At 38.9% G+C, this 72,089-nt stretch overlaps 2 protein-coding genes and 1 non-coding gene across 5 annotated transcripts; 1 reads left to right on the top strand and 2 right to left on the bottom strand.

Moving 5' to 3' along the window:
• Nucleotides 1-24,300: 24,300 nt before the first annotated feature.
• TRNAT-UGU lies at nucleotides 24,301-24,373 on the top strand. Its single transcript has one exon. It is a non-coding gene; the product is annotated as a tRNA-Thr (tRNA).
• A 3,146-nt stretch (nucleotides 24,374-27,519) lies between these two features.
• On the bottom strand, nucleotides 27,520-44,808 carry HHIPL2 (HHIP like 2). Its single transcript, XM_032216062.1, has 9 exons — nucleotides 44,437-44,808; nucleotides 39,847-40,499; nucleotides 38,469-38,612; nucleotides 37,307-37,638; nucleotides 35,805-35,931; nucleotides 34,486-34,631; nucleotides 33,054-33,135; nucleotides 29,623-29,705; nucleotides 27,520-28,007 (listed from the first exon to the last, which is right to left on the bottom strand). Exons 1-9 carry the CDS (start codon nucleotides 44,806-44,808, stop codon nucleotides 27,601-27,603), a joined length of 2,346 nt encoding a protein of 781 aa, XP_032071953.1. The 3' UTR covers nucleotides 27,520-27,600.
• An 8,032-nt stretch (nucleotides 44,809-52,840) lies between these two features.
• TAF1A (TATA-box binding protein associated factor, RNA polymerase I subunit A) lies at nucleotides 52,841-69,978 on the bottom strand. 3 transcript variants are annotated; one of them, XM_032217138.1, is made up of 11 exons: nucleotides 69,832-69,978; nucleotides 67,472-67,615; nucleotides 65,914-66,083; nucleotides 64,943-65,056; nucleotides 64,006-64,204; nucleotides 62,143-62,273; nucleotides 60,290-60,448; nucleotides 57,560-57,626; nucleotides 56,550-56,673; nucleotides 56,047-56,207; nucleotides 52,841-54,402 (listed from the first exon to the last, which is right to left on the bottom strand). In XM_032217138.1, the coding sequence occupies exons 2-11, from the start codon at nucleotides 67,605-67,607 to the stop codon at nucleotides 54,281-54,283; spliced, it is 1,383 nt and encodes a 460-aa protein (XP_032073029.1). In that variant the 5' UTR covers nucleotides 67,608-67,615; nucleotides 69,832-69,978; the 3' UTR covers nucleotides 52,841-54,280. The 3 variants fall into 3 exon arrangements, with proteins under 3 accessions (XP_032073029.1, XP_032073030.1, XP_032073031.1); XM_032217139.1 differs by lacking the exon at nucleotides 69,832-69,978 and adding an exon at nucleotides 69,746-69,817; XM_032217140.1 differs by lacking the exon at nucleotides 69,832-69,978 and adding an exon at nucleotides 69,324-69,479.
• Nucleotides 69,979-72,089: the final 2,111 nt, after the last annotated feature.

Below are 72,089 nucleotides of genomic sequence, written 5' to 3'. Positions count from 1 at the left end.
TGTGTGTGTGTGTGTTTTACCCACCTCTGCTGGCGCCCGGGCTGGAGTCCTTCGGGATTGGGCGGCCTAGAAATTTAATAAATCCAATCCAATCCACTTTATTTTTTTATTTTTTAAAGCCATGCCGCTGCGCCCGCCATAGAGCGGGACACGGCGCCTGGACTTTAAAGCCATCTGCCGCACACACCATATGGTGGAAAGCCACACCGGGACTTTAAAGCCCTGCCGACGCGTCCACCATAGAGCGGGATGCGAAAGCCGAAAGCCCCGCTGAAGCCCCGGCGCTGGCAGACATAGGGTGGCAGACATAGGTCGCCTTTTGCTCGCTTGCCTCACCGGCCATAAACCTCACCGCATGTCACTGTAATTGAAGGCTAAGAAACTCCAAAATATCTGATTAGTCATTTGAGTAAAGTATGAATGTATTCATTAGCATTGATTAGATTACAATTCTACATCACCAAGACATTCTTTTTCAGCAACATGGAAAATGTTTCTTAAAATGTTACTATTTAATGTTTTGGATGCAGGTCAACAGGGAATGACAACATAAGCAGCTGGCCTTTTGAGGGTTTTTTTTATATCCTGATTATTTATTGCTGAGTTAAATAATACAGTCAATTTACCAAAATAAAATCCCCTTCACAATGTCCTTGCTGCATTTTCACATGTAAAGTGATTTAAAATAGGAATTGATTAACTTAATTTCTGGCACTCAAGATAAAAATAAATTGCTTTGACTTGTGATACATTCAGTTATATCTGGTAAAACTGATGTTGTAATTACCTTGACACAGCATTCTCGCATAACCTGTATCTACATTCTTCCTAAATTACAGGATCGTTAATTTGTTTTTAATTTCTTCTAAAATTTTAAAAAAAGGGTCTCCATAATTTCCTCTTTTTAAAACAGTGTTGGTTCTAGAAGTTGATATTTTATATTTCCAATAATTAGGATTAATTATATATAATATATTATATTATATTATATATATAATTATATATATATTCCCAGGAAGGTCACCATGGAGGTCATCCCAGCTGTCCTGCTAAAGCAAGCAAGCAGGCATCTTTACTGGGCTGCAGCAATGGAGGAAGATGTTGGGTGCCATTGATCACCTTACTGTCAAAGTAAAGGTATTGTTTCATGCTGCATGGGAGAATGCAATGACAAAAGATCTCTGTATTTTATCCCAAGCCCTCAGAAATACATAGATGAGATAAAAGGTTTGATAATATAGTATAGGCAATACAGTCTGTAGAGACAATGGGTAGAGATGATGGACCCTCAGGTCAGATGGCACTGAACAAGCTACATAATACTAGTGTTTATGATGTGGCTAGATTAAAGCCTTTGGAACATCTAGTTGTTGGTGCTGTCAGGGAGGGGGGGAATCTGAAGCTACAAAAACAGAAAATATGGAATATAAGAAGTAGGAAACATGGAATGTAAGAAGAAAGCTCATTACTCCAAATAGGAGTTCCATCTTGCAGGAATCCAATTTCAACTTGTTCCTTTCCTTCTGGGCTCTGTAAGTCTGGATTTTCTACCATATCAGTGGCTAGGCTCAGATATTTAAATTGTTTCAAAATACAGTGAAAAAAGTAGTGTAAAATCAGAACGCTATAAACGTACCTTCTAAACAGAATATTTCCGAAGTGACTAACATTTACAATTTTAACTGGCACAATTTTCATGTACTTTCCTCTACTGAGGCCCTGAGACACTGAAGGTTTTTAAAAAGAGATTGAACAACCATTTGTCTGAAATATTATAGGGTTTCCTATTTGAACAGTGGATTGGACTAGAAGACCTCCAAGGTCTTCTGTTATTCTGTTAAGGGAAAAACATCATTTTACCTAGAAAAAAATAGAAAATCTGATTTGTTTCTTTTTAGTTGTATCCAATGTATATGATCCTTCATTGTGGCAACTTCCAGTATCAAGGACATGTTCATAAAATAAGAGATGTTACATCCTTGATTGATAATCATGAAATAATCTTAACCATCCCAGGATTTCCTGCTTACATAAAGTGAGGGCAACACTTCATTTTACAAAGTGCATGATATCAGAAAACTCATAATGGTATATGTATGTTTGAATCATAAACGTATACAGTCTTTTACTGTCTTCAGAACTGTACACATTTTGAAATTAATAGTAGAATAGCAATAGTACTTAGACTTATATATTGCTTTGCAGTGCTTTACAACCCTTTCTAATCGGTTTACAGAGTCAGCATATTGCCCCTAACAATCTGAGACCTCATTTTACCCACCTTAGAAGGATGGAAGGCTGAGTCAACCTTGAACTTCACCTCAGAAGGATGAAAGGCTGAGTCAATCTTGATCCTGGTGAGATTTGAACTGCCAAATTGCAGGCAGCCGGCAGGCATCAGAAGTAGCTTGCAGTACTAACCACTGTGCCACAGTGAATCCCTGTACTTCATTCAAAGTACACCCCCTTTCAACAAATAACTACCATAATCATTCTGAAAATGATGATCAGTGGGAAGGTGGCAGGTAAAATGACCTTCCATAGACTTACCATTTATCTCTTATTTCTCTATGTAATTTATATTTGGTTTTCAAGCACAAGTGAGTATTGGTGACATGCCAAATGCATTGGCTTTTAATTATGCATTCAATACCCTGCTGTTCAATGCCACTGTTCACAGAACAGAGAAGAAAATATATCAACAATAACTAGCAACTCATGTAACAGAGCAGCAATAAATTAGCCAGGAGAAAAGAAGCATCTAAAACATCCAAATGAAGAACAAAACTCTCCAGTGTTGGAAAACAAGATCTCTAATCAAAAACAGAACTAATAAACTCACACCCAAGCCAGTCTTGCCGAGAAACACAACTAGAGAAGGCAGTCATCAAGTATAGCAGTGAGACCCAAAGAAAAGTTTCTGAAGTTTTCAGCATATCCATACCATGAAGGGTCTGATCCCCAATTGCTCACAATTGCATTCAGCATGCAAATGTCTTCACACTCTGCCTGCTGGGAATCCTCTTGAGTTGTTCAAGAGTCCTGCCCTTTGACCCAGCAGAGCAGTTCTTCAAACAAGGGATTCCCATGACAGCTTATACAGCAGTTTTCCCTACTCCAGCACTATTCAGTTTGCAGTTCTCCAATTTTGTACTCTCCGGAGATATTGGGATACAGAATTTCTGAGCAGCAAATTCTAAAGACCGTGCTAGGTGAGAATTCTGAAGATACATCCCAACATGTATGGAGGGTATAAAGTTGAAAAAGGCTGCCTTAAACAATGTCACGGCAACTGTCTTTTTTCTATTATATGCTACTTTCAGTGCTACATGCAAATATTTTTATCTGATGGTCATCACCCATGTGGCTGATTTCATCTCCCTATTTTTGTTATCACAGCAGCATTGTAAAAAGAAGTGATTCATGAGCTACTAGATAACATATGCAGAGAACTAACATAAATCTGCAGCCCTAAGCAGGTATATTCTTGAATCAAGATACATGAAGACTTGAATCATGAACAGGATTAAGCTTCCCACACCAGAGTTGGTATTCAGCATGTTCTGACCAGTTCTGGAGTACCAATAGCGGAAATTTTGAGTAGTTCGGAGAACCAGTAAATACCACCTCTGACTGGCCCCACCCCCATCTATTCTCTGCCTCCCGTGTCCCAGCTGATCGGGAGGAAATGGGGATTTTGCAGTAACATTCTCCTGGAGTGGGGAGGGAATGGAGATTTTACAGTATCCTTCCCCCGCCATGACCACCAAACCACACTCACCAAGCCACGCCCACAGAACCGGTAGTAAAAAAAAATTGAATCCCATTATTGCCCCACACCTACCTATACACATCTGCCCTGCATTGATTCTTGCTCTCTATGACCTTCACAAAGTCCCTTGAGGAAAGATTGAGAAAGAACTACATTCACAATTGCATGAATTAACTGTATCTGTGATCTGGGATGCTGCTCTCCGAAGATCAGGGAATACAGAAACACTCTTATTTAGATTTACTTTCAATAGACTATTTTAATTCAAGTCATACCAGAAGATGGTCCTCCAGTCAATATCTCAATAAGTTGACAGGTTTGTATGGGAGAAACAATCATAATTAGACAAGTCATTAAACAAGGTATAGATATATGTATCAATCTAAATACATTCATATTATTCGTGTCAGAGGTATTGATACAGTCTTTCAATCTTTCAATTTCCATTTGCTTTTAACCAAATTAGTTTTTGTTATTGTAAGCAATTTTCCCAAAACTCACACATTTTTAATGCAATTTTCCAAAATGAAATGCTTTTAAACTGAAATTTTTTTCTACTACATGTTTTTTAAATATTCAGCTGGTCATTAGTATATCCCTGAACTGAATGCAGTTTCCTCAAACATGACTTTTGGATGTTAATGGATTTTTCTTTTTAAAATAGAATATTCTTTTTTGGCCAAATGTGATTGGATACCCAAGGAATTTGTCTCTGGTGCATAAGCTCTCAGTCTACTTACAAACCAGAGGTGGGTTTCTGCTGGTTCGGCCCGGATCTGGTGAACTGGTAGTGGCGACATTGGGAGGCTCCGCCTACCCACCCAGCATGCACAGAAGCATTGCAGAAGCGCACGAGTGACAAGCAAACCGGTAGAAAAAAATGGAAACAACAAAATAATATAGTCATAAGATATGAATAAGAGAAGGTAGTAAAAAAGATGAGGATAGGACAGCCCTACTACATCGGCTACTACATTGGTAAATATCTTTATATAGTATGTAATACAGTTCTGTGGTAATTAGGTATTTAGCAGAGTGATGGCATGAAGCAAAAAGACTATCTCTATGTCTAGTTGTTTTGGCATGCAATGCCCTATATCAGTGTTCTGAGGGAGGAGTTAAACAGTTTATGTCCAGGAAGTTTGAGGGGTCTATAGATATTTTCTCAGCCCTCTTTCTGACCTGTGCAGTATATAGATCATTCAATGTTCAACAGTCTCTGCTTTGCAGTTCTTCGATTTCAATGAGATCCAGATACATTTGAATCTTATGCCACAGACTGTACCCAACCAAGCTTATTTAAACAATTGGTTAATGAATTAAGGGGGACATGTATAACATAACGACATTGTTGCAAAAACTGGAAACATATAATAATTAGATACTTAAGGGAGTCAGTTGTAAATCAGCAATGACCGGGAGGCTTTTTTATTAGTCCCAAACAAAGGAAAGGTGTATACAAAATTACATCAACAGGCACATGACTAAATAATCCAATAATAATAATGCTGCGTGGCAAAAAGCTTCATCTCTGGGCAAAAGAAGAGATGAGTGAAAAGGGGGGCTGTTTCTTCCCTGGGCAGGAGAAGAGAGATAAGGAATAGGGAGGGGGGAGTGGAGGAAAGTGAGCAGCTCGCATTCCTGCCTTTGAAATGCTAACTGCTAGATAGAAGCTGGTACAGAAAGGCGCGCTAATTAATAGGAAGACTTACGTATTGCTAACAAGAATGTTTTTGTTAGCATCCATCTCTGGGCCTGTGTTTTCCAGACAGCCTTAGCCGCCCTATACACAGAAGTGGTAATGGATCTCAACAAATTATTTATTTATTAATTCCTGCTTTCTCCTGCTTCTTCTGCCATTTTCCTAACGCTCTGGTTTTCACACATTCTCTTGGGAATAGGGGACAATTAATAGGTTACTATTCTAAGGAATAGAAAACCACTGGGGGAAATCCATTTCCTTTTTTCCATTCCACTCAGTCAAATAGCCTTCCATGAATAGACAAGGACAGCTGGATTTTTAACAGCATTTTGATAGGCTTTTAACACTGTTTCCTCCTGATCTAATCCTAGAGGACTACCACACTGCCAAACTTTCCATTTGTGAATAATTTCCTTTGCACATTAAAGCCAATGTGGCTTCTCCACATTGTCCTCACCATCTGCAAATTTCAAATGCTTTCATCCCAAAGATACTGCTATGAGGTTCTAGTATTTGCAGAGAGCACCATTCAGCCAACAGCCAAAGAAAGATAAGCTAGCCAGCCAATGCTCTTTCTTTCATTATCAACCTAGACAATTTCTGAGTTTGTTACTCTTAAAGTTTTTAGTACAGCAACAAACAGCTTTGCTTCATTCACAAAAAAAGAAGAACAAATAAGCTTCTAGTGTTACACACACATTCACACAAATTGTGCATTTGTCCACAAACTGACATTCTTTTGCGTTCTGAAGAACTCCCAACAATTCCTGAAAATGTTGTACAGCATGGGTGTCAAACTTGCCATGTCACGTTGCCATAATGAGACATTTCATGATGTTTTTCCCATTCACCGAGCTGGGGTGGGCACATGACGCATCCAGCCCATGGGCTGCCAGTTTTGACACCTCTGTTGTACACCATCAAGTCATGGTGGCACAGTGGTTAGAATGCAGTATTGCAGGCTATTTCTGCTGACTGCCAGTTGCCAGCAGTTCAGCTGTTTGATTCTCAACGGCTCAAGGTTGAATCAACCTTGAACCTTCCATCCTCCCAAGGTTGGTAAAATAAGAACCTAGATTGTTGGGGTGAAATAAGCTGACTCTGTAAATTGCTTAAAGTGGGCAGTAAAGCACAGTGAAGTGGTATATAAATCCAAGTGCTATTGCTATCAACCTCTATTAAAACACATGCTAATAAAATTGCATGTAAGAGTTTTTCCTAGGAAGAGAAGATACCAACAAAGATGTGATGAATTGCTTGGAGACTAAGTTTCATCCATTTCTGAGGCAAGGGAGAGTAATGGACTCTGAGGGTAGGAAAAGGACAGAGATTTTGGAAATTGACAGATTTGAAGACAATATATTTTGATTACTAACAGCTTTGAAAACCAAGGAATAAAAAGCAGGTGAATGAGTTTTCAATTTCTTTACATCTGCAAAGGAAAGAGATTATAAGATAAATTTAAAATATAATAAATAAGAGTTACTTTCTCATAGTAAATCTGTTACAATATTAGGAAAAAAACACTAAAAGTCATTATTATATTAGGGTCTTATAAGTCTGAAAATATTACTTAGCTTCTCTGTTAGCTACCATAGATTATAATTTATCAGATAGGTGTTCATAGGTCATTTAAGGGCAAATTTAGCCTTGTAGTTTTGGTGCTAGTTTATTTACCTGTTCAGAATTTTATTTATGGCTAAGAAAATTGAAATAATAGTAGTACTCCTATCTTTCTGTACAGACTCTAATGAACAATTCAATAGCCAATAAAATCAAAACAAGCAATAACATTACTAATAAGAAAGTACCTAATAGGATGACTACTGATGGCTGAAAGCTTCTAGAATAGCACTGATTTAACTTTTGCCCAGAAAGCAAAGAGGTTTGAGGCTTCCCATATTTCCATGGGAAAGGTCTTCCAAAGAATGAGAGTTGCTATCAAGAAGATCTGTCACCAGATCCACACTCCATATAGCTCACAAGAAGAGGTAACCTTAACAAGCTTTTTAAGTTGTCCATAATGAAAAGGCAAATTCTATTTTGGGAAGATACTAAGTATCTGATTGAATATGTATGCTTTTTTCATATTAACATGTTATGCAACTTATATATAAGTATATATTGCCACTTTCTAAAAGTAGATTATGAATTACATTTATTTTTATTTCCCAACTTTCCCCCAAGAAGCTCTAAGTGCTATATCTAGGTTTCTCCCACAGTGCTTTGGATGCCTTAAAACAGCATTTCCCTGTCCCCAGATAAAATGTTATCGGCATAGAGATATATCCACATTGCTTACAGGTAGAAGAATTCAGTTAAAACATCATGTGATCAGCAGAACCTCATCTCACTCCACTACTGGGACTGTGCCTTTTATAAAACAGGAAAGTAGTGCATGAATGTAACTTTGTGAAATATGCTGTAATAATCGCAACCGTTAAAAGAGTCTCTTTTACTTTTGAGGTCACTGAAACAAGGACAGAGTGTAAACATTAGACAAGGAAAGCTCCATGTTCTGGTAAAAGTCAGGAGATTGAAGTACAAGAATTCATTTCAGTTCTTCATGGGCTTCATTTGTCAAGTATATTTGGTACAATCTAATTTTTCTTCTTGTGGTGTTGTATTTTCTATGCTGGAGAAACAGTAAGGCTCTTATAATGGCCTCTTTAATTAAATAGAATACAACCAGGATAGTGCAATACATTTATCTATATAGACTAATGACAAACAGGACAACAGGGGTGGTATTTTTAAAAAATATGATGCTATCCTAGTAGCAGGAATATTTCAACAACTGGCATACTGAGCCAGATGTACAGAAGAAAATGCAAGATGGCTATCTTTCATGTGCCAGATCAACTTCTGCAGAATTTGTCCTGGTGTATTAAGACCCTCATATTTTTTTGACATTCAGTTAATAGGCAGGTTCCTCTCACTTGATTTCCACAGCACAACATTAACATTCTGTTTCCCATGGCATTTCAAAATATTTCTCTTTCTCCCTCTACAGTTGCTTCTTAAAACATTGATAGCCTTTGAAACAAAAAGGGACTAAATGAAATCTTTACTTATTCAAAAGTAAACCCCTTTCTAATATCAGTGATGTTTATTCCCAGGCAAGTGGGAAATAGGCTGTTGCTGGATGGAATCTGGTTTCTAAATCAGGGTTCAGAAGCTTTTCAGCAAAAGAGTCCATTCAGAAGACACAATGTAGCAATTCCATTAATGCTTTATCTTTGTCTTTATTTTTGTTTTGTGGGAGAAAAATGCAGCTTCCACTGAATGCTAAGAAAACACATCCTAACATTAAGAGCAATTCAACCAAGGAAACAGTTACACAGAAAGTCCGTGAGCTCTCCTTAACTGGATGTCTATAAGCCCTCTCTACTGGGATGCCATAAGAAAAGGGAACCAAACTACTTCCACACATTTTAACTACAGTAGATCCCAGTTCAGGAGATTAGACCCAATAAGTTAAATATCCATTACTAGGTCTATGATTCTTTGAAAGAAGTTGTGAGTACATTCTATTTATGGCATTTAAACCTCATGCAAAACAATCCACGAATGAGGAATGCCAATTGCACACTAAACATCTTTTCACAACCCATCCCTGAACTTAATTCTTTAATAGAACTCTACCCAGGAATTTTGCTAGTACTCATTCTCTTGTTGTCTAGGGTCAGGACATAAAACCTGTCATAGTGTTATCTGAGCTTGGTTGCTTAGTTCCAGATATTTCATTACCCAATACCCAATTAGGTAACATCATCATACAGCTAAATGTTGGGTCGCAAGGACTCTACAGTCCAATCCTGCACTATATATCTTTTCTTCTATAAAAGATGCTTCCCAATCCATAATAATACAATACTACTGCATTAGTTCTGTAGCATGGAAGAAGTAAAATCATTATAACTCTTTAAGTAACAGTGCCAGTCTGTTTAAGCATTTGTTTGTTTTGCAGTTGCACAGCCCCTATACCTCTACTTCTGGCCATAATTTGCCAGGGGAAAGAAGAAGAAAGGAAAAAGAAGCCAATGCCAAACCAAAGATGAGAATAACAGAAGCCTAAAACCCAGAGTTCATGGGAATTTTTTTCTTTACTTGCTGAATTCATCAGAATGTGACATTCCCCTTACTCTTATGCAATGAATATTTCTTATGAATGTTGCCTTTGTGAAGTCATGTGAGATTGATGGGAATGGCACAGAAAATCAGTTTTCCAGAATCTAAGTTTCACTGCGTGGGACTATATCCTGGAGAAAAACATACAGTTGCCTGAAACTGCAAAAACGAGCTGCTTACAATGTTGCCATCAAACTATCTTTAGATACAGATATAGAGGCCTTCCCTTGCTATTGGCATCTCCAAACTGCCTCAATCTTGTAGTAATAAAAGTCAGGTTAATCTATTTCTGTTCCTTTGGGCTCCAGTTCCTAGGTCAAGCTGTTAACTCTGAGTGGCAACCTGTGCCTCTTGAAAAGCATTTAAAATAATGGGAAGAAGCCATTCACAATTCAGGTAAAAACCTGGTCTGAGTCAAAAGTTTGTTATAACATTATAAGGAATATATCTGCTGAGTAATTACAAAGATGAGGCTGATCAAAACAACACTAACACAAAATGTTTAACTGCTATGCGAAAAACAATATATTAAACCAATATAATCAACACATAGAATAGAAAACAGTGCATTTTTTATTTCTTAAACCCTATAAAGATGATGATGTGCTGTTTACTGTTTTCCATAATATGTATGGAACATAATACATTATAATGTTTGACTAGTACAATAATATATTTCTAAGGTTCCTCCATGTACTACTTCCGTCAAGGGCAGTGAGAAATAGACATTCAGAAGAGCCTATTTTGGGGCCTATCAATTTACTGTGAGGAGTGAGAACGATTTCCATCTGTTCCCCTGCTATTTTCATCAATAATCATTGTGCCCCATGAGCTGGAACATGAATATTTACAGTGTGATATCTGTTTCTCTCCCTACTAGATTGACTAGACTAGGAAATCAACTCCCCAAGAAGGTTAATACCACTTTTATTGAGATGGGCTATAATAATAAACAGGATTGCAAGTCTCATCCTCTTCCTCCTCTTTTTTATAGTTCAGTGAATTATGGAGGCATCTGTCTGAGTTGCTTCTGAATGTTATCTGACTATTCTGCTTTTAAAAAGGCTTTAACTCAAGGGTGTCAAATGCAAGGCCCGAAGGGTGGATCCTGCCCCGTGGCACCTCTGCCAGTGAAAATGGAATTCCGTTTTCACTGGCAGAGTTGTTGTCACAGCTGAAAATGGAGCTTGGGAGCCTGTTTTTGCTGGCAGAGCGCTCAGGCCACCACAGGGGCCTCTGACATGAGTGATGTCAAGCTGTCCACGCCCATCCAGGCCATGCCCATCCCAGCCCCTTGAGGTCAAACACAACCCTGATGCAGTCCTGAATGAAATTGAGTTTGAGACCCGTGCTTTAGCTGCTTTTGCCTGGACAGCAGCTCCTACTTATCTTTGTCAAGGCCATCTTCCTTAGTCTTTACACCAGGGTTCCACAGTATAATAGCAACTGAGCTATGCAAACAAGCGAAGCCCCATCTGCAAAACCACATCCCGCTCCCCTTCACAGAAAAATATTTCTCCATGGAACAGGTCCGATACCCAAAATGTTGGGCACTACTGCTTTATACCATCTGAAGCAGTGCTCAGTTTCATTTGTAATTACTCAGGAATTGGTTCCTATCACTTTGCCAGAGGAATAAAGACACAATATTCTCTCCCCCTTCCTCCCTTTCCCTCTCTCTCTCACACGCAAATGATGTAGAGGAAAATGGTGTTTAGGTATTGGTTATAAGCTGCCTGGAGAATAAGTTAACTTGAAATAATTTTAGTATAATTCAATCTTCTAGATAAATAGAGTAACCAGATTTCACTATTCTAATCTGTGATTATTCCAGGAGTTCCTCCCCAATAATTTAACCTTAAAAATTTATTTAGAACTAATTTCATAAATGGTGCATTTGCTGCAGATTTCAGTTCATCTCTCTCTGTTCCTCAGTTCCATTCATTCAGTTCCATTTACAGGCTTATACAATAATGCCTCTTGATCAAATGAGCATCAGAAACCTTATTACTGTATTTATTTGTGTATTATGGCAATCAATACACAAATGCTTAGGAATGTATTATTTAGTAATCTCTAAGTAGAAAAAAAGGTGCATTCTGAATACAGCAGCATAAAGGATAATCATCTGATGAAAGCCCCCAAATAAAACATAAACAAGTGAGTTGATAAATGAAAAGCAGAATTCAAAACTCTGGGGAGAAATTTGAATATATATTAGATTGTTTCTATTTGTATGTGATGTGATGGCATATTTTCATAACCAGAGAATTATGTAGAGCGTATAAATGCTTCTTATGTCTTTTCATTTTGTGTGACAGGCAGGAATCCCAACAAGATGAATCTCATCATGTTTCAGGCAGTTTCTTCATTTTTATCTCTCTTTTTTTTGTTCTTTTCCTTTTTAGTGGCATAAGTATATGTTTCTTTTTTCTGTTTTCCTTTTTTTTTAAAAAAAGTTGGGCATATTTTAAAAAGAGTCACAAAATTACTTCTGAGAAGGACCTTTGACCTATAATGGCCATTTTATCATCAATAATATCAATAGTAAACCCCTCAAGTTTCTAAGTTCTATTATCTACAAGGATTTGAACATTAGAACCAGGCACAACAAAGAATGTTCTTCCTGCATCAACTCAGAAAGATCAGATTGCCCAAGGATCTGCTGATACAGTTCTACAGAGGAATTATCGAGTCTGTCATTTGTACCTCAATAACTGTCTAGTTTGGCACAGCAACAAAATAGGACAGGTACAGATTTCAACAGATAGCTAGGACTGCAGAAAAAACAATCACAACCAACCTGCCTTCCATTGAGAATCTGTATACTGCCAAACCAGAAAGAGGACTGAGAAAATATCTACAGACCCCTCACATCCTAGACATAAACTGTTTTAACTTGTCCCCTCAGGATGCCGCTATAGAGAATTGCATGCCAAAACAGACATAAACATAGTTTTTTGCCCATGCCATCACTCTGCTGAACACTGAATTCCAACAGCGCTGTCTCATTTTGCATCTTTTTTCATTTTCTCTTCTTTCCTATTATGTTCTTCTATTGGTTTTTTATGATTTATCAATTGTTGTTTGTAACTTATGCTTAATGATTGTAACTATTATTATGACCGATGACCTATTGCTGTTTATATCTCCACTGTGAGCTTAGGCACCGGAGACAAATTTCTTGTGTGTCCAATCACACTTGACCAATAAAAAATTCTATTCCATTCCATTCTTACTATAAATGCAATCCATATTGTGTAGCATTTTATCTTGGATAAGGAATTATCAATTTTGTATTCAGCACAGTATAAGTATAAGGGAGCTTTTTCCCAGATAAGAAGACTCTTCTGTACTTCGTGTAATAAAGATAAAGTTTTTTTTCCCAAAATATACAAAATAGTAATGTGATTCTCTTTAAATGTCCATACAAATATTAGTTACATTTTTTAAACCACCAATATTTACATTTCTTCCAACAACATTTCTGCATTAAGCTTGCAGGATCCATCTGCCTTTGCATCAGTTTCACTTTGTTACAGGCACAATAGACATTACTGCATCTTTGAAGATGTTTAAATACTCTTCCAAATGTGTATAATCCTATGATGTTAACTTTAGCAAAAGCTGAGTCAATTAATATCTGGCTGTATATCAGATCAAAGAATCTGTACACAAATCTGTATACTAAATCAAAGAACTTTCCTTTCTTCCTCTCTCCCTCCCTCCCTTTTTTCATTCTACCCCTGTGGAAAATCTTGCTTTCCTTGTACTCAAGATCCTTGTGGAGATCCATGCTATGATTTCACAGATCTATTAAGGAGAATGCTGAACTACCAGCGCTGCAGTGTCCCATCATTGAAGTTGTCTTTTTTATTCTCTCTTTATATTTTATTATACCACCTGATACATGCATACATCCTAAACTAGTAACATGGAGAGGGAAAGCAGATTAGCAATTTATTTTCTTTCTATTTTGCTTGTAGTTGGGATGAGAAGATTAAAACACATAGGATTTGATCACCCACAGTTTTAAACCGATTCAGAGAAATTGGAAGAGGTTCAGAGAAAAGCAGTAAAGTTGAAGACCTATGAGGAGAGAATGACAGAGTTATAATTGGCCTTGGAAAAAGATGATGGAGATATATGATAGCATTATTAAATACCACAAGGGACTCTTCCCCATAGCTGTTAGTGTTATTCACTAGTCCACGAGATAACAGAAAACTATACTGACAAAACATTTCCTGCCCCCTGAGCAATCCTTTTCCTGCTAGAGATATGATGCTGGCAAATAATACCATACTTATTCATACCATACAGGACCTGTTAAAGGCAGCATCATATGACATCAATTGATGAGTTAGGCCATTTTAGTATTATCCCTACTATTTAGAAAAGCACAAGCATTTTCCTAAGGAGCTCAAATAAAAAGGTGACAGATCTAGAGACATACCTGTCATGTAGAACTCTCTTCTGATGCCACAGTGAATCAGCTACTGTTCTGACTGATTCAGGTCTCTGTGGCAGAGATTGGCTTGGAAAATTGATGAATTCAATAGTAGAGCCTCCTTAGGGAGGGAAGAGGAGGGAATATACCCCTACCGCCTTATAGTGGTGGTAGATATCAGACTGATTCCACCTTCTAAAGTCACTTGAAAATGTGCATTGGGACAAGAGGAGAAACATTTTAAATCATTAAAACCAGAGATGGGTTGCTACCAGTTTGCACCAGTTTAGGCGAACCAGTAGTGGAAATTGGGACTGGGTTGCTGAACTGGTAGGGACAGCAGGCTGACCATGCCCCCGAACCAGTTTCTTGGTCACCCATGCTGTTGCCAGCATGTTTTTAGTCATTTTATAATATTCTGCGCATGCACAGAACAATTTGCATGCACAAGCAACGTGTGGCGGGCACACATCAGCAAAGCGAGCACTGCATGCAAAGCGAACTGGCAATAACACCGGCAGCAACCTGATTAGAACTAAGACCATTAGAGTATGAATTGGAAGGCCCATGAAGGCACCATCATGAAGACACAGCAGAAAAAAGAAGCTGCAAGGGCATGTTGAGCTGCAATTAGATGTAGGTGAGGAAGGAGATCAAAATATCTCCTCTCATGTGCAGAACATAGGAAAAGTGATTCATAGGACAGCAGAGTCTTATAAAATGATAAACAAAAAAAAACTAGTTAGAGCGATTCACCAGTAGAGCCAACTCAGGGAAGTGTTGGGATTCCCTTTAAGTAGAGGCTAGACTAGTGATGGCTAACTTTTTCTGGACCAAGTGCCGAAAGTATGCGGCCAAACCCCCAGAAGGCAATGCGTGCACAGCCCCCCACATGCACTCCCTACACATGTGCACATGCGCCCCCGCATGTGTCCCGCCCCCTGCACATGCAAAGCACAGACCCAACGACCAGTCGGCCGGTGGGAGACACATGCCCATGTGCAGTGGAACTGAACTAGGGCAACAGCTCACGTGCCCATAAGAGCGTGCGGCATGCCACCTGTGGCATTCGTGCCATTGTCGGGGCTAGACAATATTCTTACTCAAATGCCCCTTGCCATGTCCTGTTTGTATGTAAAGAAAAGTATTTCTTAACGCACAGTTAGGAAAGGCTAAGATATCAAAATGTGTTATCAGAACCCAAAGAACCTAAGTTTCCTCTGCTTTATTCCAAGATTGCAACTGTTAGAAATCTAATATACTCCCTACTACTCACTAACATATAGTCCTTAATACTGAGATATGTATAAAAATAAGATCTGATCGAATAATGGGTTCTGGATCGGTTGCAACGGAGCCCAGCATCCTCCACATGAACGTGCATGGCAGCACACGCCACTGCACACACATGTGCACAGTGCGAGCGTGCATTGTACCTTTCAGCAATGCCTCCACAAGCCTCCACAACGCTCCAGCTGCTCGGCGGAGTGATGATCCAGCTGCTCAGCGGAACGACGCTCCGTCTGCTCGGCAGATCGTCGCACAGGCGCTGTACATGCCATGCACGTGCACGGAAGTGCTGAAGACTTTAAAGGACAGGTAAGGAGATTGGGCAGGCGGGTGGTACCCGGTGCTCCGGGCAGGCCTCCGGTATGCCCATACCAGGGCGTACCGCCTGCAACCCACCACTGATCTGATCCAAATTGAAGAAGATATAAACATGGTTTTCATATTTAGTAACTTATTTTAATATATTAAAATACTTTAATTTTATTTAATTTTAATTTACTTCATTTTATTTACAAATGTATCTGTTGCCCACTCCAAAACAGATCCAGGCAGTATAGTTTATTTATAATAACCTAAAAAATTCATTTGCTACCCATTGTTTGTTTATCAAAACATATAAAATGTATCAAAGCTCTGAGTAAAAGAGAGATATGTAAACTCTCTCCTAAATTTTAAAAAGGAATGTGGTTATGTCAACTCCAATGGCAGTTTGTTCCACAACAAACCATGGATTTGCAATGAGTTTTTATCAAATTATATGGACCAGTCCTGTAGCCATTCGCAACTCTGATTATAAGAAACAAGGAAAGGCAACATTGACATGCAAGATAATGTCTTCCGCAGATCGTAAATACACCTGCAGGGACGTACTTATCTATTAGATCAGCCTTCTGAGCTTCCTAGTCCTTCATACATATTGATCAATAACCTCTGAAATGAAACATGCTGACTAGCAACTCTCAAGCTCCAGAAGGCTGATCTAGATTTTTATAAGGAAAATGTATATATTATCCAAATCCAAACCCTTAAGGTCACATTCTTCCAAAAAAGAGTTTAACACCCCATTATCACTTAGTAACCTGAAAGTACTCAGAGCTCTCTTCTTACAATAAAAGCCAGTGATTTCCAAGTACATATAGAGGACAGCTATGAAATTTGTCACAATTCTGAGTCTTCCTTGTCCCTTAACTCCAATGTGAGATTATCCATCTCTGCACAATTAAAAAAAATTGAATTATCAAACAGTCTGTTGGAATCGTATCACTTTTCCAACATTGTGCAAGCGCTATTCTCACTGCTGTAATTAATTAAGCCCAGGGTTTTCATACAGTGTTTATTTTTAATCTCCTCCCATGTTCGTATCAACAAACCCCTCAGTATGTGTCTGTAAAAATATGTGTGTAGCTTGCTTCTGGTATTCCACATGAAGACATGCCACCCCATGGTGGTCTTATCCTTCCAAGGTTAAAATTCTCCTGTTTTTTAGGTTTACCCATTCTCTAATCCATACTAAACTTGCTGCTTTATAATAGGTTTCCCATACTGGGAGTCCAAAGCTACCTCTACTCCTGCTGTCCTGCAATGTGGTTAATTTTATTTGTGCTTTTTTGCCTGCCCAAACTCAGAATATTATACAGTTTGTTAAAACTGGTATCAATGGATAAATAATAAGAACATGAAATGTATATCTTAGAAACATAGGTGTATAGATCTAGGAATAATTAGGAATGTATAAAAATGTATTTGAATAACAAATGGTTATTTTAGTACTGTCAAAAAAGATGTAACTTATATAAAACTATTTTTAAAGATATTTGTATTTTAAAGTTTTTAATTTTCAATAAAGGTTTAAAAATAAAAAAAGAAATTTGTCACAATTAGTAATATTTATAATAAATGGACAATTCAGTTTCATAGGCCAAACTCAAAGGTGCTTTTTCAAGAGGCAACTTCTTTGAAGACATTTTGCTTCTCATCCAAGAAGCTTCTTCAGCTCTGACTGGGTGGTGGGGAATGGAAGGACCATCCAGTCAAAGCTGGAGAAGCTTCTTGAATGAGAAACAAAACATCTTCAAAGAAGAAAAATCAGAAAGTCCAGTTGCCTCTTGAAAAAGTACCTTTGGGACAACCATGATCTGGATGACTAAGAATCTCCATAGACATTCATAGGCCAAAAGAAGATCTTGGCAAAGCAAATTTTGCAGTTGGCTGTTTTTTTTTAAATTGTGCCGAGTTGCTGAGAAATGTCCCCATGCTTTCTAGCATCCCTCACCACACTGAGAACTGGTAACCCAATCCAGCATTTTAATAGTCAACTCTCAGTACTAATGGCTCTATTATTAGTTCCGTAAATGGAGCAAGAAAAACATTGGCTTTTGTCTAAAAAAGACATTCTTATCTCTTTGTCCTTATTGATACGTTTTATGGTGATTCATCAAAATAAACAGTGTCCTTCAGCATTTTTTTTCTCCAGAATGATGTTTTATTGCCTGGACAGTTAAAAACATAACCAGACAGTTAAAGTACTAACAGCCATAATATTCACATATATATTAGTATAAATGCAGCACGAGCCTTCCATTTTTGAGTTATTTATATTCTCTAAAATTAAAAAATAATTCTCCCTCTCTTCCTTCCTCCCTCTCTTCCTTCTCCCTCTGTCTCTGCCTCTGCCTCTCTCTCTCTCTCCCTCCCTCCCTCCCTCCCTTCCTCCCTCCCTCCCTCCCTCCCTCCCTCTCTCTCTCTCTCTCTCTCCCTCCCATCTCCCTCTCTCTCACACACAAGCACTGATGTAGTAGCATATACAACGGGCATTCTGGACTGGTTCTAGACCAATTCTGAATTAGTCTATATCCCCCATAGTACATTGTTCAAAAACACCTATCTTCTCCATTCAGCATGAATAATCCCAAAATAATAATTTGTCAAATAATTTGTTATGATAGAACCCCAGAGACCATTCTGTTACTTTCTTGTTTCTAAACTGGGCATAAAGTGGTTCTGAAATCAGTTTCAGAGGATTTTGTGGCTGTCGTTAGTATGAATGGGATTTTGGTTGGGGAAGAATTTGGGCAGCCCTACCTTGAAAAGAACACAATAGAGCAGCTACTCCCTCTTCTGGGCATCTAAAGAGAATTTCATCAGTACCCAATTAAAGACTGACTGGCATTACATCCACTTTTCGCCTACACTGTTAGAAAAGTCTTGGAGTTTGATTAATTATTAATTAATTGATATTTTGCTTTTCCCTGACAACCTCCATGCACAGGTATATGGATTTGAAAATTGACATTGTTTATTCAAAAAAGGAAGTGTTATGATAAGTACAGGTAGTCCTTGACAATGAGCCCAAAATTTCTATTGCTAAATGAGAAATTTGTTAAATGAGTCTTACAACCACTGTTGCCACTGTTGTTAAGCAAACTGTGTAATATAATATATGCGGGTATATGTATATTTTTTATTTATGCATATACCCACATATATGCATTTATTTATTTATTTATTTATTTTGTCATGTTTATGTAGTGTATCTTGGAGGCAGTGACCATTTGAGATCTGTATGCAATGAAATTTCATTTTAATGTATGCCGATTAGTGTACATTCAAAATGATAATAAAGTTATTCTGTTCTATTCTAAAATCGCTGCAGTTAACCTAGTGAATCTGGCTTTCCCGTTGACTTTGCTTGTCAGAAGTTTGCAAAAGGTGATCACATGACATTGGGACACAGCAATGGTCGTAAGTATGAACCAGTTGCCAAGCATCTGAATTTTGTTCACATGATCATGGGGATACTGTAAAGGTCATAACTGTAAAAAAAAGGTCATAAGTCACTTTTTTCAGTGCCATTGTAACAGTCACTAAATGAACTGTTGTAAGTCAAGGACCACTTGTGAAGATTTATACATATGTATCAATCTGAGTAATTCTGTCAACTTTAGAATTAATTAAGCCCACTGAAAATAATTAGATATACGTTGATCATTATAATGAATATCGTTAAAACTAACCAAGACTTATTTCCAATCTTCTATGTTTTTCAAAACTGTGACAATAGTACTAAAATGTCTTAACAAGAATTACCTAAATATTTCTTAAATTTCTTTCTGATTAAGAGAGTTATATGGAAAAATCTCACCAAGTCATGGATCTGTTTTCATTTATGGCAAGAGATTATAACTAGCCATAATTTTCACACACGTCTGACATTTCATAGACTTATTTCCTGTGCTTAACATATTTTGTATGTTTTAAAATATGATAATAGGGAATTGTTTGTTTTAAAATATGACAACTGGGAATTCTTGTGTAATCAATCTGCACTTAAATATAAACTGCTGTAAAACACATAAAGCAAATATTTCTGCTCATTTCAGACCTTAGAAATGGTATGCAAGAGTTGACCCTGAAAATTATAGTTATTCCTTATGCTTTCGTACTTGCTTGTTTATGCATTTCTCCTGAAATGTCCATCCATATTTTATTTCAATTATTTCTGATTTTGCTTTATATTATCCAAGCAACCAAAACCATTCTTTTCCAAATGTCTTTAGGGCCAGTTGATTGTGAATTTTTGTTTTTAGGCCGTAGATTTTTGAGGAGATTTTTTTTGTCTGTTTTCACCACTTGCAAACCATCAAAATTGGAGCAGGTTCTAATGTAAGTTGAATGAATCAATGAATATGAAAGGCTTATCATATTCTGTAGAATCACACACTCAAAAAAATAATAATAAACACATGATCTAAAAGACAACAAACATTGATTCACACCAGCAGAAATACTATAGCAATAGTATTTCACAAAATACTATAGCAATAAAAAATATATATCTAGAATGTGTAAAATTGTGCCACTTAGAAGGGTCTTCTCCAACAGCTTCCCTCCAAATGTATGAAAGAAGAGCCATGCAAAAGAAGTTGTCCCCATAAATTTTTAAAAAGAAACTTGGAAGGGTCCACTAATGGTCCACTAATTTCCTGGGAGAGTTCCTTTTAAGGACAAAGGGTAAAAGTAATATTTTTAAGTAGGGGATCAGGAAAAATATAAAAATCCATACTATGTTATCCTTTTGCCTCCTGATAAGTCCTAGTAAAGATTGCTTTAAAAAGCATGTTCCATATCTCTGACTCATTCTTTACTGCTAAGATCATCCTGCAATATATTGGTCCCACCAGACATTTGTATGTATTTTGATGCATTCTTTCTTTAAATGTATGCATTTCAGCTGGAATTTGACATGTTCTCTACATGTGTATTGAGCCAATACATAAGGCAATTTGTGTATCGGCTCAAAAATGCAATATTGGATACATTTGGATTCAATTGTAAACCAAACCAATTTTTCTCTCTTGTCTCCTGCACAACACATACCAAGGAGCCTGGGCAGAATATCAGAATGACTGACTTTGCTACTTCTATGATATCTCACAGAACTTACATATGATTACACGCCCTGCATACAGTAGCTTTGTTCCCCACCATGTTTTTCAGGGCTGGGTAGTTAGTTCAAAGTAAGTGCTTTGAACTTTGTTTGCCAGGCAATTTGACCCCCTTGTTTCTAAGAGCAAAGTGAATGGTGTTTTTGCTTTTTTTCTTATGATTCATCCAGAATTTGCAACAACCAAAACATTGGTGTACATGAGGTATGTGAGGTACAGAAGGCTCCTCTAGCTTTAGCAAGTGCTGACTAAGGCATGCAAAACGATGCAAAATGGCTCATCCAATCACATCTCCTTTTCCCTCTTGACAAGCAGAATCATGTGGCATGAAGCTCTTTGTGCTCTTTGACATGTTTCAAGTGTGCGTATAAGAGTTATTCAGAGAGGTAATTGTAACCTAATTAAAGATTGGTGAAACTGGCTTTATAACTATAATAGAAGGAGATTCATTTACAGGAAATACAACAGTGGTGATGCAAAGCATGTATCATTTGTTAGGTTTATCCACCCAGAAAAGTGTAAAATCATACCCTCTGTGCAGTGGAAAGAAAGTGATTTGTGTTGGCAATTTTACAGAAATAAATAGAGATTGATAAAGGAGACAGCGAGTTACTCCTATACATGGGGAAACGAAATAATGGTATTTACTGTATTATTAGATACCATTATTAGAAAACATTCCTAAGAATTAATCAGTTGTAGCCTAAGTATTGTAAGGGGAGAAATGATTGAGCAGTACTATTGTTGGTGACAATATTTGTATAGACTATTATCTGCAGAGAATGACATATAATCTCCTCTTAATATTTGAATGGTGGGAGATTTAGGATGATCAAATAAACAATTCATTCTGTGTAGAATTAAATAGTAGATTCTGATGAAGCGAGATTGATGCTTTTGAACATTGGTGTTGAAGAAGACTCCCGAGAATACCATGGACAGACAGCCGAGAAAATAAAAAGGACCATCTAACAAATGAACCCAGAATTATCAATTCAGGCTCAAATAATGAAGCTCAAATTATCATATTTTGGAAACTAAGAGTCAACTTCAATCAGTCACACAAAAGAGTGCTGCAGGGGAAGATGATCAGGAATACTTTCCATGCCACAGAACCTAGAAACAATGGACCTAAATGCATTCCATTTAATATAGGGAATTTTTCTGATACTAAGTTCTGTCCAACACTGGGACAGTCTGTCTATGGAGACTGTGAGTCTTTATTTCTAGAGGTTAAAGACGAAGATGGACGATGACATCTCAAGGATGATTTACTTAATTTTCTTAAATATTGCAGAGAATTGGTATAAGAGTATGGAATGATCCTTGTGGCTCCCACAATTTCAGCTCCACAATTCTATAATTCCATGATTATAATATCCATCCATCCATCCATCCATCCATCCATCGTATTTCTACCTCATTCATCTCACCTCGGTGACCCTAGGCAGTTTACACCCTACTGAAACGTTACCCCTAGCCCAATGCTAGAGATAGAAGGCTAGGTGTACTTGCACTACTCTTGATACATTGTTATGATTGAAACACGAAAAGCTTTAAAATGCATTCCAAAGTGTTCAAAACAATTAACTTTGGGGAAATTACACGAGAGGTATATAACTCAGAAGAGCAAAATAAAAACCAGAAGTACTGAACAATGCAAATCAGTTAAATCCTCCAATAAATCAGATGAAACATTTATGGAGTTTATGGAATATTAGAGGGTTTCCTTGCTGATTTCTTAGCCGATTTAATGTTCTAATTTGCTCTGCTGTACTATGACCTTTTGGCTCCACCTAGTGGTTTTGAGTGGGGTAGTCAATGTTTCTCAGAGAGAATTAATATTGACTAGTTATTCTGATTATTACAGCTTAGTTGGTACTTAAAGCCTAGGAGTGAGCAACCTGTGGCTTACAGGCCTCAAGTGATGCCCAGCTCTAGGAGAAACCAAAGCATCCACAACCAGATCTCTCCCTTTCATGTTGATAAAGTTGAGCACTAATCAACCAAGATAACCACAATGATGCTTGATTGCACCATGGTGGACACCATCTTTTTTTTCCTTTATCACTCTCTGCAGCTTCCCCTGTTAACATACTTAATAGGGATGATTTCCCTCTTTTATAAAATAATTCTTTCTAAATAAGCATATCTTATGCCCCCTCCCTGTTAATGCCTTTGCTGTGTCAATACTACATCCACTGTAGCCTCAGACAGAAAGGCAAGTTTTTCCTAACTGGGTAAAAAGTTGCAGAGCAGTTTTAGGCATTGCAGTGCATGGAACAGAAAGTCCTGGGGAGGGCACGGTCCCCTCAAGAACACGAACAGATCACATCCCTCTTGTCTGTACAGTAGCCTCAACAATGCATACTTCCCAACTGCAATCCCTGTTAATCATTAGGATACAAGGGATAGTAATCTAATAGGACAGGGGTCAGAATAGCTCTATGAAAGTTGCAATACTGTGTTTCTGGCCCATTTTGTAAAGCAATGTTTCCCAATCTCAGCCATTTTAAGATGGGCGGACTTCAAATATCAGAATTCCTTAGCCAAGAGAAATTGAAGTCCAACATCTTAAAGTTAAGAAACCATACTAAGGTTGGGAAACACTATTCTAGGAATATCAGAAGTGAGTTGCAGTCATACACTGTATTCACCTGTAAGAGGAAATAAATGGGCAGAAGATGATATTTCCCATCTAAATTCCCCCCATTGTCCCCTAAAGTTTTGGGAAATGATCTGGTTAAGACCTTTTGTGGGACTTTAAGATCTATTAGAGAGGCATTCTGATTGTAATATGCCTCGCATAACAGTTATCGACAAGAAGAAAGTCTGGTTCATTGATGTTGCTATACGAGGTGATGCTAAGATTCAGGGGGAAAACAATTGGGAAAAATTAAAAAAATATTGGGAGTTGCAGATTCAACTTGAACATTTATGAAAAAGAAATCCATTGTTATACCAATAGTGATCGGAGTCCTCAGTGATACTTAAAGGACTTCTCAATATGTGGAAATATTGAATTTATCAATATTATGAACACTAATTTTATCACCAAAAAACCCTGCTCAGAACTGCCTATATTCTTAGACATTGCCTTAGTAATCCTTAGGACCTTGGTTAGGACTTGAATTTTAAGTTTCCAACAGTCTTACGCTATGAATCTGACTGTAGATTGCCCACATATCATATAAAGTGGTGTAAACAGGTAGGCTATGATGTACTTCTGTCTTTTTATGTTCCAGAACTACAGACCTAGACGTTCTTGGTTGCTTGCTGAGTATTTATTCCCATTTTTAATGAAATGGTTTTTATGTTACAGCACATAATAGGCCGGAAGTCGACTTGTCTCTGTTACCTGTATTAGTCAGCGCGGTCTCAAATCTCTGACTGAAAAGCGGAGTTAATTCATTCTTCACAATAACATCGATCTAGAGAAATCGATGGAATGAGTGAATATTTTCGAAGAACAGTACTGTACCATTCATCTAGATAAGCCAAGATGATAGGTGGCTCCATAGCTCAGTGGTTAGAGCACTGGTCTTGTAAACCAGGGGTCGTGAGTTCGATCCTCGCTGGGGCCTAGCAATTTTTTTCTTTTAAAAAAACAGTCATTTGATGGTTTTTTTGTTTTTTTTAAAGTGTTCTGCGTGCAACTTCACACAACACGTTCAATATCGAAATTTAAGGTCAGTGACAGCTCTATTGTCCACAAGCAAACACAATTACTGATTGCAAAATGCTGACAAGCGAAGAATTCTTTTTCATTCATTATAGCTTAGATTGGTGCAGATGAAATCAAAACATTTTCATTTATCTATACCTTGAAATCGGGTGCTTGCTTCGAACCACTGCTTCGTGCGCAAAAAAAATGATTCTTTGTCAGCTAGGATCCCAAATGAATTTTAGGTCCGAAAGACAAAAAGAAGCGAGCGAGTAGTATAAAATCTGTAGCGTGTGTTGTCGTTCCACGACAAGACCAGCAGGTGGGGCTGCTAATCAAGGAATATGGGGGAAAGGGCAGTGGCAGCGGAGCAAGATTTACTTCGAACAAGAAAAAAAAAATCACCCTCCTGAGCACACTATTGAAATGCTTAGCCTACCGTCCTCTGTTCCCATGACGCCCAGACAATGTTTGTCATTAGTCAGATTTATATTCTGCCCGAATCCCTGAGCCCAGCTTCTCTTACAGGGTTGTTATGGGAAAAGTGAAGTAGGATAGGCTCAGAGAGCAGCTAGTGTGAAGTCACTGGTCCGGGCGTGGTGGATTTATTACAGATTTTAAAAGTTGGAAGGGACCTTGTAGGTCATCTAGTCCAAACCTGCCACCACAGGAGACCTTACGCTATTTCTGACACCTGGCAGTCCATTCTCTTCTTGAAAGCTTCCAGTGATGAAGCTTCCACAATTTCTGAAGGCAAGCTGTTCCATTGGTTGATTGCTCTCGCTGTCAGAAAATTTCTCCTTATTTCCAGGTTGAATCTCTCCTTGATCAGTTTCCATCCATTATTCCTTTTCTGGCCTTCAGGTTCTTTGGAAAATAGCTTGACCCTCTCCTCTCTGTGGCAGCCCCTGAAATATTGGAACACTGCTATCATGTCTCCCCTGGCCCTTCTCTTCACTAGACTAGCCATGCCCAGTTCCTGTAACCGTTCATCATATATTTTAGTCTCCAGTCCCCTAATCATCCTGGTTGCTCTTCTCTGCACTCTTTCTAGAGTCTCAACATACTTTTTATAGTGTGGTGACCAAAGCTGGATGCAGTATTTTAGGTGTGGTCTTACTAAGGCTTTATAGAATGGTATTAGTACATCATTTGATCTTGATTGTAACCCTCTGTTAATGCAATTTAGGATTCCACTGGCTTTCTTGTCTGTTACTGCAGGTTCCACCACAAATCCGCGGAGACATAAGCGCGAAGACTAATTTGCGCCGTTCAAAGCGCTAAGGAAAAACGCGACCCTACCGCGATAACATAATCGCGGAGGGCAAATCCACGCATTCCCAAGCACTCAGTACCCTAAACCTAACCCTAAACCTAACCCTAAACCTAACCCTAAACCTAAACCTAAACCTAAACCTAACCCTAAACCTAACCCTAAAACAAACCCTAAACCTAATCCTAACCCTTACCTTAATGGAAATCGGCTTTCTGCCGCGGCGCCGTTTTAAAGCGCCCTTCTGTTGCCGTGCTGTTGTCGCGGCGGTGATGACGCGCGATGATGACATCGCGGCTTTAGCAACGCACTTATGTCTCCGCGGATAAGGGCTTCGCGGTTTTGTCGTGCCACGGTTACTGCACACTGTTGGTTCATATTTAATTGGTTGTCCACTAAGACTCCAAGATCCCTCTCACAGCTATTGCTATTAAGTCTGTTTTCACCCAGTCTATATGTGTATAGATTACTTCCTGCTCCCCATCCAGTATCTGAACCATTTGAAAGCAGAATGATCGCACAAGGACTGTGATAACATGGGAGACAAGAGGTGCTTCAGTTCAGACTGACAGAAAATCTGTGCTCTCTTTATTTCACCGGCTGCATTTCTTTTATTTGAGGTTGCAACACCAAAAAAAAAACCATCTCCTTTCACAAATTAGCAGATAGTCTGAGGAACCCTAGACTGGTTAATAAGGTTCAATACCTGAACAGGGATTTCTCTATTAGCATATAGGGGCAATCTGCCTTCTCAAAGCAAAGTCTCCTCCATGCATGTTATGTTGTGATTCCCATAAGTCTCAGCCAGCACATACTGTATATTAGCAATGCAACTGGGGTTGGGGGAGTTTTACTATACAGTAACACATCTGGGAGGCACCAGCATGGAGAAGGTGAGATAGATGAAATCCAGAGCGCAGTCCACAGGGACATGCATTTTAGAGATGGAGAAGACTTTGATGTATAAAATTTCCTCTGATTAACATCTATATTTTTTCAAGAGTCTCCCAGAAACCACAAACACTTTCTTTTTTTCTTTCATTCTATATTTATAGAAGAGAGAGAGAGAGAGAGAAGGAATGAGAATTTTTTAAAACTCTTGCACTGTATGCTATAACTCATTTTAAAAATTCAACTTTTGGGTTGGCATCATTGAAATATAAAGATTGAGTAACATTTGGTCATTTTGATTTCTGTTGTGAAAATGCAAACATTTTAAAATAAAAATTAGAAGATTCCATTCTCGGGATACAACCAGCTTTCCTCATTTGCTCAGCCCTTCTTCCTCTGCCAAAAATGAGTGATTAAAGTGCAGCTCTCTGAATCTCAGTGATGCTTTTTCTAAGGAAGTCATGAAGGGACTGGTCTTTCAGAAAAAGGGAGCAAATCCATTCTCACATGAGACAGTTGTATTTTTGGTGGACTGTAGTAAGTGCCCACTAGAGCAGGGGTCTCCAACCTTGGCCCCTTGTGGACTTCAGCTCCCAGAGTTCCTCAGCCAGCAAAATGCTTCAAAGCTGGCAGAGGAACTCTGGAAGTTGAAGTCCACAAGTCTTGAAGTGGCCGAGGTTGGAGACCCCTGCACTAGTGTCTGATTAGATTCACTAAGCAATTCTCAGAGAAAGACCTGAGCAGAGCAGTTAACTGGAAAACATCTGGGATGGTTAAACTCCCAGTTGTAAACATTTAAACAATTAAAAATTTAAATGAATGTACCACATCTGGTGTGGCTGAAAAGCAGCGTAGATTCAAGTTTTAAAAATTGTGTATAATATCTTTATGCCATTCTGATTCACTTTCTTGGAAGTAAAATGAGTCACTTGGCAATCCCATCCAGATTCCCTTCACTTGATTCTTGGGAGCATTTTGGATGTTCAAACAGAACTTCTTGCACTGACCCTTTCTTTCTTCTTCTTTCCCTTCTTTGATGTTTTCTCCTTAGCTGCTGATTTCACCTTTGGAGACTGTGAAAGTTTCTTCAGGGCTCCAGGTAATTGTGATCTTCTCTTCTGGGGGGGCGAAGTTCTTGCTCCAGAGATGACTGGTGCTTTCTCTTTTTGTGTTCGCCCATCAGATTTGGCTTGGGCATCCCGGCCTTTGGGACGCTGTGCTGTTGGCAGCTTTTTACCAGAACGTGTAGGATCTGCTGAGCCATGTTTTCTGTCAGATGCAGGCTTCTTCCGTTTCTGGCCAGAAGAAGCAGGGAGACGTTCTTTAGAACGGACAATTGTTTTGGAAGACTGGGTTGTAAGGCGCTCTTTGATCAGTTCAGGCACAGTCTCTGAGAAAACATGGTTTAAAAGTTCATAATTCACATTAGCAGATTGACAACTTACAAATGCTGCCTTAGAGCAAGCAATGGCCTTTTCCCATATTTTTGCCTTACTTGCAAATCTAGTGGAAGGCAAGATCACATTTTCATTCAACCATGGGCATTACATTTGAAAGGTTGATCTGGGTAGCAGATTAAAGAAAAAAATATGAACATATACACATTTTTAAATGCCATGCCCATATCTGTAGCTATTTGGGTTTAAAAGTACAACTATACAAGAGAGAATCAGCAGACAATATTGCCTAAATCAAGCATTTAACGTACAGAAATAGCCTACAAAGCCATGGTTTCCTGTGACTAAACTCAAATTTAGCAGTACAGTTGCTGGAAATCAACTTACACTGCAGTTTAAGCTCCAACATAGGTTTTATATAGTTAAAACAAAAGTCTAGAAAGGAAAGAAAACATACCAACTATACCAACATGTGGTGTGACCACAGATATTTGCATTACCAGGACACCCCTCCTTCCTTCCTCCTCCCAACAATATTAAATTGCCAAAAGTTACTCACTGCTGATTTTATATTCCAATAGTTTTTAATTCTGTATACCTTATGTGTATATTAGTCACACTATCAGAGAACCTGGATGCTACTTTTTCAAGGAAGGAAGGAAGGAAGGAAGGAAGGAAGGAAGGAAGGAAGGAAGGAAGGAAGGAAGGGTATCTAGACGCAGTTCTTTATTATATTTATCAGTTAAGGTAAGACTTAAGCACATTAAAATGTAGTACCACTATTGACAATGTTATCATTATTTTTTTTAAATGATAGCTAATTTGACAGAAAGTGTTTGTCTCTCTGAGAGCAGTTGTACCAAAATCAAAACCTACAACTAAATAATGAACAAAACCTAAAGAAAGAATAACCTAGAATACAAGGGTTGGCAGAGACCTTGGAGGTCTTCTAGTTCAACTCCCTGCTTGAGCGGGAGACCTTACACCATTCCGGACAAATGGTTGTGCAATTTCTTCTTAAAACCTCAGTGTTGGAACACAGACAGCTTCTGGAGGAAAGTCACCCCACTGATTAATTGTTCTCACTGTCATAAAATTTCTCTTTAGAGTTGGGGGAAATGTATTTAATTATTTAGATTCTCAAACCCAATCGTTACAGAAATTACCACAGTCTTGGTTTCCAGGAATTACTTGCTAAGATGCTCTGTTCCCTTTGCTTCGATTGCTTTTATTAGTTTGGCTCTTCTCTGTCCTTTCCAGAGGTTTTTTCCCCCATTTGGGAAGAAAAGCTGCATCCACCCAGAACTATTTTTCCTTACTTCCAATGGTATTTCTACCACAAATTAAGAAGCACTACCAAATCATGCTATAATGTTATCAGTAAATGACCACAGAAATCATTGACCAACTATATTATCTGGACAAGGGACTATGTGTGAGAGGTGGGAATAGATGAGAAACAACGCACAATTTCTTGCTGAAGAAATGACTTCTTGTGATCTGAAAGAAAGTACTGAAAGCTGAACAAATCTTTCCTTTCAGTATGTCTGAATATTTGTACTATTACATAGTGAAAATAAACAGCAGAGCAAACCCTTATTGACTTACTTGCAGTTGGAACAAATGGAATCCGCTTGCTCTTTGTTTTCACTGGAACTGGCTTCTGTTTACATTTTCCTGGTGGAGCTCTCCTAAAACACAAATTGGATCACAAAAAAATATATCTGGGCAACTCAATGTGAATTTTGGGTTTTTTGCCCTAAGGGCTGAAGGAAGTTATCTAATTTTTGAGTACGGTAATTGAAAAGTGTGCAGTCTGAGGGATGCAGACCTTATGGGTCTTTCTTTCCAAACAGGGAAATCGTTAAATACAAAGCAGGTGATAACGGTACTCAGAGAATTTGATTTCAATGCAAAAAAAGACATTTTGGCATTTTTACTATAAGCTATAATTATTCCTTTTGAATAAAGGGACCAAAGGACAGAATCCAAAAAGTCAGGACATGCCTAAAAAAGGATAGGTGTCAATAGTGCAATCGCCATTTTGACCCTTTTCTAGATACCCTGTTTTGAATCCTGGTGTTAATCCTTTCCTTGACAGAATAATGTCTTTAATTAAGGAAGTTGTTAATATATTTTCTAATTAAAATGGACATTACTCCTAATTTACATAACCTGCCAATGAGATCATAGTTGTGTTTGTATATTTTTCATGCTCTGCTAATTAACTGTGACTTTAAACACAGGCAGATATGTTGGCCAGAGGGAAGACAACCCATATTACAGCAGTAACTTTATTAGTCAAACACAAAATGTATTAAGACTTTGAAAATTGGGGGATTACTATGAACATTTTGTCAGAAAAAAATACCTGTAGTTATAGGAAAAAAGGGAAGGCAGACCTGTGGCTGATATACCATATTAACATAGCAATAGCAATAGCAGTAGACTTATATACCGCTTCATAGGGCTTTCAGCCCTCTCTAAGCGGTTTACAGAGAGTCAGCATATTGCCCCCAACAATCTGGGTCCTCATTTTACCCACCTCGGAAGGATGGAAGGCTGAGTCAACCCTGAAACATGACTGAACCCTGAAACATGACTGAAAGAGTTCCCGAGTAAATAAACCTCCCTTGACATCTGCCTATTTGGGGGGGGGGGGGGAGTACCCCCAGAAGTGGCTAGAAAAGAGCTGTCATATGAATCTCACCATCAAAGAGTTGGTTTCCATAGTAACACTGCATAGTACTTCTTGACAATCATGGTTGGCCCACATGTCTTAAAGGAATGTGGTCCTTGAGGTATTAAATTCTAACCCTTGGCCTCCCTGGGATGAGGAAAGGGATAAACCAACTTCTGAAGGGTCACATCTTTCTCACCCATGTTTAAATCCTACATTTGGCCTCCTCAACATTATAGTAGTCCATACCTATCACCATTTTATGTCCTAACTTTACTGAGAAAACAAGAGAATATTCTTAATATCTATTAAATGTATAGATATATGCAACAGATGCCAATTGCATAGAATGAACAATGTTGATCTCTTCTCCTTTCAAATGTTTTAGTCAAAAGGATTTCACATTCCCTAAAACATATGTCTGCATACATACAATTCCTATTCCAACAACTCAAAATTATGGCATATTTAAAAGCTAAACCAGTAGCTGCAAACTATAGGCTCGGCATGCCAGTTTTGCTTTGTATGTACAAGTAGTCCTCATTTAGTGACCTCATTAAGCAAAGCAGTCACTAAGTGAAATTGTGTCCGTGTTTATTATTTTACTTCAGTTTTTCTTTGCTGTACAGATCCACAAAAGCTGTATACGTGAGGATTGGTGGTAAAGTTACTATTGCAACCGCAAATGTTCATTAAAAAGAATTACATGTAATCATCTGAAATCAATAGCTCAAACACCAATCCTGAAATTTCTTATGTAAATACTTCCCTTTTTAAAAGTATAAATTATATTTCCTACATTCGTTTTTCTATCCTTTCATTAAAAAAAAGCAGCAGCAATTTTTTTCTACTTTTTCTGCTGCTGCTGCTGCTGCTGTTTTTCTTAATGTGGCTTTCTCTTGTATAGAATATCCAATGCTTTCACTTCAGGTCTATCAATGGAGTTTTCATGTTTGTCCTAGACTCGTTCCTCAGTTGCAGACAAATTCTACGGTAATCCTCCATTTTAAAATAAATACACCAAATTTAGATGGAATGGAAAGATATATTTTTGTCTGCTTTCCATGCTGCCAGTCCCGCAGAGCCTCCTACAGGCCAACTTTCCTTGAGTTTTGCTTACCACAGCCTTCCCTAAACTGGCACTTGGTGAGATATGTTGGACTACAACCTGCTTCAGATGAGAATTAGAGTCCAACTTATCTGGAGGGCATTGGCTGGATAAAACTATCCTCTAAAATAAGAACAAGACAAAACAGGAAGAACATGATAGCTTCCATTGATGAAAACAAGATGCACAGAGAGGTGGACTAAACAGATTTTGGAAGACAAGCCCAGGTTTATCCCCTTGCCTCTTTTAAAACACTGATTACTTGGACCATTATTGTTGTTGTTGTTGTAGTTATTCCCATGTTGGTGATAATATAAACTCTCTTCTGGATTGGGATTGGTGGGAGGAGAGATGCAGAGTCAATAAATTAAGTGCTTCTTAGTGATGACTAACCAACATCAAGAGTATGGGATGGCTCATACGTATGTCACACTAATATAATTTATTTGCCTTGGGGTTAAAATGATGAATAGACCAGGATAATTAAAAAGCAGAACATTGAACATATATTGATGTGACCAATAATTTTTAAATAGGGGTGTTTTTTGAAATATTATAGATTTCACCACATACAGTACCCTCACACACATGAACTGATGCTCATTTGACTTCTGAGCAGAGAAAATAAAGGTTTTGTTGTGGGGCAAAGGAATTCAAATTATTTGTTCAAGCCCTGTAAAGAAGCTGTTTCTGAGATCATTAAAACAGTCTTTCAGGTTGTTAGAGCATAAATTAGAATTTATAACTAAATGCATTTCATCTGTTTCCATATTTTTAGTTCTTGGACAGTTTTTTCTGACAGGCTTTGTTTTACTGAGAAGCAGCTGCATAACAGGAAGCTTCAATACAGGGACTCATACAGGCTGTGCTCTCTAATCCAAAGTTTCTCCACCTTGGCCATTTTAAGATATGTGGACTCCAACTCCCAGAATTCCCCAGTCAGCTGAAGTCCACACATCTTTAAATGGCAAAGGCTGAGAAATATGGCTTTAATCTCTTCCTTTCCCTAATCCCCAAGGGGAGAAAAAGCTTTCCCAACTGCAAAGGAGGAAAATACAAATAAAAGTTGTGCACTCCTGCATTCAGAAAGAGCAACTTCTCAATAACGTAAATCCATCCTCAGTTGTCATTCATGAAACTGAAGTCAGATTGATTCATGAGGGTGTCTTGGCAATTACAGATGTCTTTCTTCTTTTTTTCTTTTAAAATAGCTCAAGAAAGAACTTTTGAGATCTTGGAAGAGGTACTAACCTTGCTGGATCCACAAATTTGTAAATAGAGCCACTTGGAGCATAGGCACTTGGATAAGATGTAGCCATAAAATAAAGTTCACCTGGAGACAACAAAAGAAAGGATGTGTATTAGTAACAGGACTACTTTGGACAAGACTGATTTAGTTCTTAGTTCTCCTTTGGATGGCTTGTGTTATAAGTCCCATCAGGCTGAAGGCAGCTGAGTACTGTAACCATCCAGTCTGTCTTTCTTTCCCATTCTTGCTCTTGCAATTTCTGGCAGATATAAAGCTGGAACGTTTTCAGCTATTGGTAGGATAATAAATATAGTTGATTTGGCTTTATTGACTGCTAGTCAACCATGCCTGCCTACCTCTAATATAAGCAAGAACAATGCTCTATCTTATGGGTGCCAAACTCATGGTGTCACGTTGCTGTCACATGACGTATTGCAATGTTTTTCCCCTTTGTGGAGCTGCATGTGATGCATCTGGGCCACGAGCCACCACTTTGACACCCCTGCCTGCTCTATCTGGTATAGAACAATGCAGCATGAATGAGCAGACATTTCTCTTGGCATCTGCCAAAATTTTAAAATGTTTAAAGAAGTTTTTAATTTTGAAAGCACATTTTAATGGGAAAGTGGCATATAGTGTCAGCCTCAAGCATCATTTTTGGTTCTAGGTTGATCGGTGTGTCTCACATTAGCCCACAGGCATCCTTAGGATGTAAAGTAGGTGGAGCTGAAGCTCAGGACTTTTGGATTATGTCTATTTGATGGAAAACAAGACATAGGAAAATTAGCATATTAAAGAGAGCTCTGTGAGTCCCACAATCTTGGCAGGAGCAAGTTGCTTTCTGAACTGGCCATGGTAGAAATTTTCCAAATATTCTAGTAGTAGTCATTTTGTAAAAGCATCCACAGCAAGCTCTAAACCTTTTGAGCATGCCTACTTATTCAAAAATGTTGTCTGTGACCAAAGGCATGCTTTGGAAAGTTAGCATAAAGGCATACCAGTTTAATTAGTTAATTACACATACAGTGTACATAATATGTGTAGACTGTCCCAAACAATTAAAACATCTTAAACCAAGAATAAAACAGAAAACACAGTAAACAAAATTAAATAAAAGATGCATGCATACCCAATAAATTCAAGCCAAATGTTTAGTAGAATAATACTGTTTTAACTCCTTTGTGAAATCTCTCTAGGGAAACTTGCTCCAGATGTGGAGGTGATTATTAAAAGACCTTTAGTCTAGCTTCTACCTATAAACCTGTCATGGAGGGTAGGATTCCCAGCAGATCATCTCTATGGTTTCAAACCAAATGGCAGATTCAATTTTGCCAAGGCAGTGATTTAGGTAACCCTGTACTAATCATATCCTTTTTTGAATTAGATCCTCCAAACACCCCATTTTTAAGATATTGGAAATAAGAAACAGGTTACCTGCTTCATCCTCTGCAAAAGAGATGATAAATTTGCTGTATGAACTCACGAGCCCTGGAAAAGCACAGGCTTTTATGCTACCAATGCAAATATCTTGTTTTTTCCATGTATTTGTTCTCTCATCTTCCTGTAAAGCCATAAGTTGACTGAATGGAGAAAGAAAATGAAATCTTATTTTTATTTTGCAATTCCACTATAGTTCAAAGTTTTAAAAAATAATGGTAGTACACACAGTTAATTTATGCAAAAATGAAATTAAACCTTGGTGATCCTGAGCCTGCTTTATTCACTTATGAAAGGACACAGGTCCATGTTGGAACATCTGCCTCCATGCAAAAGATTCTAGGTTCAACACCCCCCCCCCCCCAGCCTCTCTAAAAAATGGTCTTCAGAATTTTCACTTGAAAACTTAGACTAGACCTTCAATATAACAAAACAAAGATCAATATTGTGATCCAATATACGTAAGACACTTCCTATATTTCTCTATTACCCAGAAATAGGGAATTTGTGACCCTTCAGATACTGTTAATTAGAGTATATTCTCATCATCCTTGGCTACTGAACATACTAATTAGATGTGATGGGAATTAGATGTGAAGGGCAATAGCCATCTATTGCTCTATTCCATTTAAATAATTTGCATATATATTTTGCTATCAGAACTGGTTCCATGAGTAATTTTAGATGTAGATTCATGATCTTGTACCCATGGGAAATTCACTCATTTTCAGATGATTGTCTTAAAGGAATGGTTACCTGAATATTTGCAACTGAGGCATAGTAATGCCTGATGAGAACTGTCAAAAACTATGTGATAAAACTTTATATACACAGTCACAGCAATTAAAAAAGGAACAAGGCCTTTAGAAAGATGGGTTGAACTTCTCTACCATGGTCACTTCATGTATTTTCATATTTTGCTAGCCACTGGTCTTAACCTAATGGGGTCACACTATTTTCAAATATATAATCCCAGATACACATTTGGGCTGAATGTGCTAAAGACCTGTAGTTTGGGCAGCTATAGCTTGAAGGAAAAGCTGATAAAGAACCTCTTACATTTGGTGGGAATTGTAGAATTGAATAAGCATAATTATCTCACCTCAATGGTGAGATAGGTAGTGTATAAATTTAATTAATAAATAAATAATCATAATGGATAACACTTAGAATAGTCAAAAAGAAACAAATGTTTTACATACTCAGGCAACATAAACAGAATCTTATCTGATCACAAAGTTTATTTGTGATCAATAAACTTTGTCCTTCTCCATATATTACACACTTTAGTGTGTTTAAAAGTAACTGTCCCTTACCCATTCATAAAGTCGCCAAAAATGTAAAGACCATTGAGGTTTGGAGATTCACACCCTCGATAAACATATCCACCAGTGACTGATTTTCCTACAGAACGTCCATAAGCAAATATTGGAAGTACATCCTCTGTTACAAAGGAAAAGAAGTTACCCAACTGAAATTATTGGATTATCTAAAAAGAGGCAAAAATCTCCTGATCGAGAGCAATGCCAATGTTAAGTTCTGATTATTATTTACTAATAAGAATCTACATTTCCAGGATTTCAATCCTTAAATAATCAAACCGGCAGAGGAGGAAGAACCTCAGGATTTACAACTATACAAAACAAACCCAAGTTAAGAAACTTGGGGGAATAGTATCTCAGAAACAGGACAGTGCCCATTTCAGGGCATTCACTCTATAGTAGTATAGAGTACCATTTCTGTGAACACTACTTCCTTAATCTATGAGCAATAAGCATGCATGCAAGTATTGTTTTCTACTATGTGTTACCCACATAAAATTTATTTGCATGATATTATTCTTGATTAAGTACACTAAGTGTTCTTAATGTATTTGTCATTTGACCCAATGATGACTGCAACATACTATGTAAACAGTCTTAGCAGTAAGAGACCTGCCCAAGTATCTATTTAAAGATTATTTATTTGTTTGTTGTTTTGAGAGGTAAACAAAATGTTAAATGTTTACAGGCAAGGCTTTCTACTTGATTGACATATGTAGAAGTAACATACTTATTTAGAAACTCTTAGCTGCAGTGTTTGTAGAGTAAGTCCAGGGAAGGCCACCTTTTGATAGAGAGGTGCAATTTGTGGCACAACTCCACAGCACATTTTGCCATTTTGAAATAAAACAGCCAGATCTTGAGGATGCCTGCATCTCTTAGGAAATGGATAGCTTAATGTAGACTTGTGATTTGACAGACCCTGTTCTCATATGCTCCACTCCAGTTTTTTACAAGCACATAAAGATGCTAACTAGTTTTCTTTAAAAAAACATGATTTGGAGAACACATAATCCCACCCACTTCCTAATATTTTAGTGCTGTATCTCATATCCTCCGAGTCTTTGTGCCCAGACAGGGAGTACTGGCAAGGCTTTGTTATATCATTACCTGTTCTAGGGAGCAGGCAGACAAAAACAGGGCCACATATTGATGAGGGTTAGCCTTTTCTGCAACAGTTTCTCACCAACAATTTTCCTTAAGTATGCAAAATGGCTCAATTGATTAAATGTAGGTGGTTCCATGACTGCTGGGGTTATGTATGTCTACTTTTGATTAGTTAATTCCTTTGATTGTTTTCAGCAATAGGTTGACCCTTGCTGTGGGGCCTTCACTTACTTCTAAGGATGTAGGTATGTGTATTGTGAAGTTACATGAAAGGTGTTTCCATGCCATAACACTGCTTTTATTGATTTAATGAAAGTAATAAGCTTCTATAAGATGCCTACACATTGGCGTTCATCTTATTAGCAGTCCTGGGATGTTATAATACTTACCTAATGAGGAGTTTTGACACAGTTTCGTATCATAGCACTCAAACCCTTCCTTGGCTCTCCAACCATAGTTCCCGCCTTTAATAATTATATCCACTTCTTCAAACCTGTTCTGGCCGACATCTCCACAGAAGATTCGTCCCTTTCCCCTGTGACTGAGTGGATCTCCACGATCCACAGAGCAGCGCCACATGTTCCTTACACCGTAAGCATAGACTTCAGGGCGAGCTTTGGGATCCAAGGAAAATGGATTGTCATGGGGAATGCGGTAGGGCCTCCCCTGGGGACCTTTTCCTTCCACATCAATCCGTAAAACTTTCCCTAACAAGCTACTCCTAAGAAAAAAGCAAGACATAAGAAGGCACTGTTAAAGGCATGGTCAACTCATCAAATAATTTAGTAGTTGTGAAGTAGCCTCAATAGAGATTTAGTCTGATTTGGGAAGCAGAGGAAATCTTGGTTCCTATTTTTAAATTTCATCCTGGAACTAATCTCCTGAATGAAATTTTAAGACAAATCTGGATTTCCACATTCAGAATACTAATATTTACAATAACATACTCAAATGTGAGCAGTATTTTAAGAAATCTAATTGGTTTGTTTGGTCTGTTTGTTTTCCGTGCGTTGAATATATAGTATGTTCTGATAAATGTTTTCCATTGTTTCAAGGCACTATTGACATATGCAGTTAGTAACTTCATTTAATAGATTATATTAATAGATTGTAGCATTATTTGAAAAGTACACACCTGCCATTTTATCAATATTATTTAAAACAGTTTTATTAAATAGTTTTTCTACATGATAGAAAGATTTTTCTCCTTCAGTTCAATCAGATTTTTGGAGACTGTCTGGACAAATCCCTGAAGTTTTTTTAGTAAGGTTTTTCAGAAGTGTTTTGCTGTTGCCTCCTTCCTAGGGCTGAGAGAATGTGACTGGTCCAAGGTCACCCAGCTGGCTTTGTGGCAGGACTAGAATTCAGTCTTCCAGTTTTTAATCTGATGGCTTAACCACTATATCAAACTGGTTGGCAATATAGAAATTAAAGTATAATAAAATTTAATTTGCAATAGTTACAATAACTAGCTTTATTAAACTGTTTATATCAACAAACTTCCCATATAACCATTTCTATTTAAATGCAGTGAAAGGCAGATATATTTACTTGTTTTGAGCATTTCCGAATTTACCAAAAGGGTCCCCAGCTTTCCCTCCATCTCCAGTAAACAGATACAAGTAACCGTCTAGTCCAAACAGGATCGCTCCACCATTATGATTTGCAGCTGGTTGTTTAATCTCTAAGAGATTCCTAAAGAAGAAATGAGAAACAATGTGCAAGGGGAAGAAGAAGAAACAAACATAGATAAAGTTGGGTGCCTTGGATGGCTTTCAAGGATTTCCTGCAAACAGATTATTTATTCAAGCATTAATCATAACACCTTATCAACTTAGTGCTTTTGTTTAACTTTTCTTACACTAAACAAAGAAAGGACATTAGCTTTTTTTTTCTATTTCTATGTTTCTACTGAAGCTGATCATAGGCACATGATAAAATCTGGGTCAGGACACAATGTCCATCAGTGTCTATACTTCCCTGATAGTAGGATAGAGCCACTAATTTTCGAGCAAAGTTTAACGGCTCTTCTATTATTTTTGAATCCAAACTGCTAGTCAGCATAACTCTGAATTGCTGCTGCTTCTGGAGTATGATTGAAGCTCTGAATGGTCTTCTGCATAGGCCATTGTCGACTCAGAATGGACTCATGACTCTACCTGCCTTTTGAAATGGGAATATTCAAGCACGGTTGCAGGATTAAAAAGAACATGATCTCATGAAGCTTTTTTTTTTAGGACTTAGCAATAGCAATAGCAATTAGACTTATATACCGCTTCATAGGGCTTTCATCCCTCTCTAAGCGGTTTACAGAGTCAGCATATTGCCCCCAACAACAATCCGGGTCCTCATTTTACCCACCTCGGAAGGATGGAAGGCTGACTCAACCCTGAGCCAGTGAGATTTAAACAGCCGAACTGCAGAACTGCAGTCAGCTGAAGTAGCCTGCAGTGCTGCATTTAACCACTGCGCCACCTCGGACTTCTCTGTACCTTCATGAATAAACCTAGTTCTGAATCAGACATTGGTTGATCAGCTTGTAAATCAGGACCCTAAAATATCAGTCATGCCATAATTCAGTAAAAATAACAGAAAACCCTGTTTTAGTCAGATTCAGGGTCACAAACAGTTAAAGACCACTGCTCTAAAATGATGTAGACTAAAGAGTGATGTGCACCATAGATAGATGTATTCTTGGCTTAACACCACAATGTTGCTTCTCTTGCTTAACAGCAGAAAAATAGATTGCATGCATTTGTAGGATTTGTATAAGTGGTTCTTAATTTGATTGATTTATTTTTGAAATGGATTATCCATGGTCTTAGTATTCTATTTTGGTCTATGCTGTTGTATAACATTTTATATAAATGAAATGAGCAAATATGTCTTCAGCCTTGGAAGAACGCAAGTAGAGAAAAGGAATTATTACCTTTCTGTGGTTATATCGGCCTTGTTGACATCAGCTGTGGAAACCATCAGTTCACTAATCCTGATTTTTTCCACCTTTTTCTTGTCCTGGTAGGAGTAATAGATGTAGAATTTCCCGTTTTCTTTGTATTGGGGATGGAAAGCCATCCCAAGGAATCCCCTCTCATCCCCAACCCAAGGGGTAGTCAGCACCAATTGCTTAATGTCTAGAAAAGGTTCTTCTAATCTACTTCCATCTGGGAGGTAAACCCACACAAGGCCCATTTGTTCAGCTACAAACATCCGATGGGTATTGTCATTGGCATGCACCATGAGCACCGGATTCCTCAGCCCATTGGCCACTTCTTTGAGGCACAGTTGAAGGCAACCTTTCTTGTCTGCCACCACAACACCCAGATTATTGTTAAGGTCAGTGTTCCTCAGTACATCAGGAAAACAATAGTCTTTATCCTGAATGTTTACGATGTTGCAGAATTGGGTCCTGTTCTTCTCACACCATTCTTGAATGTGCCTGTCATCTGTAAGCAGTGTGATTGCAGAATGGCAGTAGAGGTGGAATTCTGAGCAATAGTCAAAACAAAGGCCAGGGAGGTTTCGAAGGGGCGTCTGGGGGTTCTCGGCATCATAGAGATGGGCCGCATAGGGCGAGCATTCCTGTTCAAGATTAATACACTCTGTTATTCTCTGAAACATTATGGGGTGGTCTGTGACTATTTGCATCTGCTTAACTCAAATGTGAATAAATAGTTATAAAGACATTTCATATCGGCAGGATTTCATGTTTTTAAGAAATACAATAATCTAAAAATATTTCTAATTTTTTCCTGCAGAATGGAAGAATAAATAATACATTGGATCCAACACAGTCATTAACCCACTGATTGCAATGTGGAAGATTAAACCTGGAGTTCCCTGTTGTGCATACAGATTAAGAATGTGTTATTTGAGTCCATATGGGTCTTCCACGTTCTTTTAAATCATGTTACCTGTAGGAGAATACACCATTTGAAAATCTAAAACAAGTGAAACCTACAAAGGTGCTACTTATTTAAAAAAAAACCTGAATAAATCAATACCAATTTTCCCACCATTTCCTTAGGTTTGTGATTTATTGCTTAAAGTCCAAATCTTGTCTTGTGCTGTGTTTCTATATCCAAGAATACAAATAACATCCATTGTGACTAAGCATGGCTAAAGTTAAGACATTCCTTTGGGTTGACATAAGAATTAAATTGCCTTAATAATTTTAAAAAAACATTACTCCTGCTGCTTTTCATTTTTCCATGTGAGGTGGCAATTTAAGGGGTGTTCTGTTTGCTATTCTTATTCTCTCTCAACAAGAATTGAACATATAAAAATTTCATTCCCACTGTTTAAGGATTCCATTTGCTCATTTGAAAAATTTCCTTCCACTACATAGGGTTTAATTTAATCTACATAGAATTTGTGGTTAGCAGTGTGTAAATGCTATATTCTAGATAGCCACTGTAAAACATTCTCTGCTTGTGTAAGAATCTCTCTATCTCTCTATCTTTCTTCCTTTCTTTCTTCCTGAGAGCCCCTAATATTAGATTATCCAGATGTTGTTTAAGTATACTGCATCATATTCCTTTCCTACAAAATAATGTCTTGAAATCAAATTCCCATACAGCTGCAGACCTTTTTAATCAATCAAAGCTTTAGAGAACAATCCTAATCTGCGGATTGAAATTCAGAATGGACAAAAATATTCTCCCTTTGCTTATGCCGAAATGTTCTGCTGGAAGGCCAGGAGAATTGCTTTTATACATGTTGATCTGTTGGTGGTGATGTTTCTGCCAGTAGAACCCCAACCAGGGATTTTCAGGGATATACCAAATTAGATCAGATAAATCCTTGGATTCTTTATCCTTGGAGGATCCTTGGATTGGACCCTCCAAGTATCCCAGTCTGAAGCTGACCCCAGTTAATTTTCTATTCTTGAATTCAGGAGTCGGGTGGAATTTCAAAGACTCAAAAGTTACTGGTGGATCGTCTTCCATTTTACTTTCATTCACTCAACTGTTTTGCCCCTAATGAGAAAAGGTCCACGAAGGATTTAAAAACAGAATATTATGATCTTTGGGGTTTCTATTTGAGAGAGAAAAGATTAAACATCTTTTTTTCTTGTAGAAGTTAATAACAATTTTGTTTATTAATTTATGTAAACCTTCAAAATGCATTAGTCCGCAGCTTTCAGCAACTACAGTGAATGGCTGGAAATTTAGGGAGCTGAAGTCCAACATATTTGGAGCTGCCTAATTAGAAAGGGTCAGTGTGCCAAGACATAACAAGCATGATAAAAGATCCAAATAGACATGATTCACAGCACAACCCTGAATAAGTCTGCTTAGACTACTGACGTCAAGAGTTTTTGTATTAGGAAAATGAATATGGGATTCCAACAGTGATGTAATTAAAATGTATTTTATTTAAAGTGCAGATTCATAATGCAAACTCATCAGCTATAAGATGGTAATAATGAAACTTGGTACAGAGGGGCAATAAGAATTAGGTTAATCCTTTTCTCTCCAGCTGTGGCTATTTAGAAAATTTATCTTCTAAAGTTTGTCTTTGCACTGAGATGAAATCTACTACATAATCCATTTTTTTCTGTTTTGTTAAAAAAAACAGTGGCTCCTGCCCTCTGGAATATCTTATCCCCCGAAGTGAGATCGGCTCCCATACTTCTGACCTTCCATAAGGTTATATCTGGCTGTTTCAGATGGCTTGGGGCCCCGGGGGGGGGGGAGTATCACACTGGAGGTGGTTGATTAAGAGCCAATCCCATCTTCTCTCCTCCCCCCATTCCTCCTCTTCTCCATCTTGTAACTGTGATTTTATTTTGTTTGCATCTTCATTTTAGCTCTGATTGTTTTAATGTTGTTATGCCATAAGCTACGTAGACTTGCTTCAAAATGAGATAGATGGCATAAATTTAATAAATAAATAATAAAGTCTATACATGAATTGCAAAACTGCATTGAACCTCACAATAACTTTGGGTTCAACAGCTGTACAATTATTTTCACAATGGAATCCTGAAAACAGTTCTATGTTGACTTAACAATATCAGGACATACCCTATACAGTAATATAGGTCATTGATGAAGGCATGGCAAGCTGGAAGAATGTTGATTGTTTTGTTTTTTTGTTTGTTTTGGGGGTTTGTTTCTTTGTTTTGCTGCTCAGTGCTGGCATATGGTAAACCACAACAACATGGCTTCTGTTCAGAAGGAAACCCCATTCTACCCTTAATTCAATGAATACAGGAGTCTAGGAAGGGCTCCACCAGAAAATCATTCATTGTTCTCCTGCACACCAGTGGGATGGCTGGTTTGGCAAGGAAGGGAGCAGGCTAGGAGACAGAGAAAGGTGAGGAGGGTGGAGGGTGGCTGTTCCAACAGTTCTATGAATCCAGCTGTCTGATCTAAGACTGTCTTCAGGAGCATAGCTATTGCAGGTCATTAAAAATGCAATCTAAACGCCTTATTTATAACAACCAAAAACAAAAATACCAAGGTCTGCTGTTGATTTGATTCATTTGCTGAGTTTCTACCTTAGTCCGCATTTGAAAAGACACAAAAAAAGGCATTTGGTTTTAGCCTGGAACATGAGATAATCAGCATGATCCTTTGACAGAATGCAACTTTTTTTTATTTCATCAAATGGAACACTGTGGATTATTTTTTGTTGCACCAGGATATACCATTCCATAATCTCCTTCCTGAGCTCACAACTGTCTTGCAGGGGAGGCTTAGCTTGACAGACAAGCTAATTCAAGAAGAAGATTATCATTCTTCTATAAAATGATTTGAGAACATTTTTTATTCTTGTAGCGTGCTTTATATAGATAGAGATATGTAATTTATCATACTGCTGCTACTGTCTAACAGACTTATACCAAATCAATACTGTATGAAATTTGAAAAATCTGCTTAGCAGGGACTAAAATGGTGTTAGTCATAAGCACTTATTTTCTTTTCAAGCTGTCTTTACATTTTTGCAGAGAAGAGAAGAGCAAATGAACATTACTCTCTCCAGCTGCAGCTTCATACTTACTTGGAACTGTGAATTCATCAGAAGGCAAACTTCTACTCTTGATTCATCCTTGAATTATTGGTTTAGTTTAACAGAATCTTTCCATTATAATATGGTTAGCATCTATCTACCTATCTACCTATCTATCTATCTATCTATCTATCTATCTATCTATCTATCTATCTATCTATCTATCTATCTATCTACCTACCTACCTACCTACCTACCTACCTACCTACCTACCTACCTACCTACCTACCTATCTATTTAAATTATATCATTGTCCATCTCATAAGCAAATGATTCTGGGAGATATAACTAAAACAATAATTTGCATGCAAAGCAAATTTGAAGAATTTATGCTCATTCAATAGGCTCAACTTACTTACCAGCAGAAAAGTTCTCCTGGGAATCTCAAATGCAAATTATTAAATTACCATTTCCATCATTTCTCAGAAAGGCCAAAACTGCTAACAATCATCTCCATCACAAAGGCATATGAGGAAGATGAGGCTACTCACCACTATCTTACCTGGCACAAGATATCTTTGATGAATCCTCCACATAGTTTTTGGGCTTGGGGATCAATGTAATCCATGATGTCCCAGTATTTGGCAGCAATGTGGTTGTCCTTCTCTTGCTCACAACAGCCAAATGTTTCATAGGCAGAGCAAAACTCCAGATGGAATGGAGGCTGGAAAGGAGGACCATAATCCAGGCACTGGGGATGGCCCAGGACAACTGCAGCATGGTGCAAAAGTAATATGGAGATGCAAATGAGGAAATAAGTTGCACAAAGAGAAATCCTGGAACTGTGGAGGCTTAAAGTAGTTTTCTCCCCTGGAGGTTTCCTGGGGTCATTTGAATCTGATATGTGTCCATCTGGAAAATGGGGTTTATTCATCTTCTAAGCTGTGATTCATCAGCATAGAGCCCAATGTTTGCTTAGGTTTGTTTTCCAGGCATGCAGGCATATACCCTAACCCCTCCCTGTCTCATTAAGTTTGCTAATAGTGAGCTGAGAAGCAACTTTCCAGTCCGCCTCCTTGCAGTTCCACGCCTCCCTCCTTCCTTTTTCACAAAGTTATCTGTTCCCTTCAACACCATAGATTTCATCCAAGAACACATCCAAATAGAGATCGATAAGAGGCAAATAGGCAGACAGAGTGAAGAATGACAGCTGCTGCAGCCTTATGGGAATATCTGGTCTACGGTTACAGGGGAGAGAAAGGATCTGTTTTTTCCAGTTCCAAATGATTCCCAAACTTCAGCCAAATAGCTCAGAAGGAAGATGAATCATGTTCATCAGTTACGTTCCCATTCCAATTTATTTCAGCTTAGCCATACAGAATTCTAAAGAAACACAATTCCCCCTCCACATCTGACCCTAAGCATATTGAAACAAAAATAGGATTTTTAATCATAGGTAATTTAAAGGAATTGCTTCTCACTGCAACACTTTTGGAATAACACTACTTCAATATATTTCAACCTCACAATAATATATTTTAAATGGTTGAGAGGAACAGATTCCATACACACACACACACACACACACACACACACACAGTGTACACACTTTGTATGCTAGAGATGCTCGCCAACCAAGGGGACCACAGGATTTTTTTTCTCCTGAGCTATGGCATCACATGAACAGAAGGTCATGTTGTCCCTACTGACCTAGCAGTATCTGGTTTTTGTCTGATTTTAGAAAATTGTTGTCTTTGGAAATACTGGTTGTACTATATCTTCTGTATATAAAGTGCATGCTCTGCTACTGAGCTTTGATCCTGGCTAAATTAGCAGTTCAACAATTCTGTACATGCAGACTGAAATGTTATCTAATTGTGGTCGCTGTGAGAAGGTGCAAGACTGAGCATGATCTCAAATTAATAATTAACTGGAAGCTAATTACTTTTCTCCCCAAAATTTACATCAGTTATTAATCTTCGGTCTTTTTTATTTCATCAACTTTTTATTCTGCTTTATTGGACTGTGTTGTATTTGCTATATTTTACTTTAGGTTTTTTATTCTCGAGGCTATTTTGTTGTTACTTTTGATTGGATTTACACATTATAAACTCCATGTGCTTTGTGAATCCAGCAGACAGGTCAAGAAAGAGCCAGCTGTAACTCAAAACTGTATAGGCTAATTGTGAATCAAACTACCCTTCCTTATTAGCCTTCTGTAAACCCAAAACGCCACTCAATCATATGGCAATATTCAAGTTCTACCAAGTCCGTCCTTCAATGGAACTTCATAGATGTGAGGAACAATAATTTAAAAATCTAGCTACCATGGTCTGCAAGCTACAGAAATGGAATCCCAAGCACCACCATTATGGAAAACGCTGGTCAAAGTTATTCTTTATGTCCGTTACATTTTTCCAATTCACTAAAGCAGTGTTGTATTAATGCCCTTGCCTGAAGGCCACAAGACAACAGGAGTCATGTACAGTCAAGAAGCAATCTGGCAAAGTTAGGCTTCTCCAACCTCCTCAGCATTCAATGCAGATATCAAGTAAGCTGCAGAAAAGGGAAAGAACTTTGCAGCTTGTTTAAAAATGACGGGAGTTACTGGAAATGGGCTGAAGTTACTGGAAGTGGCTGAAAGCAGGTCAGTTCTACCATTACCCAATAGGTTTGTTGTGAGAATTATAACTGATGTGGATTCATCCACAAAGCTATAATAGAAGAAATATACATTGGCCAATAGCAATGAAGGCTGATGTCATCTTTCTGTAGCAGCTGTCTTGTTCATTTTTGTTTTTCATCACTCACTGAAGATGTTTAGATGTTTAGATGTTTATTAACATTTGTAGGCCGCCCTTTTCCCTGAGGGGACTCAGGGCGGCTCACATAAAATCAGGGAGGGGGAATACAAACAATAACGTAGACACATATAATAAAAGTAATAAGCAACATACATTCATCATTCGGGAGGGGCGGCTATCCTTGTCCCCAGGCCTGACGGGCTAGCCAGTTCTTAAGGGCTGTGCGGAAGGCCTGGACGGTGGAGAGGGTACGAATCTCCACGGGGAGCTCGTTCCAAAGGGTCGGGGCTACTACTGAGAAGGCCCTCCTCCTTGTAGTTGCCAGCCGGCACTGGCTGGCCGATGGAATACGGAGGAGGCCTAATCTATGAGATCTAATTGGTCGCAGGGAGGTAATTGGCAGAAGGCGGTCTCTCAAGTATCCAGATCCACTACCATGCAGGGCTTTATGGGTGACTAATAGCACCTTGAAGCGCATCCGGAGATCGACAGGTAGCCAGCGCAGCTCGCGGAGGATAGGTGTTATGTGGGTGAACCGAGGTGCACCCACAATCGCTCGCGCGGCCGCGTTCTGCACTAGCTGAAGTCGCCGGATGCTCTTCAAGGGCAGCCCCATGTAGAGCACATTGCAGTATTCCAGCCTAGAGGTCACAAGGGCCCGAGTGACTGTTGTGAGAGCCTCCCGATTCAGGTAGGGTCGCAACTGGCGCACCAGGCGAACCTGGGCGAATGCCCCCCTGGTCACAGCCGTCAGGTGGTGGTCAAACAATAGCTGTGGATCCAGGAGGACTCCCAAGTTGCGAACGCTCTCTGAGGGGTATAGAATTTGACCCCCCAGCCTGAGTGATGGAATATTGATCGAATCTTTGGGAGGGAAGCACAACAGCCACTCGGTCTTTTCTGGGTTGAGCACAAGCTTGTTAACCCTCATCCAGTCCATAACGGCCTCAAGGCCTCGGTTCATCACGTCTGCCGCTTCATTGAGTTGGCACGGGGCGGACAGATACAACTGGGTATCGTCCGCATATTGATGGTATCTGATCCCGTGCCTGCGGATGATCTCTCCCAGCGGTTTCATGTAGATGTTGAATAGTAGGGGGGATAAGACCGAGCCCTGAGGCACCCCATATGTTAGGGGCCTAGGGGACGATCTCTGCCCCCCCACTAACACCGACTGCGACCTGTCCGAGAGGTAGGAGGAGAACCACCGCAACACGGTGCCTCCCACTCCCACCTCCCGCAGTCGTCGCAGAAGGATACCATGGTCGATGGTATCGAAAGCCGCTGAGAGGTCAAGGAGGACCAGGATGGAGGAATGTCCTCCATCTCTGGCTCTCCAGAGATCATCAGTCAATGCGACCAAAGCGGTTTCTGTGCTGTAACCGGGTCTGAAGCCTGACTGGAAGGGGTCGAGATAGTTTGCTTCCTCCAAGGACCGTTGGAGCTGGAAGGCCACCACCTTCTCAACAACCTTCCCAAGGAAGGGAAGGTTGGAGACTGGGCGATAGTTATTAAGAACAGCTGGATCCAGAGATGGCTTCTTTAGGAGGGGTCTCACCACCGCCGCTTTCAGTGCGGCGGGGAAGTTCCCCTCCCGAAGAGAGGCGGTAACAACCGCCTGGATCCAGCCTCGTGTCACCTCACTGCTGTTAGTAACCAGCCATGAGGGACACGGGTCCAGTACGCAGGTGGAGGCACTTACAGCCCTCATGGCCTTGTCCACATCCCCGGGGGTAACATCCTGAAACTCAACCCAGAGATGTTCTACTTGATCCTCCTGTGCCTCGGCTGGAACTGCGGGGATGGAGTCCAAGTCCGACCGAAACCGAGCAATTTTGTCCGCTAAGAATTGGGCATAATCCTCAGCTCTGCCCTGCAAGGGTTCCCCCGCTTCCCTTTTATTTAATAGGGAGCGGGTTATCTTAAACAGGGCGGCTGGGCGGGACTCAGCGGACGCAACCAAGGTGGCTATGTGAGATCTTTTCGCTGCCCTAAGTGCCCTGGTGTATTCCTTGGTGCAGGTGGTTACCATTGCTCGGTTCGATTCGGACTTATCGGACCTCCATCGGTGCTCTAGGCATCTCCTCCGGCGCTTCATCTCCCGGAGTTCCTCGGTGAACCAAGGAGGTCTCCGGGATCCGCCGCCTCGGAGGGGCCATAGTGGCGCAATCCGGTCGAGGGCCTCCGATGCTGCCGAGTGCCAAGCAGCAACCAGAGTCTCTACCGGACTGTGGGCGAAAGTATCAGGAATGACCCCAAGCTCCGTCTGGAACCTTAACGGTTCCATAAGTCGCCTGGGGCGGAACCACTTGGTCGGTTCCTCCTCCCTACAGTGGGGGTTTGGTCTCCGGAAGTCGAGCCTCAGTAGGCAGTGGTCTGACCACGACAGGGGTATGATGTCGTTACCCCTCAGACCAAGATCACAAATCCACTGCTCCGAGAGGAATACGAGGTCGAGCATGTGACCCGCCGAATGGGTTGGGCCCCGAATTACTTGGGTCAAGCCCATGGCTGTCATGGAAGCCATGAACTCCTGCGCCCCATCAGAGTTTTCACCGAGCGACGGCAAATTAAAGTCCCCCAGGACCATCAACCTAGGGAACTCAATTTCCAGCTCTGCTACCGACTCGAGGAGCGAGGGGAGGGCTGCTGCAACGCTGTTGGGAGGCAGGTACGTTAACAGCAGACCCACTTGACCCTTGAGGTCCAACTTTATCAGCAGAGACTCACACCCGACAAGCTCCGGAGCAGGGACCCTACGAGGAAGTAACGACTCCCGGATAACAATGGCCACACCCCCACCCCTTCCCTGGGCTCTCGGCTGGTGTAGCACCTGAAATCCTTCTGGGCACAGCTCTACAAGGGGGACTCCTCCCTCTGGGCCCAGCCAGGTTTCAGTAATACATGCCAGGTCTGCCCTCTCGTCTAAAATTAAGTCCCGGACGAGAGGAGCTTTATGTACCACAGACCTGGCATTTAGCAACAGCAGCCTGAGTCCAGGGTCCTGATTACTTGCGCCATCTGGTCTCGGAGTGGGACTCATAGGGCCGGAAGGAGGGATCTCTGTAATGTAGCGAACCCTCCTTCCCCGGTAATGGCCTGCCCTAAAGTCCCCGCCGTATCTGCCCCTCCCTGTTACGACCGTAATACCCCGACCCTCTCCCGTGTCTCTGGTCCCCTCAACCACCCCCATGGCCCCCGCATCTCCCGGCAGGTCCTCCGAATCACACATACCCATGCACTCCCCCAAACAGTCCCCACGTAAGAGTTAAAAACACAAAAATTTACAACAATATAATAATAAAAAGTGGGACATTCATTCATCTCATACGTATCTCATGCATATCCCATACAAAGAGAGAAGAGAAAGATGAAAGAAAAGAAAGAAACTAAAATAGTTGCGCAGTTGATTAAAATTTAAGGTGCGAGTTCAGATGGCAAAATTGGCTCTTAATGTTCGGAGTTAAAGTGGCTAGGGACCAGTTATAGTTCAGATGGAATATAAGGGAGAAGGGCAGGAGAAACTGCCTTGTCCGAGTCTAGACATTCTCTGCTGGATGTCTTTGTGAGTTCCTTGTCTAGTCACACATCAAATATACGGTTCCAAGGACTTCTAGAGGTTGGGCTGGATGGATTAATACTATTTTAAAACATAACATAGATACATATCCATGATGTTCCTTCCTTTCAGGCTATCCTTATGCAGAATGTTTTTTTAAAACCTGTTCTTTATTATTTAAAACCAGCTTAGTTTCAATTCTCTAAAATATAAATAAATGTATGGATTGATAATCAAGACACCTTCATTAATTTTTGATTTACAAGCTCTTTACTAAAACAAAGATAGTGCATACAGTATCTTGGGGTTGTAAATCAAACTGAATGCAAAATTCAGATTTCTGCAAAATTTATCTTCAAACACACCATTAGTCTTATTGAGATTTGATAGGAGCCTTGAGGGGACAGCCTACTGAAATTTGAAGAACTAGGTACACTAGATAGCTAGAAAGCATATGGGATTGCTCTGAGATCTTCTCTAGTCTATTTTGGTCCTCCAAATCTCAAGCTATCCCATTAGTGATTCTCAATAGAGTTATACTTCTCCCTGCAAGAGATGTGGGCAATCTGGAAATCATCTTGGCTTATCAACTCTTGTCCATAGAGCAGGTGGAAGCTGTAACCAAGAGGCCCTTTACATAAGTCTAGTTTGTGCAAAAGTGCACCTTTCCAGAACAAGGAGGTCTTTCTATCATTCATGTTCCAGTTACCTCACAATTGGATTACTGTAATGTGCTGCACATGGGCTGCAGCTAGTCCAGAATGTTGTAGCATAGGCAGCAATGGGGACTGTTATTAATCTACTTTATCAAGCTGCTTTGTAAGTAGTGTTGCCATTCAGCTTCCAGTTGCAATTCAAGATGTTGGTTATCACCTTTAATGACTTTCATACTTAAGAGCCTTGCTATCTGAAGGATTTCTTATCTCTTGTTATCTTTGCCCATTGGCTTTGATCCAACAGGGTGGGTGAGCTCCAGATCTCATTAAAGAGCATCAACTTGTGGGACCCAAGATACATGCCTAGTCTTTTGAAATTCCTGTCCTCTGGAATGTGGTCACTATCCCTCTCCCTGAATGATTCTGGGCCTGATCATTTTTCCAGGCTTTGGGGACAAGGTGATTTTAGACCCGCTTTCTGGTTTTGTTTTGCTTTGGTTTTCTTTTGTTTTGAACTTTGCTGTTCTGATCTGTTATATTTTTCTTTTAATAAGTTGATCTTTACTTGTAAGCTACCCAAAGCCATTTGGCAGCCAATAATAATAAAATTAAATTAAGTGTTATTCCTATGGTTTTAAGATAGGATATTCAGAAAATAAATAAGTCAAAGATATCAATAAAAAGGTGACTAACGTTGCTAAAATTTGGAACTTACCAAAGCGCAATGTTGGATTTATCCTACATGAGAGCAGCTAAGATTTTTTTTTTACTTCAATGGGAAAACTGTGGTGTAGTATACTTGAGTTAAAATACTAGATGGAATAGCAGCTACCAACTGATTTTTTTCTATCACCATGAGAAAACTGAACAATTTTCCATGTGATCAAGGTTTAATTTCTTGTTGAAGAAACTTTATTTCCATGGTCTAATTACTCTTAACTTATTAACTATACTTTTAAATTTTAACCTTAGTTATTTTCCAGTTCATTTATTTTTGCATTCTTATGCATTAAAGTTCAGGTAACTTTGAAAACATAAGTCATTCATACCATAAAATGGGCAGTGGTAGTCTATCCCATTTGTCACTCTATAAATTTTACTAAGTGACAAAGTTCTGTAGGCTATAAAGAGGTGGATCAGGCCAACAATTGGGAACTTTTTTAGTTTTTCTAATTACAGTTGATACAGAACATGATTTTTAAAACAAAAATATGAGTGACTTACCTGTGTAGTTATTTAAGGAACTAACGTCACCACTTTCCAAGAAGTCTAGCCCTGCCCACCTCTTGAGCTCGGTCCCTCATATACCAGAACAAGCTAGCCATGAACCAGGAAGCCTTCAGAAATATATGCTTTCAGGATGCATCCAATAATACCATGTGCCTGTTCAAATATTATATATGGCCACTTAACCACATCCATATTTTACCTATTTTGAGTTGTGTGCCACAAGATGGGTAGGCATATAAACATTTTAACTGAATAAAAAGTTTCAAGTGTTCTACTGTATATGCAACTTTGGAAATGTAAATTATTGTGTTTATTTTCTCTAAAGCCTCGATTTTTATTTTAACACTAGCCAATAACCCAGCGTTGCATGGGTATTTATTTATAGGAGGGAAATGTCCGGACCAAATGTAATTTCTAATGTTGGATTTTTCCCCTTACCAGAGGGAGCCCCCTTGTGGAGCACTGTGAAGCCATTACCATGACAGCTCCACAGTGCTGTACAGTAGAAGCCATTTTGAAGTTGTATCTTAATAGAACACACACCCTGAGGGATTTTAGGGATGTCTTAACCTCACAGTATTTTTCTCCAGAGGGTAAATCATCTGTGTACCAGGTTTGGTTGAAATTGCTTGAGGCGTTCCAGAGTTATGCTAGAACACACACACATGTTTTTATATATATAGATAAATATAAATAAACAAATAAAAAAGTATATTGATACAAAAAGATTTTTTATAGAAACTTTGTAAAAAAAATACAATTCTTATACATACAGTAGGCATACAAGCCGTCTTCAACCTATGTCCATAATGGAGCCTGCCCATTATGGTCACAAATGGGGATGGCCCTTAAACAAAACAACCTTGCTTAACAACCCCCCATCCCTGCTCTCTCTGATGCTGTTAAACGAATGTGTGCGTTGTTAAGTGGAGCAGACCAGCAGCAAAAAGTTTTGCAAAGCCAAAACAGCTCAGCAGGGCGGAACAGTCCAGCTAGATTAGGGCCCAACACCACATTCTAATGCCAGAGAAGCTTCCATACAAGCCTCTGTGCATGGATGGTGGGCTAAGCCTCTACTCCAGTTAGCTGGTCGTGGGATACTGCAAACCTCTCCTGGCTGTTGCTAGGCTTTGAGGAAGCCATCCACCTGCATACAATGGAGGCAGCTTCCGGATGATCTTCCACAAATCTTTCCCTTGCTTAACTCTCTCCCTCTCCCCTGAAGCCCACATTTCTTCAATTTTTAAAAAATAAAACAGAAAAAAAGTGAGAGTTAAAAGGCCTTCCTCCAATTAGGTGATGAACCTAGAATCAGACAAGTAGCAACAGCTTTCCAAAAGGGTTTTCCCTGCTAGTCCGATTTCCAGCTAGGACTCCTGGAAAGGGAGTCAGAAATGCAGCAAAAAAGCTTTCCAATGACCCAGCTTCTGCTGTGGCTGGCCATTTGCTACACCTGTTGTGCTCTAAATGCCTGAACCTTTTGAGCTGAGCTCCAGATTTTCTTTGCTCGCTTCCTTCCTTAACTCTGTTCTTCAGCCCGGCAATCACTCAAGGTAAGGTGGCAGTAAATTTAGCAAATGAAATGGGTTAAAAGATCAAGATTGAAATGCAGAGGCAGAGAGTTTAGTTTCAGCACCTAATGGAAGGGGGAAGAAAGATAACAAGTCTGCCTCTCTTGCTTTCTTTGTTTTATTGAACAAATGTGGGTTTCTGGAGGGACGGAGGGAATTAAGCAAGGGAACAGTTTTGGGAAGATAATCCTAAAGCTTTGCAGTATCCCAACAATCAGCTGATCAGGGCAGAATGCTCTGAAAGCAGCTGCCATTTCCACAAGGAACTGTCAGTATATGGAAAATGGCAGGTGCTTCCAGGAGGCATGGGGAGTAGACCAAGCACTGTGGGGTGCCAGTGGGGCAGGCCAAAGGGGAGCATCCCTGTGGCCTGTTGTAAGGCATGCTGCAGCAGCCATATTTCAAAATTGGATCATAAGTAGCTTGGGGGGAGGGGGTTGTAACATCAAACAGCCATTAGGTGACCAGTCAGATCTCAAGAACTACCTGAATTTTACAACAATTGTTTGTCAGGATGACTTGTTTTATACAGGACATCAAAATCATCTAACACCCTTGAAAAATCAAGAGATTTGATACTAAGCAGTCACGTATCAGCCAATCTTAAACTGACCCAGCTGTGTTCTTTCACAAATTTCTTCAATTGTCGGAATTTCTTCTTCTGAACTTTACAACCTTCTTTGGAGACATATTTAAAGTACTTGCAATCTAAAAGTATACAAAAATGAAATGGCATTAGAACACATGTGACACAACAATGGTATTAAACTAACTGGTGACCTGAGTAGGGCTCTTCTAAACACAATTTTTTGGAGTATAAGACGCACCTTTTCCCCCTTAAAAGATTATTGAAATGTTGATGCGTCTTATACACCGAATGCAGCCATTTTTGGCCTCCTGAAGCCCCGCCCCTGCTTCCCATTTTTGTGAAAAACGGGCAAAAAAGGGCCGTTTTTCACCAAAACAGGGGGTTTTTTTGTCTTTCCCCGCCCCCCAGAAGCACTCTGCAGGCTTCAGCACAGCTGAGGGAAGGGGAAAATGCCCGTTTCGGTGAAAAGCAGGGGCTTTTTTGCCTTCCCCCAGCCCTGCTAAACCCTGCAGAGTGCACCTGGGGGCCAGGGAGGACACAATTTTTTTTTCTTACTTACGTCTTCAAAATCTTGGTGCGTCTTATAGTCCAAAAAATATGGTAAGTCAATTAAACAGGACACATTTTCTTAGCTTTATACAAAGAGTATTTACACTGGTTTCAGACTATATTTTAGATTTTATTTCATTAACTGAAATATAACCTGGTTGAGTCTTTGAGGGAACTGATTTGCACAAGTACACGATAGTAATTGTGATTCAGGGAAATTATTTCCTATCATTGATTCTACCTATGTGGCCTCCCATGGACCAAGGGAAGTGTCCTGATTTTAGGAACTCCAGGAGATGAAACATCAGAAGAGATACTTGGAGATGCACAGCAAATCCCAAAACATAGGTTTTATTTGTGACAAGAAAAGCAGCCAAATGTAACTATTTTTCTGTTCATACTGCCTCTGCAACCCTATTCAAAGTGACCTGATCCCTCCTGGGGAGGGAAAGACCAGAGAAATATCTGCAAGGCCATCTTGAGGACCACTTGAGGCATCTTTCATATAAAGTCATTTGGATCTGCTCTGAGCTAGATCCAGTTGGGTAGGTCCTCTGAAGTGGACTGAAGCATAGTTTTTGGCTCAATTCTCTGGGGACAACTTGCACCTGATGGTCCTGAGACATTACCAAGAGCTATTTAAGCATGGTCATCTCTCCATTAAATCAACCTGATTTTCATTCTGCCTCCAACTTTTCCTTTTAGGGAAAGCTATTGAGGTGTTTGTTGGGATGCAGCTTCACAAAGCTCTGGAGGGATATGAATTATCAGACACCAGAATTAGTGTGAAATTTGCCAAGATTTTTGGAGTTTTGGTTCTTGCTTGAACAGCAAGTAGCAGCACTGGTGCAGAGGGCCTTTGCACAACTCCATCTTGTGTGTCAATTGTACTTGTGATAACCTAGCTTATGGTCAGTGACTCCTTAGCCACATCCCAGTTAGATTGCTACAATATGTTTTATATGAGGTTTCCCTTGAAGACTACTCAGAAGCACAACTGGTTGGAATACAGTGGCCCAGGTAGTTATGATGCCCGTGTACCACTGCTACTTCTCATTTGGATGTAACTCAGTGCACTGATAATCACCTATAAAGCTCATTGTGGCATAGTCATGGACTATGCACACTTTATGGAGAAAGAGGAAATGTTTTTTTAAATACTATTTAAATAGTATTTGAAATCATCATTAACATATAGGGATAGAAAACCTTACCTTTTCCCAATAGTATGCCAGCTATCAGAACTTTTTCACAAGTGAGTTTTTTGTTTTCTTGCCAGTTTCTTTTTGCCAAGTAAAGACTGAAATGAAAAGCTGGCCACCAGTGCTTTCGAATATCCCACTCCTTTTTGAGCCAGTGAAATTGCTTATCAGAGCTGAAAAACATTCAAAGAAAACCCAGGAATATCTGAATTAGGTCTAAATCCGAATAGGCATACCTCAAAGATTGGTAGGGGAATTCTATACTTTATTACAGGTAGTCCTCATTAACTAATGCACACTAAGGAGATTGCTAAATTTTCTTGAACATTTTCAACTCTGGGTTCCAGATTCTATTTTTTTTTTAAGAATGTCCTATTTCCATCTGAAATGATCCCCTTTCATACAGAGGACTAGAATCTTTCCCTAAGAAAATTAAAGCACACTAGATTTTTACAATACATATTGCACACATATTTATATAGATGTAATCACATTGCAAGACCTAATAGACTTACTTTTGCAGAATTTCTACAGTCTGTTTTGCCAAATAACTCCAAGCTTTTACATTTTCCTTCCATACAGCAAAATCCAGGACTGCAAAAATAACTTTCAGCTGTAATTTATGTTTTTTTCTTTTTTCTGAAATTAGAATAGATCCCATTATTTTTATAGTTGTCTAATATATGCAAAAGAGGCAAAAGTTCTCATTATTAGTTGGTGAGGATTTTCTTTTTTTTAATTTCTGAAACCAAAGACAAAATTCAGTAACAGCTGCAGTAGTAGCAACCAATTGTAGTGGATATAATCTCCTCAATTTGCAATGATAAGATACTATACATGAACCTTCCCCAACCAAACACCATGCTGAAGTCAGCCATTAATTCATAGCTTTTAACTATGCTAGTTGGAAATTATAGGAGACTGAAAAGAACTCAATATAAAGTGAATTAAAAATTATGTGATAAAAACTAATTTTTTTAAATTAGCTTAAAAAGCCAACGATATATATTATTCAAAGATAGCAGGCCACAGCTAAAACAAGCCCTGTCCTTTGCTGGATATTAATAGTGGGCCAGAAACAGAGGGGCCCATCACAAGATATGGGCAGATTCACAGTAGTATAGGGGATTAAAAATAATAATCTAACAAGCCTTTAAATATGAAAACCAGTAAAATAAATCGAGCCAGGAAAGAAAGGACAAAGTAATTAACACAGTATCAAAATAATGTAATCAGTGTGCTTCGCTTTCCCGAGCATCTAGGCACTATCATCTATAGTGATGTTTTCAAAGCAAAAACACAAAAAGCCTTACGATAGTTTAGTCAGGCTTTAACCAGTGCAGGTAGAACAAGGTCGTTCTGCTTTCCTTTGGGTGATAAGTCCAAGATAGTAAAAAGCACTCTTGGTTGTAAACTTTTATTTGCCTTAGGATTTGCTTGACACTTTTTCTGTTAATTATGGCTCAAGGGAGGAATGGAGCAACTAATCTGTGTGTAATATTGGGATACCCTTAAAAGGACTCACTTGATTTTTTAAGCAGGTTGTAAAATTCCAGCATTAGTTCATGGGAAGGAACAAGCTCATGCAGGATCTAGGAAGAAAAAGGGAAATGGGTGAATTTTGGAAAGTGAAATCAGGCACTTTTACATCTCAATGGTTTTACGGAAGATACCCTCAGAAGTTTATACCAGAGGACAGGATTGGATTGCCAGTTTCACCTCAGAGTCAAGGTGTTTTACAGGTAGTCCTCAACTTACCACCAGTTCTTAACAACTGTTTGAAGACTTCAAAAATTCTATTTACACCCCATCCTCAAAGTTATGATGGCCAAACACACACTCAAGTCAAATTATTTCATTTTGGGCACATGGTGAGATGATGAAATTGTATTTATGACTGGTGCAGCATCTCCCGGTTGTGTGATTGTGATCTGTAACATATTTTGCCATTTTCCAACAGAAAACGATCTGATTCCCTTAATGACCATCTTAAAAAGGGTCATAAAATTGAGTCTGTTCACATAGGGCCTCAACTTACAGCTGCAACAACTTGTGACCGAAATCCCAGGCTTCATTGTGGCTGTAAATCGAGGACTACTTATATATCAGATGTGAAGTACATAGCACCCTAGAGTTTGAAATATTCTGCCATCAAAAAATTGTATTTTATTAAGCAAATATGGTGTATACAAACTGAAGTTAGCCCATTAATATATTCCAGTTATTGCAGAGATCACTGGCACTGCACTCTTATTATAATAATAGTGACAGATTCATAAGACAAATATTTTAGGATTGTGGTGCAATTATTGCATTTAATTTGTGTTCTAAAAAGTACTTGTCTGAGTATTTTGCACTTGGAAAACACAGTACAAAAGCACAGGCCATGATTATCTACCTATAAAAGATTGTCCAATATTTCAATAACAAATATAAAAGGTGGTTTGGACACCACATGAGTATCTGTTTGCAACTTCTTAAAGCAGTGATGGGCAACCTTTTTGGCGTGGTGTGTCAAAAATCGGCAAAAAATCGAGCATAACTCGCGTTGTGTGTCACTTCGACAAAAACATAATTTTGCGCAATTTATAGTTTAAACTACAAAAATGTATAATTGCAATATATAATTGTATTTAATAAACCAAAAACAAATTATTTAACATACCTGCTTAGTAACTTCTTTGTTCATCAGTCGATTTCGTATGTTGCCCTTGATATTATTGAACTTGTTTGGGGTGCCGTGAACCAGGGCTGTGGAGTCGGCTGCTTCCAGCTCCACGTCCTCATCAACATGCCGCTCCAGCCCGCCCCCTGCTATGAATATTCCTAGTGACGCGAGGGCGAATAATATGAATATTCATAGCGGGGGCGGGCCGGAGCGGCATGTTGATGAGGACGTGGAGCTGGAAGCAGCAGACTCCACAGCCCTGCCGTGAACTGAGATAACCTTTGTTTTTTATTTTTTGGGTGCTCTATCAGTGGGCCAGTGACAGCAGATAGAATTATAGATAGCCAATTAGGGGTTAACTAGCCTAACAAGCTAACACAACCTCCCCCTCACTTATCTCAGTTATTGTGGGAAATTACAAGTCCATGGCACCCCAATAGTTGCTGCTAATGGCGCTCACAGTTCCCGTTGGCACTCCGCTGTTCCCTGCTGTGGTGCGGTCGTAACCGACAGTCCCAGGAGTAGACTCTCTGTGCCGGCCTGACTGGAGAGAGGCGCGCACTGTTCCCGCGCTCCTCTCCTGTGGGTCCTCCCTCGCCGTGCTGATGACGTGTGTGCGCACGGCACGCACGCCTTACCAGCAGCCCCTGCGCTCAGAAAGGGGCGGTGGCGATACAGTAAGTGAGTGTGGGTGGGGGAGATCACACGTCCCACCCCACCCCCCGTTCCTCCAGCACAGATTCTTTCATCCTCGGCAGCCGTGCAGGAGCCAAGGATGAATCGCATGAAATCCTGTGCGTGTCACCCCAAATGGCTACGCGTGTCAGCACTGACACGCGTGTCATAGGTTCGCCATCACTGTCTTAAAGCAACCCTGCTTTTTCTCTGCTGCAGCTCCTACCTTTTAGAACATCTTACCCTACAAACAAGGTCTGCCTCCACCCTCCTATCTTTCTGCAAGAGCCTGAAAACCTGGCTCTCCTGGCTGGTCTGGGGTCCAAATGCGGAAGTTTCACACTGGAAGTAACTGCTGGATTGAGGTGGCAGACTCCACCTCATTTCTCCCAGTAGTTGTTAAGTGAATCACACAGCCCTTAAACGAATAGTACAATCATTAAGTGTATTCATTCTTCCAGCGAGCGGTTTTTTTTTTTTGACAGAAATCACCCCCCAAAAAACCACACTGGAAATTGTGAAAGTCACAAATCATACTCCCATGATCACAGGTTTCTGCAACTGGTCATACATGATAGTTGACTGCCAAGCACCAGAAATGTGATTACATGCTGTGTGTGTGCGTGATATTTTATAACAGCCAGAAATGCTTTATGGGATATAAAGCATTATTCCAAGGCTATTGTAACTCCAAATGATTGTAAAATGATCAGGAGTAAATTGAAGATTACTTATAGTTGTTAACTTCTGTTGATTTCAGCAAGCTATTTGGTACAACTATTAGAAACATTCAACTCCCAAGAAAACATTCAACTTTGTTTAGCTGATTTGTGTTCTTCGTTATTCATAGATAAAAGGATGTTAAGAACAGAATCATAAACAAACAGAACAGTAAAACTCCAGAATTCTTGCCTGCAGTGCAGAGATCTGTGCTTTCCTTGATTCCCTCCTTCTCTTTAGGAACTGGTAGTAGTAAACATGAGCATTAGGGTTGGAAGGGAACTTGGAATTATACGCATAGTCACTTAACACTTCTCGTGCTTCTTCATACTCCTCGTAATGTTCCAGCAACTAAAAGAACATAAATGTTCAGCTGTTCATTTCAAACTGACACCATGTTACAAAGTAGTACCAAACTGTTTTGCAACAAAATGGAATTAAAATAATAGCAATTTAACAGTGCAATTATTTTTAAAGTGCATTAAGGCAAGGAACAAAAACATATGGCTCCAGGTGCAGCCTGGGGGGGCGGAGGCAGATATGTGACTGCCTTTTGCACAGGGAGTTGGACATGATGATCTCCGAGGTCCCTTCCAACTCCTGACTGCTCTCCTAGAAGCCCCCACTTGCTGCCGCCCCAATACTTTTCCAATTTCCTGGCCACTAAACCTCCTTGCATTTCTCTCCCCTGTCCTATTTAATTTTTCTGCTTTTTCATTATCCAACAGGCTTTCCCACTTCTCTTTCCTTTTTCTTCTGCTTCCTTCAGTTGTTTCTTTTTTTCAGTTTTTATCTCACCAATGAAAATCAGTGCCCTAGGCCATCTATTGTCAGCTATATGAATTGCAGCACCAAGGGAGATTTTGCTACAATGATAAATATGGGAAAGGAATCTGTGTAGGTGTGACAAGAAAAATAAATATCATAGCACATATTATGTAATAAGTATTTTGGACAGATAAATCTCCCGCTTCTGTTTGGAGGCCTCTGTTCTGACCTAGGCTTCCCGATACAGTAAAAAGCACACTTAGTTTGCACCCACCTTTATCTTCCTTGACCCACTGCCAAAGACTTAATTGGCAATCAGCTTGGCAAGGCCACATGGAACAGAGTCAAAACAGAGTTTCAGAAGGTAAACTGACCAGCATAAACTTCCTGCAAAGGCTCATGTGCCTTTGCTCCTCCTTTATGTCCTATGGGAGGGACCAATCATCTCTAAGCCTTACTCCTGAGTCGTCACTTCTGTCTTAACTGTTCTTGCCTTCTAGCAGCTTTGCACATGCACGCACTGGGAACAGGGGGAGCCTGTTCCTCTGCCTCACTGCTGTCCAATTCTGGAGGCATCGGAGGCAGCACATAACTCCCAGATGGTCCTGGCCCCTTCTCTGCCTCCGACGCAGAGCCCTCGTCTGAGCCTTTCCCAGACTCCAGGACTGGCCCATGTTCCTCCCCAACCTCCTCGCTGTCCAACTCTGCTGTCACCTCCAAAGACAACCAGCAGACAACAGCCTCCAATGAAGGAGAACTGTTACAGTGAGCCACACATATTACCTCCCATTGGAACTCCCATTGGAAGACTCAGGCTCAGCCATAGAAGCTCGTGGAGTAATTTTAAACCAATCACTTTCTTTTAGTTCAACCTATATCACAGGGTGGCTGTTGTGTGTATGAGTGAAAGAAGGGAGCACTATACATCCCACCTTAAGCTCCTGAACAAAAGGTAGGATATAAAACAAATACATGAATACATATCAGGGTTGTTTTGTATGTGTTTTTCCATGGAGCTAAATATACAATTTTGAATATTTGACATGCCCATAAAACTAAGTATAAGATAATACCAGCCATCCAATAACCATTTTATGACTAACTGTACAGGTAACTGTGTGATGGTAAAGCTTATAGCACTTTCACAAATTTCTGAATCTACAAACCTCCGCAAAAGCCTTTACCACTGAGTTATCTAATGACTCTCTAAAGCTGCCCCACCTGACAGTCATCTAGTTTATATCTTAGAAAGTCTATTGTACAAAGGGTGTTCTTACATCCACATAACAAATCACGAAAGGATCCCAAACTCCAGGGATTCTGATTATTTCCCTGAGGCTGACTTTAGCCTGCTGGTACAAGCGTTGCATTTCCTGCTGAAGAGAAGTTTGTGTACAACTGTCTTCATCTGTGAAAGACAAGACATCCATCTCATAAATCTAATTTGAAACAGATAACATCATGATATTCATCCTTGATTTTCAAATCAATTTTTTAAAAATCCTCCAGGAAAAAAAAGCTTTAAAAAGAGATGCTATAGTCAAGGAATATAGTAATTTAAATTGAACACACAAAGGAAAATGTCATATTTATAATACAAAGCTGCCATTTCAGATCTCCTGAATATTTGTTATACTAAAGAAGCCAAACAATAAAATGAATGGTGAGGGAGAATGATTTAAAAATCCATGTCATAGCTGGCAAATATTTCATCAATGCTTCTCCACAAATATATATATATGGTTAAGTTAGGATCAGTATCTCTTTCATGAAACCCAGAAGTAGCATCTCAAGTTCAGAGCCAAATATATCTATTCATCATTTGGAGATGGCAGGATGTTTCTTTGAAATATACAACTCAGATGTGTTTACCTTCTCCCACTACTATTATATGCGACAATGTAGAGTCCTTAGTTCCCTCTGAGCTTTGTTGTTTGCTTACAGACATTTTATTACCTAACTAGGTAACATCATAATGCTAGTATGGGGAGGGAGTTGCTCTTTGTTTATATAGAGTAGCTTGCATTGCCAATGCAATGCAATGTGGGAGTTATTTTCCTTTTGGTAGTTCCTTGATCAGAGTATTGTTTTCTGCTTGATCTCTTGCCTGATGCTGATTCCTACAAATCTGAATATTGGCTATGGGAAAGAATTTGTTCTGGTCTTTTGATTTCCTTGGCTTTTTATTGTTTCTTCTAGATGTGTAACTGTGGTTTATCTCTTTGTATCCACTGATGGCTGATTTGTCCGAGTACTAAGCTTCTAGGAATTCACTAGCATTTTTAGGCTTAAATTTGGTCTAGGACGCTCACAGTTTCCCAGTTCTCAACTTAGTGTGTTAAAATATTATGGGTGAACTGAGCAACCAGAATTTCCCTACGTTTCCATTTTGTGTCTTTGCAAGATCACTAACAGATTATGATTTTTCCTTACATTTTCCTTTATAAAATTTTAGCTTAGCAACTAAATTATGTCATCATTGTGTTTCTGACAGTCTTGATTATGATAGCAATAGCAATAGCAGTAGACTTATATACCGCTTCATAGGCCTTTCAGGTCTCTCTAAGCGGTTTACAGAGAGTCAGCATATTGCCCCCAACAATCTGGGTCCTCATTTTACCCACCTCGGAAGGATGGAAGGCTGAGTCAACCCTGAGCCGGTGAGATTTGAACCGCTGACCTGCTGATCTAGCAGTAGCCTGCAGTGCTGCATTTAACCACTGCGCCACCTTGGCTCTTATGACCACAAATCATAGTTAAATAGTATGATTATCCAAGGCCAATAAATCTGATAGAGCTTATCAGCAGAGTAAGATAATAGTAGAAAATTGGGAAAGTCATTTGCTTTGAGTCCTCCAGGTCAATTTTTTAAAAACAAAACAAAAAAATGCAGTACAGGAACAACATATAGAGTAATCTTTAGCTTCCCTGTCGCTGAGGAAGATATCAAATGAATTCAAAATTTCTACATGCACTAATTCCATGGAATTCTCTGGAACTTCCTTCCTAGTAAGCATGCCGGAGAACTCAGCCATAGATTTGTCTCACATTTCATATTTCATGGGACTGAAAAATGCATGGACAACTGCAGGAGTTACTGCTGCATGTTACCACTGTAGCATCTACAGGCACATACTCACCCAGCTCCAAAAGGTCCGTCTTCTTTTTTAACCACATATAATAGTCTATCAACCCCTTATAAGCTTGAACAAGCTTCAGCTCTTTTTCCTGAGCAACAGTTTCTTCTCCATATCGCCAACTTTCAGTCAAGATCAAGTTCTGATAGGCTTCGTCCACAAATCCGCTGCACAAAAGGTGGAAGGCATGCTCTAAAGAAATCTGTAATTTGAGCTTTGTTTATTAAGTTGAACAGAAGAAGCAATTTTGGATGCAAATATGCATAAACAAAGCAGCAGTAAATTTTCCCAATAACTTCAGATAAGACTTGTATCTTCAGAACTATTCTGTATTAATAACAATGGACCACTTTCAACTGGCGTTGCGTATGGGTATGCTAGATGGTGAGCTGTATAAGAAATGTTTATTATAGAAATAATCACACTTTTTCATATATAAGAGTGATTTTTTCCAGGTTGTGAAACAATATACTTATGGTATTCAGTTAGAATCCATTATGGAACAACTGTTTTTAAAAAGTTCCAAAGCCATAATTAAAACACAGTTCTGTATCATTAAAATTTGAAGCCATGTTTTATTAGAAATATCAAACATGGAGTGCAATTTAAAAATCTATATTGAAGTTTTACAAATAACAGTATATTTTAATTTTAAATATAATTTTATAAAAGAAATTTTAGCAAGGTAGAATAATATAAATGTGAGAAAATAAAATAAGAAAACAGAATAGGGAGGAAGGGAGGGAGGGAGGATAAGGAAGGAATATAAAGATGTGACTTCTGACCATTTTTATAGTGGTTATAAATGTATTTATATTTGACCTCTTTAAGATTACATCATATTCTTAAAGGAATCAGTAAGAAGTCTCATAATAAAACATGTTTTCAATATTAAAATGTTGAATTAAAATTATTTTTACCCTGAAAGTTTTTTCCTTACCTTTAAATATCTTTTGACACCTAAACTTTTCATCCGATCTGCAAAATAGTTGATCTCATCTATATTACTCCTGGGATGCTGCTGCAAGATTTCAGTTCCTATTCTCCAGATCTCCTATTCAGGAAGAAAATACAATCCAAGCAAGTCAAGCCATAGTACTAAAAGCAAATGCATAAAATACTAATGCACCTTTAATTTATACAATTATTTCCAACAAAATCACTAACATGATGCCCATGAGCAGAGACATCCACAAGGGAGAAATCAAGAAAGTCAAAATGGCAGACTCAATGGTGTGGCTAAGGTTGTCATCTTGATTTTCTTGACCAATGTCCCAACACATTTGCCTGTGAACATTATAGTTTCGATATTCAGTTTCCCATAAGCTGTGCCATCAGGTAAGCAGACAAAGATCTGCCATTCTACAAATCAAAACACCATTCCATACCAACTTTATTTACACAGAATACAGGACCTCGTTTAGATCCAACACATATTACATAAAATAAAAAGGATAGGTAAGTTTAAGGTAGGTAGTATTAAGCAATTTGCTTAAATGTCCAGAAAAATGTGAAAGATAAAATAGAGAATTGTAAGAAGCCTCCTGAAGGGCTAACAGGAGGGGAAGGCCAGCCAACAGGTTGCCTTATGTCAACTAAGTAAGTATTTCATGATTGGCTGCACTTTTGTCAACTTCTTTTGTGAACAGACAATCCCATTTTAACTTACTGTTACTCATTTTGTGGGAGCAATCATTATGTCCATTCAAATTTTCAAAGCTTCCCACGAACTAAAGGTTTATACCCCAAATTTATGAAAAAAATGCCCCATCTCATACATCTAAATGCATGACACAATGCATAAATGGGACATTTTTATCCTGTTCTTAATTATATTATAAAGAGACATCTGCTAGAGAAATGATATATTTCCATTCATTTCAAAGTTATTGTGTTAATTAATTTACCTACCTCTTGAGATGGCACCCTTTTTTCTGAAGATGTATTTTCCAGTATTTCCAAGTAGCTTATCATTAATTCTGCAGCCCTCTGCCACTGACTTTGTAAGAGAGCATCTTGGATACAGCATAAACAATCCTCTTTCACCTTTTGGAATTCTGAAGATTTCACAGCCATATTTGCTTCAACCAACATAAGAAAATGTTGGTTATTTATTTTACAAATAATGCATACGTAAAGCATTTATGGAACTAAGGTAGCCATTCACAGAAAAAATGTGAATGTTATATTCATATCTGGAATGTGAATTCCCAAGAATATATTTTCCATTAATTTGGCATTATCTTATCTCAGAAATCATATCAGTATCCTGAAGTATCAAATTCATGGATTATCCTGGCATACATTATTATGTATCACATCAACTGAAAATCATTAAGAAATGAACTTTTTTTTCTCATGACTGCATAATCATCAACATAAACAATTCTTCCTACAAAGGAAATAAAATAAAAAGTAATATTTCTTATTGAAAGAATATTAAGAACATCTGGAAGACGTGCCCTGACTCCCAGGTGTTTTTTTTAGTACAATTCAAGGTGCTGGTTATTATCTTTAAAGCTCCTGATCATTTTATTTATTTATTAAAAAGATTTATATGAACACCCAACTCAGTCACTTTGACTTTAGGAGACTTACAAAGCTAAGACCCCAAATGCAAAACACAATACATTTCTACCTTCCTGGCAACAACATTCAAACAAATCATTTGATGGGCTCCAAATCATTATGTGACTTCTAGTCCCACCCTATCCATGAAAGCCAGCTGTGGGACTCTGGGCCAATCACTCTCTCTCTGCTCAACCTTCCTCATAAGAGTTGTTGTTGTTGTTGTTGTTGTGGGAAAATACGGGGAGGAAAGTATGTTGGATATGTTTGCTGTATTGAGTTATTTGTAAAAATAATAAAGATGAGATAAATAAATAAATAGATAAATTTTTAAAAATTATATCCTAAGTCTGGATACAGAATTACAGGAAGAAACTATACATTTCCAACACATGCTTTTCAGTTACCAATCTATAACCTGCTAAGTACCCTAAATCATCATCACATTAATAACAGTAATAGTAACTAGCAATTGTGTATCACTCAAATTCAACAAATGAATAAATAAAAATAATATGTACTATAGCAGAGCATGCTGGTAAGGGTTACCCAATTAAATTTGCTTTGCAAAAAGCGGGGGGAAAGTATCAGGGCAACAGCTAGGTTAGAACCCATCTTTTTAATTGCTAGTTTTTCCAGAAATGAAGATTCCGTGTTATGCTAATGTTCAATATACCATTCCTCAACTGCATTTCAAAATGGCATCCAAAAGATATATTATGCAATTTTCTAGAAGAAAATAATTGGTTATAACAAGCTTATAGACTTTACAAGGTAAAGGTAGCAACACTACAATGTACTGCAAGGTGATGAAGGCCTATATGGGGGAAGGGAAAAGAATGACCCTAGGATTTTGCTACTTTCCTTCATTGCAATTTCCATCACGTCAATAAAAACTTACTCGGGTGGTTAAAATGTTTTGGCAGTAAAGGCAAATAAATTCCTGGAACCAGATCATTGGTCGCAGACTCATCCTCTGTTTCTTCTGTGGGTAGCCACCTTGTTTCTTGTTGCAGTTCTTCAACAAAGTTATCCATTTCTATAACTATATTTTTAAAGAAATAAAACAGAGAGAAAAAATATTGTTATAATCAGCTTTAAAGTAAAGTAGAAGAAAATCCATCAACTGTAAAGTAGTGTAAAACGTACAAACAAAACATTCAAAATCTAATTATCTGCAAAAACAGGAAAGAGGAAAAACACACATTTTACATGTGTTTAACAGCCACACTAGTTGTATCCCTAAACTGGCTCCCAGGAATAGTTTTTTCATGAAATATACACATGAAATATACACTAGCAATTAAACATCAAGAAAAATACCACATATTTCAAATAAAGCAATATTAGGAAACCTAATTAACTAAGATGACTATAACCAAAACTATGTAGGACAATAGTTGGATTATATTAGTGGAACAGTCAGTAGTGATGACTTCATTAAAAAAAAATCAGTAAATCAGCAGTCCCCAACCTTTTCAATGTGGCAGCCCGATGGGGAGTGGAGAGAAGATGGTTATAATATAATATAATATAATATATACGGCAGGCAAGCGCAAATAGAGCTTTGTGTGCAAGTGCCTGCTGCTCACACAAGAGGAGCTTCGCACATGATGCCCACCACATCCACAATTGCGCGTTCACCCACTTGTCTGCTGCTTGCACAGCCAGTTTCAACCAGGCTGCAGCAGCCCAGCAGGGAGCAAGGGGATGGTTGTGTGAGTGTCCGCCATTCACGCAAGTGGAACTGCATTCACTCACCACCCAATTGCACAGCCCAATTCTGAATAGGTCACGGCCTGACAGTGAGCTGCAGCCTGGAAGTTGGGGACCCCAACTGCAGTAAATGAGCAACAAACTCCAGCAAATGCCTGGGTCTGAAATCTTGGACCATTCTCAATAAGTCTTTTGAAGTTTCAATATCTCTTAAAGGGTGGATCAAAAAGAGAGACCTGCTACTGATTTCTTTAATGTATAGGATATGTTTATTCTTGATTTGTTCCTTTTGGAAATAGATTTACAATATAAACAAGAGACAAACCTGCTCTCAGTGATTCATGTAGTACTGACCTTGAAGCTTGAACATTACAATGGCCTTGAAAACATCCAGATTATACCCAGTACTATATATTAGCATGTCAGCCTATTCAAGATCCTCCATTATTCATGTTAAATGAGTTTCATTAGCTATCAGAAATCATTCAAACACAATTGAGGGTAGTCATTATGGTGTAAAAAGTTTTATGTAGATTAGATGCAAGCTACCTGCGAGGCCATTAATTCATGGATAGACTACTCTGTGTTCTCAGATAATCAATGAACAACGTTTATGGATGAATTGGACATAAGCAACCAATCTGACTTTCTTTGTTGACTTTCAGGGTTGACTCAGCCTTCCATCCTTCCGAGGTGGGTAAAATGAGGACCCAGATTGTTGGGGGCAATATGCTGACTCTCTGTAAACCGCTTAGAGAGGCCTGAAAGGCCTATGAAGCGGTATATAAGTCTACTGCTATTGCTATTGCTATTGCTTTGTGGTAGGAACCATATTGTGGAATAAATTGACATTGGGATTGAAACAATCTCTCTCCTTGTAACAATTCAAGAACTTCAAAATATTTGTTTCCCCTGAGCTTTCAATATTACTGTATTCACTATTGTGTGCTATTATTATTTTGTCATTTTATCATTTTGATCAAAGCATTGATCCTATGGAAATCACTGAGTATGTGTGTGTAAATAATTTTATGTACCTTTTTCTTATATCTTGTAACACTTCCACAGTTCTTAAGAAAGTAGATGGCATTTAAAATGTCTAAATAATTACAAAATTACAGAAAAGGCTGCCATTGACCAGAGAATGCTTCCCAAATAGAAGGTAATGTGACTGAAAGGAGTCAAGAGCCCACTTGGCTTCACGGAACCTGCAATTCGAAAGGCATAAATTTCAATATTAACTCAGAGATGCAAAGCAGGACTTCACTGGCCTTAACAGGACAGTTTTCTAAGCAACTGTTTTATAAAGACCGTGAAGAGTGTGTTTTACAACATCGCTTGCCTAACGATCAATGAATTCGTTGGTTTAAATCAGGGATCGCCAAACTTGGCAACTTTAAGACTTGTGGACTTCAACTCCCAGAATGCTCCAGCCACAACCACATACACACATACACACCTTGGTTAAGGTTGCTACCTTCTTTTTTATTGCTAATAGCCGATGAGGGCACAACACCTGAGAAGTCTGAGATTGGCGCTACCTACCGGGATAGGAAGTTTCTTTCCTTCCCACCTGCCTTCATTCCGGTTCCGAAAATATGCGCGCTATAATCCACACGACGCCGCTTTTTTCTTTCACTTCCGAAGCTTTGCCGCGGCGAACGCCATCTTTTCTGTGGGCACCACGAGACCGCTTTGCCCACGTGATACTCCCTGCCTTTCAAAGAAATATCGAATTCGTCTGCGCATGCCTGAATCCTTTCCCTTTCGTCCCTAATTGCTTTATTAACCTACGTTTCTTCCTCCCCTTGGAGTCCCTGAGCGTGTATCTGTGCTCGTAAACTGAGCCTCGTTGAAGATAATACCGGTTCACTGTTTACGTATTTTAAGTGGTTCTGATGGTCTCTCGGTACATAACAATTGGAACCTAGATAAATTGAAGAAAGAGCAAGGTCTAATAGTTGGACAAATAGTTTGCTCTTTTCCCAGTTTTTCCTTAATCTGTCTTTCACTGGTGTGCAGTATTGTCTTATTTTATATTATGAACTGTAGTTGTGCAATGTTGCATTAAAATATTTACATCTAGGCTAATATAAGCGCACCATTCAGAGTCATTTCCAGAAAATGCTTCTTGTAAAGGATCCTTTTTAGAGCCTAGTGAAGCAGGCAGGGCATCACCCAAAAATCCCAGGGATGAAGGCTAGACTAGGAATATTTTGAAAGGCAATGACTATAGAGATTCTCAGTCATCCAGGTCATGATTAGCCCAAATGTGCTTTTTCATGAGGCAACTGGACTTTCTTGTTTTTTTCTTTGTTAAACCTCCAAGCTCTTCAATGGCCCTCTAAAAGCATATAAATGACAGCTATCCGCAAGGAATATAACTCCTTCCATTCCCCACTATCCTGAAAAAGCTGCTTGGATGAAAAGCGAAAAAACAAGAAAATCCAGTTGCCTCCTAAAAATACACCTTTGGGACAAAGAAAGCAATGGTTAAGCACTTCTACGCTGATGTCAAAAATTTTGTGAAACTAAATTTGTTTCAAGGAGTCCTTATACGTTTTTTGAATATACTGTAATACAGAGAGAATTAATCTTTCCCTTCAACTGTGATCATCTTTGAAAATCCAGTGTCTCCAGTTCCTTTGGGACTAGTATATTAATTAGTCCTTTCTACTGGTATCTGTCCATTCATATGTAGACTCTAAACAGTGTTCAGGAGGAAATTTCTTCCATCTATGGTTAAATACTAATTGGCTCAGCAGGTTAAGTGCTAATTTACTGTTTTTTCTCTCAGACTATTCTAGTTTTACATGCACTTGGGGGAAATGAGATTGTATGATTGTATATAAAATCAAGATCACGTGAAGTGTTAATACCACTTTATAATGCGTTGGTAAGGCCACACTTGGAATACTGCATTCAGTTTTGGTCACCACAATGTAGAAAAGATGTGGAGACTCTAGAAAGAGTGCAGAAAAGAGCAACAATGATGTTTAGGGCACTGAAAACTAAAACATGAAGAACAGTTGCAGGAACTGGGTATGTCTAGTTTAATGAAAAGAAGGACTAGGGGAGACATGATAGCAGTGTTCCAATATCTCAGTGGTTGCCACAAAAAGAGGGAGTCAAACTATTCTCCAAGGCATCTTGAGTGTAGAACAAGAAGCAATGGGTGGAAACTAATCAAGGAGAGAAGCAACTTAGAACTGAGGAGAAATTTCCTGACAGTTAGAACAATTAATCAGTGGAACAGCTTGCCTCCAGAAGTTGTGAATGCCCCAACACTGGAAGTCTTTAAGAAGATGTTGGATACCCATTTGTCTGAAATGGTATAAGGTTTCCTGCCTAGGCAGGGGGTTGGACTAGAAGACCTCCAAGGTCCCTTCCAACTCTGTATTGTATTGTATATATTCTTGAATATGGTTTCCCTACAGCTTACAAACTTAATTTTATTTTGTGATCCAAAATAGTTCAGTGAGTTGTTGTCTTAGTCCTTCATTGTTAGTCTTATGGCAAAATTCTAATCATTATCCACAATGAAGGTCATCATAGTTTACAGCTGTATAGTAAAACTTATTTTTTGATAACTTGGTGAACTATAAACAATAAAAGTGGCCATAGGGGAATTTCATGGATGTGTGCCAAAGTTTGCAAAGGAACTTGCATACCAGGGACTTTTCAGTATACTTACAAAGTATAATAGATTTTGGACTGAGAACCAGAAACTTTGCAAATAATTCTTTGTCTAATCAAGAGCCAGCAATATCTCTGGATTTTAAAGCACTCCAGAGGCCTTATTA

This window comes from Thamnophis elegans, chromosome 4 (genome assembly GCF_009769535.1).
Source record: "Thamnophis elegans isolate rThaEle1 chromosome 4, rThaEle1.pri, whole genome shotgun sequence".
Taxonomy (NCBI): Eukaryota; Metazoa; Chordata; class Lepidosauria; order Squamata; family Colubridae; genus Thamnophis; species Thamnophis elegans.
This window is presented reverse-complemented; position numbering and strand designations above follow the sequence as displayed.

Bases quoted from the DNA above. Each gene is read 5' to 3' on its own strand.
- HHIPL2 (XM_032216062.1), bottom strand. From the start codon at position 44,808: ATGAATAAACCCCATTTTCCAGATGGACACATATCAGATTCAAATGAC. The intron at 40,500-44,436 runs GTAAGATAGTGG...AATCTTGAACAG, and splicing joins TCAAAGATATCTTGTGCCAG to GAATGCTCGCCCTATGCGGC. The intron at 38,613-39,846 runs GTAATAATTCCT...TTTCTTCTTTAG, and splicing joins GCCGATATAACCACAGAAAG to GAATCTCTTAGAGATTAAAC.
- TAF1A (XM_032217138.1), bottom strand. From the start codon at position 67,607: ATGGATAACTTTGTTGAAGAACTGCAACAAGAAACAAGGTGGCTACCC. The intron at 57,627-60,289 runs GCAAGAATTCTG...TTTTCTTCCTAG, and splicing joins CACAGATCTCTGCACTGCAG to ATCCTGCATGAGCTTGTTCC. The intron at 56,208-56,549 runs GTAAGTCTATTA...AATGTTTTTCAG, and splicing joins ACTGTAGAAATTCTGCAAAA to CTCTGATAAGCAATTTCACT.